The following is a 66047-nucleotide window of genomic DNA, read 5'->3' on the forward strand; positions in this document are numbered from 1 at the left end:
TAGAGGGGCTGCCCGCACACCGTTGGCCACCAGAGCAAAGAAGGCCTTCTTGATCTGAGGGGCCAGGGAGAAGAGTCAAGGGTGGGTCCTGAGAGACCCTCACCCTCCTCTCTGCCCCTCGGTGGGCACCTCCCATCTGCCTGCTGTCCCCTCCCTGTCTCACCCAGGGTTCTTCCATGGGGCCTTCTCCTGGACCCTCCTCTACACCAGCTGGCCTGTCTTTCTCATGTCACAGTACACGCTAGACATGATCGTTGCTGCAGACATGTGGCACATAGATAAGGCTGTGGCCTGAGACACTGAGCCCCTCACCTGGCACACCAGGGAGTGAAAAATTCTAACTTCATGTTTCCATTTGGAGGGCATGTGTGTACAGACACAGTCTAGTTTTTGATAGCCTAAGTACCGGAGGCATAGTTATTTCCATAACATTTGCATATCTACATACTGTTTTGTAGATAAATTTTATATTGACTCATTTTGTGCCTATCCTAAACAGTACTATCTGCACATGCTGGTTATATTTTTTAACACACCCTAAAACAAACACAAAGCTACTGAAATAGGCATATTTGTTCACGAACCACTAGAATCAAAACATATGCTATGGACAATACATACACCATGTTTTGGGAAAGGCTGCACGGCACAACAATGATACGAATAAGATTATAGATGTTTATAGCTTAGCCTAATGGAAGAGAAGGTGCCAGAGCTCACTATTTTTTCTGTTGCCAAAAGAGTCCCCTATTCTTTGTTCTAAGTGACTCTGCAATGTCTTTTTTTTTTAAATGGAGTCTCGCACTGTCACCCAGGCTGGAGTGTGGTGGCACAATCTCGGCTCACTTGCAACCTCCACCTCCCAGGTTCAAGCGATTCTCCTGCCTCAGCCTCCTGAGTAGCTGGGATTATGGGCACCTGCAACCACGCCCGGCTAATTTTTTTGTATTTTTTTTTTTAGTAGAGATGGGGTTTCACCATGTTGGCCAGACTGGTCTCGAACTCCTAACCTTGTGATTTGCCTGCCTTGACATCCCAAATTGATGGGATTACAGACGTGAGCCACCGTGCCTGGCCTCTGCAATGTCTTACGCATACTTTGTTCATGCTTTATACTGGGTGGTCCAAGAATCCTCTGAACTATGCAGGGTGCAGCAGGCATTTTGATTCCCATTTTAGAGACAAGAAAGGTAAAGTAACTCAAAGTCCTACAGATACTAAGTGGCAGAGCTGCGATGACAATTACGTGTGCTCACAGAGAGTAGAAGCTCTCCCTCCCCGAAGTGGCCTCCATAGTGCTAAGAAGGAGTCCTTTCAGGGGGCTTGCAGGGGCACCTGGCTTGGCAGGGCATCCTGCAGGGTGGGAGTGGTAGCTGCAGCACCGTGTGGATGGAGAGCAAATGCAGGTTGGGCAGAGCCATGGCCTCACCTCCAGCGTGGTGTCGAAGATGACCAGCTTGGAGCTAGTTGCCATGGCATCATAGCAGGTGTGCTCCTGCATGAAGCGCATGTAGACCTGGGCGCCAGGTTTCTGCAGTTCGTCATCCCAGCCCAGCTTGGGAAACAGGGCTTGCGGGGATGGGCATGGGGCAGGCCTCTCTTCAACCAGGCCTTCTAGCTCACACTGCCAGGCCTCTGTGGCTGGGAACTCCGTGGCCAGCTCCACTTCATCTGTGCTGGAGCCTGTAGCTGAGGCTATACAGTCAGAGGGGAGGCATTCCCACCCTGTTGGTGGAGTGCCTACCCTGGCAGGATCAGCTTGAGCCAAGGGTGTGGCCTTGGGGAATGTGGCCTCCAGCCCGGTGGACTCAGCAGCTGGCCTGGACCGGAGACCTGTTTGGGGGAGGAGGGGAAGAGGACAGTAATTCCATCTTCCAAAGCACGTTCTCATCTGCTGTCGCCGTTCATCTCACAGCAGCCTTTGGAAGCCTGGATGCTGTGGCCCTATTTTGCAGGTGAGAGGCTGACCTGAGAGTCACCTCAGATAGTGGCTCTGTCCCATCTTTCTGAGTTGGCCATGTTGGCCCCCGGCACTGCAGTGCAGTTGTTCTCTACCACGTAGGGAGACTGAGGCCACAAGATGAGGGTTGAGTCCAACTCTGTGTTTTATGGAAGGAGCCGAGGCAGAGCCCAGATCCAGGCTCCTCTGGGACTTCCCACTGCTCTGGCTCCCATCTCCCCAGAACTGGCCTTGGCCTCACCTTGCCCCTGACCCGGTGGCTCCCCTTCCTTCACCGCCTCCTGCCTTGTCCATCTCGAGGACTTGGCCCTCCGTTTCCTGCGGATTCTTTCTGAGCTGCTGGTCACAGCTGGTGATGGCCATGAGCTGCTATCTTCTTGCTCTAGGAAGCTCATCTCTGGAAGGGGAATGGAGCCTGTTTGATTAATAGGGAGTAATACAGAAAAATCAATTCAAATGTTATTCATAATCTTTAGGATTTGCAAGCTTCCAATGGGCTTTTTTCCAACATATTTCTCATTTAAAACTTACAGCAGCCTTATAAGGCAGGCATTATTATCATCCCTGTTTTGCTAGCGGGGACCAGAAATTCAGAGAGGTTAAGCAATTTGCCGCAAATCACACAGCAAGTGGGAAAGTCACTTCTGAAACGAGGAAGGAGGAGGTGAGGGAAACACACCTGGGGAAAGGAGGAAGAACAATAAGGAAGAAGGACCAAAAGGAGGAAGATAAAAGCCAGGCTGGGAGGGAATCTGGTCCCAGAAAAGTGGGGGACAAGGAAGTAGGGGAAGAGGCTAGGCCCCAGGGAGGGGGCAGTCTCCTTACCTTGATGCTCAGAACCCCCAAGGCTGCTCCAGGAAGGGGTCTGTGGGGAGAAGACTTTCTGAAGGAGTGGGGAAAGTGCCTTATATTCCCAGACCCCTTCTCCCTGCACACACGCCCACATACCCATGCACACCAATACACATGCTCAGTCACACGGCCATACACAAACACACACAGAAAGACACACATCCAAATGCTCCCAAGCACACAGAACCACACACACTCACAATACATATGCCCAGACACGCACATGCCCATAATCACGAGAAAATCCAGACCAAACACACACCAAAAGACACACACGCACAGACACACATTCACAGCACGTGCTCTCAATCTTCTGGCCTCAGCTGCCCCGGCTCCAGCTCCCCTGGGACCCCCATACCCTGTGCAGTGCGTGCTCCAGCTCTGGCTCCATGTGGCCAGCCCCGGACCAACGGAGAGCAAGTGTGCGACACTGTGGCTGGGCCGCACTATTCTGGGCCCGGCCCCGGGCACCCTGCCCTGCCAGGATCAGTTTCTCTCTGATTGGGTGTCAGGCAACGAGAGGGAGGGGCCCCTACTTGCTCAGCTGCTCCAGCCCCGAAGGCTGGGGGCTGCTGGAAGGGAAGGGGCGCACCTGATAATCTGGGTGCTTGGTCCTCAGCTGCCTTCTGGGTCATTGAGGACAAGCTAGAGGAACGCTGTACGGGGGAAGGTGGCTTGGAGCATGTGGCAGCATGGGCGCTGGGCAGAGTTGGGCTCTCAGAGTTCTGAGCTCCTATTCCAAGGGCCTCCCTCATCATTATCAGGCACCAAAGCAGGGAACATGGAGGCAGGTCAGTGTAACTGTCTTCCTTGTTCTAATTTCAGTAGAGGGTGGTGCTGGAATTAGAAAGGGCAAGTTGCAGCCAGCTCAGAGTCTAGAGATGAGGCAAGGGGTTTGTGGGTAGTTCCAGGAGAGCAGCCAATGTATGTCCAGACGTTCAGATTTGAGTCCCTGGAGCCTGTCCCTCTCTCAGGTGGAGGAGGTGGAGTAGGTGTTTCAGGCAGGTGAAGAGCTGTGAGAATCACCTCGAAGGCGTGGGGAGCACTCAGAGCTCCCCGCAGGGGAAGAGACACCTGTTTCCACCTGTGGTTGGGAGATATGTCTGGGTGTGCAGGTGTCCCAGCCCCCATCCCTCTGTGAGTGCTGTGCCTACATCCCTGGTGCCAACAGGATCCCAGCCTGGCTCCGGCGGCTGCCACCCCCTTCCTTGGCATTCCCGGAGCCTGAGTCAATGTCCGGATCGGGAATGCTGACCCAGCTGCTCCGGCTTTCCTCTCTCTGCCCCTCCCTTTCTATCCTTCTTCCAGCCTCTTCCATCCCAGCCCTGGCCCTGGAGTGGACACTCAACAGACTGGTGGATTTCTGGCTGAATTTATTACATGTGTTTTCCATCAACCCTCAGTGTTCCTACTCTGCCAAGGGGGAGGGTGAAGGAGAATGGAGTCGGGAGGACAGCCTTGGCCAGGGCTGTTCCTGTGGTCCCCAGCCTTTCCCAAGGACATCTGCTCACCAGACAGTAGGAACTGGCTCAGTGGACAGAGATCAGCGTGACAGAATTTCCTTCACACTGAGCATGTTTTTTCAAATGGACTCAAGATAGCCACCACCAGTTTGAGAGAAAGGAGAGTAGGAAGAACACCAAGTCCAGAGTATTCAAGCATAAAAATAAGGTCTACCTGAAGCCATTGGCTGTGGTTACTCAAACATGGAGCCAATCAGAAGGCTTCTAAGATTGTGAGGGTGTTGTATTGGCAAAGAAACCATAAACCTGATCAGCAAAGTCCGGTTTGACACCACTTCCCTTACCTTATTCCCAGCCCTCCAAATCCGCACCAGCAGGAAGAGGGCTTTGAAGGCTGGAAGGACTCAGGACTCCAAAAAGCACAAGTTTGCCAGTGCAGGACAGAGGGTATTGGATAAGGAACAGCTTCCCAGCAGGCAAAGCCAGAGACTACATAGGAGAGTGGAGAGGGGAGACCTTCCCAGAGAGCGGAACCAGGAGTGGTCAAATGTGCTGACCAAGAACTTAATCCACTGCCAGGAAGGGGCTTCGCCATTCCTGCCCAACCAGATTTGATAATTAAGATCCAGCAGCTGCTGGGTGTTTGCCATTCTTTCAGTTGCAAGTGGTTTTTTTTTTTTTTTTTTCCTGGAGACAGTGTCTCACTATGTTGTCCAGGCTAGTCTCAAACTCCTGGGCTCAGTGATCCTCCTACCTCAGTAGCTGGGACTACAGGCGCATAGCAGTGTGCCCAGCATGAGTAGATGTTTTCATTGAGCTTACCCTCTTCTTCCTCCACTGTTGTCTGTGGGGAGTAGGGGGTGCAAATCACCTGCCTGTTAGTTTTTAGGTCACCAGACCATGGGGTGTCCATCTATGTGGAAGAAGGAACTGCCCACCCCGGACTCTAAGCTGGGTGCCGTACCCAGATGGAACTCTGACTTGCCTCCTTTTGAAGGGCAGTAACTGTGTTTTTTGTGTGGGATGGCCAGATGGGTGAGCTCTAGCAGAGCAGTATCTCTTCTCCCCTTCTTCTGCTATTAGTAAATCACCACAATTTTAACTGAATACAAGATTATATTTCCCAGCTTCTTTTGCAGATAGTATGGCCATGTGACTAAGTCTGACCAATGAGATTTGAGCAGCAATGTTATATGCATATATATTACATGATATAAGGGTGCCCTTAGGAGGAAAGAGAACCCTTTCCTACTGACTAGAATTACAATACGATGGTGGGAGCCGGAGCAGTAAACTGAACCCAATGATGGAAAATGCAGTTTGAAAATGATAGAACATCCCCCACCCCTGTCCTGGTCTGCCTACCTCTGGATTGTTACTTTAGAGATAAATAAATTTCTGTCTTGTTTAAACAGCTGACAAATTGAACCTTTGTTATAGCAACCAAGCCTCTCTCTAACTAATACATCTATGTTGCAGGATTGAGGTAGGATTAGGAATCACATATGTAGATAATGACCCTGCATGTCCATGCAGTGCTTAGTGTCTACTACACACTGTGCAAAACACATTACATGCTGTGTCCCATGTAATCCCTTGCAACCCTATGAGGGAAATACTTTTACTATTACAGTTTTACAGATGACAAAACCAAGGCATAAATAGATTAAGTAACTTGATCAAAATCTCAAAGCTAGTGGGATGGAGCCAAGAATCAAACGCAGACTCAGGCATCACATTTATAACCACTAAGCTTTACGGAACACACAGACTTGCTCCCTCTAGACCTCCAACTATGAGACTTTGAAGGCAGGCAGGCAGGCACGGGAGGGCTCTGACCCTTCAGTAGCCATCTCCTGCTATTGTCAAGGTTGCGGTGGAGGAGGACTCCAGCTTGGGGTAGACACCAGCGCTGCTCAACACTAAAAGCATAGTGACTTCCCAGTTTTCAAGAAGAGCTCTGCCCTGCCCCTCCCCTGACCCTGCACCTGCCCTTTGCCTCTCAGATCTCCCACCCCGCTCTGACCACAAGCCTGCCCCCACCCATCCTCTGGCAGGGCAAATCAGCAGAAGGTACTTGCTTCAGTTGGGTCATAAATACTCCTTGGGTGATTGATTTTAGCCTCTGGGCATGGCATCATATTTCTTGAAACCCTACTTCTTGGCTCACTCGCAGACTGGGTATATAATAAGGACCCTGCACACTGACCCTAGGGTGAATTTGGCTGCTATCTCTGGAGATCTGATTTGTCTTGGACATGGGGTTGGGGATCCTGTTTAAGTGTTTATTTTTATATCAGAAGGAGGAAAAACAGCTTCAGGAGGCCAAGAGAGTAGCCTGGATGAGACCCATTACTGAATAAATCACAAATAGGGTCCCCTATGCCGGAGCAGCTGGGAGGCTGAGAGAGCAGCCTTCATATCCATCATGGGACACAACTGCTCTGTCCTGTTTGTGTGTGGCTAGATGGAGCAGCACCTGTGCAAATGTCTCAAGCGCCTGGACAGAACCAGCACCTTGTCAATGCAATTTAGTCTGCACCACAGGCCACATTACTGAGTCTTTTTCTGTGAGCTATTGGGAACTGTAGTGGACAGTTGTTGCTTCTCCATACCCAGTATCCATTTAGCCCTCTTTTGGCAAACTTCTATGTTTTCCTTTAGGAAACCACATTCCCTCAATTCACCTGCAGCACATGATTTTCAGAAGGGCTCAATTGTGCTTTCCATTAAGTATTCCTCTGGTTCAGATGTAGCCAATTAGCATGCCAAATACCTCTGGCTACCGTGAAGTGGGCATTGACAGAATTAGTCCAATGGGGTGAATCCTGGGACTTTTGCTGAAATTAGAAACTCTTTCCCACTGCCTTTGGAACTATGAGGATATAAGTGTGGAGATTCTGGATGCTACCATGCAGAGTGGAGCTGCCTGAAGATGAAAAAAGGCAAAATAGCCACTACAACTAAAAAGACCAGGTTCTCCTAACATTCATTGCATCCCCGGATCAAACTGTAGCTGAAGACCTACCACTTGGTTTTTGAGTTACATGAACCAATAGAATGCCTTTTTTGCTTAATACAGTTTGAATTGAGTCTTTTGTCACTTGCAGCTGAAAGAATTCTAATTGATATCAGAGTTAACAAAGAAACAAGAGACTTGGCCAGATGTAGCGGCTCATGCCTATAATCCCAGCACTTTGGGAGGCTGAGGCAAGCAGATCACCTGAGGTCAGGAGTTCGAAATCAGTCTGGCCAACATGGTGAAACCCCATCTCTATTAAAAATACAAAAAATTAGCTGGGCATGATGACGCATGCCTGTAGTCCCAGCTATCGGGAGGCTGAGGCGGAAGAATCACTTGAACCTGGGAGGCGGAGGTTGCAGTGAGCCAAGATCATGCCTCTGCACTCTAGCCTGGGCAGCAAGAGTGAAACTCCATCTCAAAAATAAATAAATAAAAGAAAGAAAGAAACAGAAGAATTAGACACCCTCAAAGGCTTCTGGGGGATGTTCTGTCATTGCTTTTCCCTGAGAAATAGTGCATATTTGAAAAAAAACTACTAGAGTAAATCAATAAGCTATCAATGAGGGTAAAACAAATACTTGGAGAGGCTGGCTGTGGTAGCTTATGCCTGTAATCCCAGCACTTTGGGAGGCCAAGGCAGGAGGATAGCTTGAGCCAGGAGTTCAAGACTAGCTTGGGCAACATAGTAAGACATTGTCTCTGCAAAAAATAAACATAATTAGCCAGGCTTGGTGGCACATGCCTGTAAGTCCCAGCTACTTGGGAGGCTGAGGTGGGAGAATTGCTTGAGCCCAGGAGGTAGAGGCTGCAGGGAGCCAAGATGGCACCATGGCACTTCAACCTGGGTGACAGAGTGAGACCCTGTCTCAAAATTAAATAAATAAATAAATAAATAAAGTACTTGGAGAAAACAGAGTAAATGAAAGAGATTAGAATGGGACAAGGTAAAAACTAGTAAGTGTGGAGATTTACTAGTTTACAAGATTTGGGCATCGGCACATTCCAAGACTTGGCTGTGGTGCTGGAGACAGCACCCATCCTGACTGCACTGGATATCTTTGTGGATCGGTGTGTGTCTGCACTGCCTGTGGTCAACGAATGTGGTACCCACCACAGGATGAGAGGCTTTTATCTACCAAGAAGACATAGCAATTCAATCTATCAAGAAGACACAACAACTCTAAATATATGCACATAAAACAGCAGAGCTGCAAAGCATGTGAAACAAAAACTGATCAAACTGGAAAGAGCAGTAGACAAATCCACAATTCTAGCTGGAGACTCCAACACCCCTTCATCAACAGTTGATAGAATAAATAGAGAGAAATAGAACAATATAGAAAAACTCTAGCACCATCGACCAACTGGAGCTAATCAACACCAACAGAACATGGCACCCAACAACAGCAAACATACATTCTTTTCAAATGTCTACAAAATATTTATCAGATACACCATATCCTGGGGCATAAGACAAACCTCAGCAAATTTAAAATAATTGAAATCATACAAGTAGATCCTCTGACTGCAGTGGAATCAAACTAGGAACCACTAACAAAAAGATAGCAAGAAAATCTCCAAACACTTGACAACTAAACAACATGCTTCTAAATAATCCATGGGTTAAGACTCAAGGGAAATAAAAACTACATTGAACTGATTAAATGAAAACACAACATACCAAAACCTGCGGGACATGGCTAAAGCATTACTAGGAGAGAAATTTATAGCACGAAATAATTACATTAGAAAAGAGGGAGATGGAAAAAGATGTTTCTTTAGTAAGGTAGAAAGATATCCAGGACATAGTGTTAGGTGGGAAAAGTAAGGTGCGGAGCAGTAACAGAGTATGCTACATTTGTATAAGAAAGGGTGGGTGTGGCTGGTCGTGGTGGCTCACACCTGTAATCCTAGCACTTTGGGAAGCAGAGGCAGGCGGATCACGAGGTCAGGAGTTCGAGATCAGCCTGACCAACATGGTGAAACCCCATCTCTACTGAAAATACAAAAAGTAGCCAGGCATGGTGGCGTGTGCCTGTAATCCCAGCTACTCAGGAGGCTGAGGCAGGAGAATTGCGTGAACCTGGGAGGTGAAGGTTGCAGTGAGCCGAGATTGTGCCACTGCACTCCAGCCTGGGCAACAGAGCTAGACTCAGTCTCAAAAGAAAAAAAGAAAAAAGGGCAGCCAGACGCTTATACACTGCTGGTGGGTGTGTAAATTAGTTCAACCATTGTGGAAAACAGTGTGGCCATTCCTCAAAGACCTAAAAACAGAACCATCATTCAACCCAGCAATCCCGTTACTGGCTATAAACCCAAAGGAATATAAGATACACACACTCATATGTTCACTGAGGCACTATTCACAATAGCAAAGACGTAGAATCAACCTAAATGAGCATCAGTGATAGACTGGATAAAGAAAATGTGGGACATATACACCATGGAATACTATGCAGCCATAAAAAAGAATGAGATCATGTCCTTTTCAGGAACATGGATGGAGCTGGAGGCCATTATCTTTAGCAGACTAATGCAGCAACAGGAAACCAAATACCACATGTTCTTACTTATAAGTGGGAGATAAATGATGAGAACACATGGACTTATAGAGGGGAACAACATACACTGGGGCCTATCAGAGGGTGGAGGGCGGGAGGAGGGAGAGGATCAGGAAAAATAACTAATGGGTACTAGGCTTAGTATCTGGGTTATGAAATAATCTATACAATAAACCCCCATGATACAAGTTTACCTATGTAACAAACTTGTACTTTACCTGTGGATGTAACATAAAAGTTAAAAAAAAAAAAAAAAAGAGCCAGCTGCGGTGGCTCACGCATGTAATCTCAGCGACTTGGAAGGCTGAGGTGGGTGAATTGTTTGAGCTCAGGAGTTCATGACCAACCTGGGCATTATGGCGAAAACCCATCTCTACTAAAATTACAAAAATTAGCCAGGCATGGTGGTGCGCATCTGTAGTCCCAGCGACTCGGGAAGCTGAGGTGGGAGGATCGCTTGAGCCCCAGAGGTGGAGATTGCAGTGAGCCAAGATCACGCCACTGCACTCCAGCCTGGGTGACACAGCGAGACCTTGTCTCAAAAACAAACAAACAAAAAAGTTGGGGGGGAACCAGAAAAGACATTTGTATTTGCTTAATTCTGCATAAAGAAACACTGAAAGGATACGTGAACAATAAAAGTGCTTACCCACAGGATCTAACAGGAGGTGGCGGGGGGAGAGGGCTGGAAAGAGTGGAGTGGATGGGGGTGACAGTGGGAACAAGATTTCTCCGTCTATGTTTGGTTATATTGCCATGATTTGTTGAACTTTATAATCTATTACCCATTTAAAACAATAAAATATTATTGTTAAAAAAATTTTTGGCCGGGCGGGGTGGCTCACGCCTGTAATCCCAGCACTTTCAGAGGCCGAGGCAGGTGGATCACGAAGTCAGGCGATCGAGACCATCCTGGCTAACAAGGTGAAACCCCGTCTCTACTAAAAATACAAAAAAATTAGCCGGGCATGGTGGCGGACGCCTGTAGTCCCAGCTACTCGGTAGGCTGAGGCAGGAGAATGGCGTGAACCCAGGAGGCAGAACTTTCAGTGAGCCAAGATCGCACCACTGTACTCCAGCCTGGGCAACAGAGCAAGACTCCGTCTCAAAAAAAAAAAAAAATTTTGAGCATAAGGAAAATGTGGTCCACAATCTTTCTACCAGATCATTCTTTTCCACCTTTCAAAAGTAACAGTACATTGTTAGAACATTCCAAATCAATGTAGAGAAGTGTAAAATTGAAGAGTAAATCTCCACTTTCTCAGAGTTCCAAGGTAATCTGTAAGTTTCTTATATATTCTTCCAGAAAATCACCCATTTATAGGATTCATCCTGGATGAGCTGTTCGTGTTTCCTCATTAACAGTATGGCTTGACCGTGTCATTATATGTACCAATTTTCAGTATTTGCTATAATATGTGTAATTATTTATCTATTGATGGGCATTCAGGTTGCCTTTAGTTTTTTGAAAAAAAATTGTTTGTTTTGCTATTACCAATATGCCCTAACAGTCAGTGTTGTTTAAACATTGTAAAATTGCAAATTCATTTTGAACTTAGAAGTAAAAATGACGCATTTGGGTCTTCTGTAAAATTCGATAGTTTTGCATGATGCCAGACGTCTTTTCCCCAAGAGACATTTAAAAACATTTTTGTAAGCAGAAACAGAGTGAAAGGCAAAGTCTCATCTTAAGCTCTCCCCCAACTCCCCTACTCCCAGAAGCCCCCTCCCCCGCACCCTGGAGTCTCCAAGGGAAGGCGGTGCTGGAATGGAATGTTACTTTTTAAATACCAAGGGTTTGGGCTCTAATTGCTACTAGCCCAGAGAGATAAAATGCTTTGCCCTAAACGAGGCCTGGGACCCAGCTCCTTGCCCTGTCCCCAAGCCCAGCTCTTTTGAGCAGCGCTTTACCTCCAGTCAGGCCCTAGGGAATCTCAGTCTGATGCTCAGTTTTCCTGTCTCATCGCAGCTCTTTTCCGCCCTCCGCTGGAAGGTCTGAAGAGTGACTCAAATCTGCTCCTTAGGCTCTGGCGCCCTCTCCTGTCTTTGATGATTCACGACAATCTTTAAAAGATGGAACTACATTCAACGATTCCCACTCCTCACTGCCATATGGGGAAACTGAGACAGCAAGTGGGGAAGTGATTTGGTCAAGAAATCAAAGCAGACCGGGAGCAGTGGCTCACGCCTGTAATCCTGGCACTTTGGGAGGCCTAGTCAGGCGGATCTCTCGAGCTCAGGAGTTCGTGACCAGCCTGGGCAACATAGTGAAATCCCATCTCTTAAATAAATAAATAAATAAATAAATAAATAAATAAATAAATAAATAAATAAATAAATAAGCGCGCCTGTAGCCCCAGCTACTCGCAAGGCTGAGGTGGGAGGATGACTTGGGCCCAGGAGGTGGAGGTTGCAGTCAGCCAGGATTGCACCACTGTACTCCAACCTGAGCGACAGAGTAAGACCCTGTCTCAAACAACAACAACAACAACAACAGCAACAACAACAACCACTCGAACAATCTCCTAGGATCAGGATTTGGACCTGCGGACCCTTCATCCAGCACTGTTTCCAGCACACCATTGTTGGAAGGAATGGAGAAGGCACAGAGTTGTCATCCACTGGGGCGGTATGCCTTTCTACCTAATCAGGCGGAAACCCCTGGACTGGAGAAGCAAGTGCTCAACTGAGCTCGTCCTTTGCTGTGCTCAGAAGCAGTGGGCCCTGCTGCCCGCTCTGGGATGCTTCATTCCTCCCCTCTGCACATGGATGGGTTTAATAATGCCCTCGGCATAGGCTGTGCGTCCCCAAATGCCATTATTCGTAGGCAATTTTACGTATTTTTACCTTATCTGTGTACCACCTGCACTACTATAATTCTTTTATTTTATTTTTTATTTATTTTATTTATTTATTTGTTTATTTTTTGAGACGGAGTCTCACTCTATCACTCAGGCTGGAGTGCAATGGCGCAGTCTCAGTTCCCTGCAACCTCCGCCTCCCAGGTTCAAGCGATTCTCTTATCTCAGCCTTCTGAGTAGCTGGAACTACAGGTGCCCACCACTACATCCAGCTATTTTTTTTTTTTTTTTCCCGAGACAGAGTTTCATTCTTGTTGCCCAGGCTGAAGCGCAACGGGGTGATCTCAGCTCACTGCAACTTCCACTTCCTGGGTTCTGGTGATTCTCCTATCTCAGCCTCCTGAGTAGCTGGGATTACAGGCCTGTGCCACCATGGCTGGCTAATTTTTGCATTTTTAGTAGAGACAGGATTTCACCATGTTGATTAGGTTGGTTTCCAACTCCTGACCTCAGGTGATCCACCTGCCCTGGCCTCCCAAAATGTTGGGATTACAGGCCTGAGCCACCGCACCTGGCCCTATTTTATTTTTTGAGACAGTGCTTCACTCTGTCATCCAGGCTGTAGTGCAGTGGTCTGATCATAGCTCATTGCAGCCTTGACTGTCTGGGCACAAGCGATCCTCCCACCTCAGCCTCCCAAGTAGCTGGAACCACAAACATGCACCACCACTATACCCGACTAATTTTTAAATTTTTTTTTAGAGATGGGGTCTGGCTATGTTTCCCAGGTTGGTCTCAAACTCCTGGACTTGAGCCATTTTCCTCCCACCTCAGCCTCCCAAAGTGCTGGGATTAAAGGTGGGAGCCACTGTGCTCAACCAGACTTTGATTTCCTTAGTGTTTTTCTTTAAATGGTCTCATTTTAAACCTGAAATTCCAAGTAAATTTGTCATCCTTACCCTGGGTAATGACGCACAGGTGCATCTGGTTTCCTGAGAATTGCCTTTGAGTGTTCATTATCTTCACCTAGCGTGAGAAGACTTGATCCTCATCCTGAATTCTTCACCTAAAAAAATAACCATTATTTACTGGCCGGGCGTGGTGACTCACGCCTGTAATCCCAGCACTTTGGAAGGTGGAGGCGGGCACATCACTTGAGGCCAGGCACTCGAGACCAGCCTGGCCAACATGGTGAAATCCCGTCTTTACCAAAAATACAAAATTTAGCCAGATGTGGTGGCACATGTCTGTAATTCCAGATACTCTGGAGGCTGAGGCAGGAGAATTGCTTGAACCCGGGAGGCAGAGGTTGCAGTGAGCCAAGATCACGCCACTACACTCCAGCCTGGGTGACAGAGTGAGACTCCGGCTCAAAAAAAATAACAAAACAAAAAAAACCCACCAACCCAAAAAACCCACCATTATTCATGAAGGAGAACCTGGGTTTTTCAGTAATGGCCTTGCTCAGTGGCTCGGTGTCTTCACATCACTGTTACATCCTCATTACAGCTCTGCAGGGAAGGCATTCTTATCCTTGTGGGAAATTGAGGCACAGAAAGGCTTAGTAACTTATTTGCCCAAGGCCCCATAGTTTGTAAGAGGTTGAGCTGAACGCGATCACATTCTATTTCCAAAGTCAACTGATATGATCTTGCTTGCCTTCTAAAATTAAAAGTAGGATGATGCAAAGCTATAGTTAAGAAATCATGGGCCAGGTGCAGTGGCTCACGCCTGTAATCCAAACACTTTGGGAGGCCAAGGAGGGAGGATCACCTGAGGTCAGGAGTTCAAGACCAGCCTGGTCAACATGGTGAAACCCTGTCTCTAGGAAAAACACAAAAATTAGCTGGGCATGGTGGCGGGCACCTGTAATCCCAGCTACTTGGGAGGCTGAGGCATGAGAAGCGCTTGAACCTGGGAGGCAGAGGTTGCAGTGAACCAAGATCACGCCACCACACTCCAGCCTGTGTGACAGAGTGAGACTCTGTCTCAAAAAAAAAAAAAAAAAAAAAAAAAAAGAAAGGAAGGAAGGAAGAAAGGAAGAAAGAAAAAAAGACATCATGATGGCAGATTCTGTGCCATCGGGGTTACTCACTATGTAGTGGGGCAGACGGAGATGGTGGGAGGCAGACACGTGAGTACAGTGGGTGGACCATGCTGTGATAGAGGCGTGCGCAGGGTGTGAGACCTGGATATACAGGAGGTTCCAGGAATGTGTGGGCCATAAGTCCTGGAGATAGTGGGGTGGTGAGTGGAGGGTTGTAGGAGGAGGAGTGGAGAAGAAGGAACATTAAAGGGTCCTGCCTTTGATGTCATTGCCCCGGCTAGGTACCTGTGGCTCCCTCTGATCACTTATAGGCCATCTAGTAACATTCTCTTCTTGATGGGGTGGCTCTGTCTAGGGCTTGGGTTGGGGCAGGGGTTGTGCTGGACCACTGTGAGATAGGCAAGGAGGACGTGCTCAGGTGGGAGTGGGGGAGCTACGTGCAGAGGCACAAGCTGGAATGCTAATACCATTCAGTGATAAAGATCTTGGCCTCAGTTTCCTCATCTGCCAAACATCCCAGAGTAAACACAGAGTACCACCCAGGTTGCCCTGCAAGGAAGGATGTGCTGACCAGCTGCAGGAGTGTGGTCAACAGATGGTCTCCAGCTGTCAGTCCTTTCAAGGCTGACCTCAGCTGCAGAGCCCCTTCTCTGCAGGGGCTGCACACATAGCTGGTGACAGAGTGAAGTGAGGTGCAAAAGCCTGGCCACTTCAACCCAGTAAGGGACACCCTAAAGGGCAAAACTCCCTCCAGAGCTCAAGGCTCCTGAGTGGGCGGAGGTTTGTCTGCCCAGTCCTGCTTCCTCCCCTTTCTGCCAACAGGTGTTAATTCCAAATAAACCTCTTGCACCCCAGTCTCTATTTCAGCATCTACTTTTGGAGAACCCAGCCTATGATCTAACCCTATTATTATTTTTATTTTTAAATTTTATTTTATTTTATTTATTTATTTATTTATTTATTTATTTATTTATTTATTTATTTTGAGACAGAATCTATCTCTGTCACCTAGGCTGGAGTGCAGTGGTGCAATCTTGGTTCACTGCAACCTCCACCTACCAGGTTCAAGCGATTCTCCTGCCTCAGCCTCCTAAGCAGCTAGGATTACAGACTTCTGCCACTACGCCTGGCTAATTTCTTTTCTTTTCCTTCCCTTTCCCTTTCTTTCTTTCTTTCTTTCTTTCTTTCTTTCTTTCTTTCTTTCTTTCTTTCTTTCTTTCTTTCTTTCTCTCTCTCTCTTCCTTTCTTTCTTCCTTCCTTCCTTCCTTCCTTCCTTCCTTCCTTCCTTCCTTCCTTCCTTCCTTCCTTCCTAGACAGAGTCTTCCTCTGTCACCAGGCTGGAGTGCAGTGGCATGATCTTGGCTCACTGCAACCTCCACTTCCTGGGTTCAAGTGATTCTCCTGCCTCAGCCTCCCAAGTAGCTGGGACTACAAGTTCACACCACCACACCCAGCTAATTTTTGTATTTTTAGTAGAGATGGGGTTTCACCGTGTTGGCCAGGATGGTCTTGATCTCTTGACCTTGTGATCCACCTGCCTCAGCCTCCCAAAGTGCTGGGATTACAGGCGTGAGCCACTATGCCCGGCCAACACCCGGCTAATTTTTGTATTTTTAGTAGAGATGGGATTTTGCCATGTTGTCTAGTCTGGTCTCGAACTCCTGACCTCAGGTGATCTGCCCTCCTCGGCCTCCCAAAGTACTGGGGTTACAGGCGTGACCCACCGTGTCCAGCATGATCTACCCCTTTTACATGCCAGGACATAAGAGGCATGCAACCAGTTTTGATTCAACAGTTCTGGTTATGAATCCAAAATGTGAGAGTGATTTTGCTCATTGGGACCTACCTTCTGGCCAGCCCTAGATTCACCTTTGGTGGAGGCATTGCCAGTAGGTAGCTAGGAGGATCAGTCTGTAGGATTCAGTGACAGCCTCCCTCCATGATCTGGCCAGCATAGAACCAGGGCAAATAACTACACAGGCTGAGGGGCAATTGCAGAAGGGCTTTTGAGAGAAGAATGGTGATTAAGAAGATGGTAGGTATTTCAGGCACTGCATCACTTCCATTTAATGGCTCTATAGACATTTATGAAGCACATATGGACCAGGCCTTGTGCTAGGAGGTAGAAGTGCTTTGGAGAAATACCTTGGGGAAGGGCTGAGCGTAGTGGCTCATGCCTGCAATCCTAGCACTTTGAGAGGCTGAGGCAGGTGGATCGCCTGAGGTCAGGAGTTCGAGACCAGCCTGGCCAACATGGTGAAACCCCATCTGTACTAAAAATACAAAAGTAGCCGGGTGTGGTGGTGCACGTCTGTAATCCCAGCTACTCGGCAGGCTGAGGCGAGATAATTGCGTGAATCCCAGGAGGTGGAGGTTGCAGTAAGCTGAGATCGCACCATTGCACTCCAACCTGGGTGACAAAAGGGGAAGGCCTCTGACCCTGACTGTCCCCAACAGACTGTCCCCAGCCCCATGAGCTTTGGATATTTTCTTAATCAGTTCCCCTCTTATTTACTTTATTTTCACAGAATAACTGCTGTTTCTAACTAGAAACCAAGCATTAACCAAATAAAAAACTCAAAAGTTCTTCTTTACCATTTAATAATGTCAACTATTTAGGAGGTTTAAAATTTTCTCTCCTGATCCTTGTTGTTGTACATGGTGTCTACTTCATAGTCTTTGTTGTGAAATTGACATTTTGGGTGCTCTTTTTGTCACTTGCCATTATTTTATAAAGACTGTTCCTTGTTTCAGTAAAATGAATATATTTGTCATTTTGATGCCTGCACAATATTTCATTGTGTGGTCAAGTCATATATATACATATAAAAAACATATATATATATATATAATTTTCTAGCTCTTGGGAACTTGGTAAAAAAAAATAATAAACAAATTTGATTTAGCCATACCTTACTGCCAAGTAGGCATTACATCTACTTGTAGCACTTACTTATTTATTCATTTGAAATGGAGTCTCGCTCTGTTGCCCAGGCTGGAGTGCAGTGGCATGATCCCAGCTCACTGCAACCTCTGCCTCCCAGGCTCAAGCGATTCTTCTGCCTCAACCTCCTGAGTAGCTGGGATTACGGGTGCGTGCCACCACACTCGGGTGTTTTTTTTTTTTTTTTTTTTTTGAGATGGAGTCTCACTCTATCACCTGGTCTGCAGTGCAGTGGCACAATCGTGGCTCACTACAACCTCCGCCTCCTGGGTTCAAGCGATTCTCCTACCTCAGCCTCCTGAGTAGCTGGGACTACAAGAGTGTGCTACCAGGCCCAGCTAATTTTTGTATTTTTACCCTGTTGGCCAGGATGGTCTCGATCTCTTGACCTTGTGATCCGCCCGCCTTGGCCTCCCAAAGTGCTGGGATTACAGGCATGAGCCACTGTGCCTGGCCGAATTTTTGTATTTTTTAGTAGAATTTTTGTATTTTTTAGTCACCATGTTGGCCAGGCTGGTCTCAAAATCCTGACCTCAAGTGATCCACCCACCTCAGCCTCCCAAAGTGCTGGGATCACAGGCATGAGCCACTGTATCCAACCTTCTAGCTCTTCTTTATTTTTCGTTTGTAGCTTTTATTTTTGAGACAGAATCTCGCTCTGTTGCCAAGGCTGGAGTGCAGTGGTACGATCTTGGCTCGCTGCAGCCTCTGCCTCCTGGGTTCAAGCCATTCTCTTGGCCCAGTCTCCCAAGTAGCTGGGACTACAGGCATGCACCACCATGCCTGGCTAATTTTTTTGTAGAGACGGAGTTTCGACATGTTGGCCAGGCTGGTCTCGAACTCCTGACCTCAGGTGATCTGCCCGCCTCAGCCTCTAGTTCTTCTTTAATATAGAAAATATATTTATAATTGTGGTTTCATGTATGGAGTAGGTTATTTTTTTCTCTTGAATAACTTCCTGGTATCCATCCAGAAGTGAGATCCTGCAAAGCAGTCCATCAGTTTTGTTGGCATTTCTCTCCAGAAAGATGGTCAAATTTATAGCTTCATGTGCATTTTTCCACACCTCTGTCAGCTTAGAGTTTTACACCTTCTAAAAGGTTTTTAGTTTAACAAGTTGATGTTCTTCCTGAGTCTAGTTTTTGTTTTAATTTTATTTTATTCATTTATTTTGAGACAAGGTCTTGCTCTGTCACTCACACTGGAAGGCAGTGGTGCGATCTCCACCTCCTGGGTTCAAGTGATTCATGTGCCTCAGCCTCCTGAGTAGCTGAGACTACAGGGGATGTGCCACCACACCTGGCTAATTTTTGCATTTTTAGTACAGATGGAGTTTCGCCATACTGGTCAGTCTGGTCTCGAACTTCTGGCCTCGGATTATCCACCCGCCTTGGCCTCCCAAAGTGCTGGGATTACAGGTGTGAGCCCCCGCGCCCGGCCTCTAAATTTTGCATTTCTCTGGGAAATAGACTTTCAGAAAGTGTTTTCTCTTGAGGTATGATATCCCAGGAGGTGCCAGGAGATGGCGCTGTGACCCTGTACTTAGGCACCCTCAGAAGGCACTGTGGATTTAGTGGTGGGGGTGTGTGTGTGTGCATCAGGAGACGGGATATCAAGAAATCCAATGGGCTTCCCTGTAGCCCCAGTTTCCCGCCTGAGTTCAGAAGACCTGGTTTGGGGGATGCGGAGTCTTCATTTCCCTACCCTGCCCTGTGGTGAATCTTTCACTCTATCCAAGTTCAACTGAACCTAAGTCGATGAAGTGTTCACTCAAGAGGCCAGACATAGTTCATGCCCTCCAAAACGCTCATTCATAAGCAAGTGGAGTGAAAATGCTGCATTTCCTACAAAACAGGTTCAAAGTGCTATGCGTTACTGGAAATTCGAGAGGTTGCCTCCAGCTACAGCGCTGAGGTCTTGCTGAGAGTGGGGATTGGGCTCGGCTGGCTGGGGAGTTGGAGCGTGAACAGAGCATGGAGGGGAGTGGAGACCAGGGTTTGGGGTCTGAACAAGAGCCGCTATGAGCCTGGATCCTTCCTGGAGATAAAATGGAAGTTGAGACTGGGAAAACAAGCAAAAGACACACTGTGATGGAACCATGATGCCAAGTGGAGAAGTATAAACTTTGTTTTGCAAGCATCGGTGTGCCTATGGAAGTTTTACAGCAAGAAAATGGTAGGATCATGTCTCTACTTTGGCACAATTATCCTGAGGTTTAGTTAATTCAGTGGTTTTCCTTCTGTGTTCTACAGACGCATTGTCTTCGTCTGTCTGACCTCTTAGTAGTGGCTGGTAGGGTTGCCTACTTTCCTCTTCCTGAAGCCCTCTCTTTCCCTGGCTTCTGTGAAGCCCCTCCTCTGTCTCCTTTGCAGCCTCTTCCCTTCATCCAGCCATTAGACTGCACCTCAGCGAGGCTCTGCTCAGCCTGTACTCTCCCCTGGGCCATCTCAGGTTAATTACACCCTATACTGAGATGACTCAGCCCAGGCCTCCCTCTGAGCTCCAGACCCATTTATCCAACTGCCAACTTGACAGTTCCTCTTGACTGTTTCGGAAGCATCTTTAACTCAAGTCCCAGACTCCCCCACCCAACCTTGCCTAATGCTGGTCCTCTTCCGGTGTTCCTTGCGGCGGGGACAACCAACACCAGCATCCATACAGTTAATCAGGTTAAAACTCTCTGAGGCATCCTCCACACCTCCCCCTTCCTCATCCCCTTTCCCAACCCATCCCCAAATCCACTGGACCCGACTTCCTTGACACAGGTCGGAACTGTCTGCTCTTCCCGTACTCCTCTGCCATTCATCTACGTCAAAGCCATACCGTTTTTCACTTGGACCGCTACAGAGCCTCCTAACTGCCCTTTTGCATGGCTCCCTTCCAATCCCCTCTTCACACTGTGGCCAGAGCCATCTTTTCAAAGTATAAAACTGACCATGTTGCCAACTACCTTAGTGAAATCTCTACATTGGCTTCCCATTGCTTTTTTTTTTTTTTAAATCCATATTGTTGAAATAATAAATACAGAAAAAAAGCATAAAACAAATGTACAATTGAGGACCCTTGAAACAAACTGCCATGAAAAGAGACAACCTTGACAGCCATCCCTCTCCATGTGTCCCTCAAAATAGAACTGCCTCCTGCCCCCACCTCCAGGCCAACTCTCCTGACTTATGGTATCTTTTTTTTTTTTTTTTGATCACCCCAACCATGCATCCCCTAAATACTATAGTTCAGCTTTGCCTGCTTTTTATAAAAGTTATCTATCTGTTAGGTCTTCTTTAATCTAGAAATTCTCCTCCATCTCTTTTACCTTCCCTCTTGCAATGAATTTGTCCTGTAATGTTTCCATTGCTTGTAAAATAAAATTCTCTTCCATTCCTGTAAGGCCTTTCTTGGTCTGATTTCCCCCAAATCCCTCTAGCCTGATCTGCCAACAGGCTCTGCTGTTCACTCTCATTCCAACCTCTTTTTGCCCACCCCCCCTACTCTCCCTCCATCACTCCCCTCCACTCTCCATCGCACCGCCTCCTCCTCCCTGCAGTTCTTTTGGAAATGCTGCTCCTTCTGCTGAAATGCTCTTCCCTCCCTTTGTCTCCCAGTTAACCCCAACTTATTTATTTTACATCTCAGCTAGAGTGTTCCCTCCTTAGAGAAGCCATCCCCACCCGCGTGACCTGGTCAATCCTCACCCCACAGCCTCTTACAGGCCCCTCCCTTCTTTTCCCCAGCACGGTCAAAGTTGTTCGCTTTCCTTTTGCTTGAGAGATGATGTGATTAAAGACTGTCAGCTCCATGCAGGTAGGAGTTATGTCCACTTTTGCTCACCATTTTTACCCCCACTACCCAGCTGGGAGCCTGGCACATCACTGTCCAATTACAAATTTGCTGACTGCTGCCCAGGGAGAGAGACAGCAGACAAGACATCAAAAGGGAGGCTGGCTGCGGAGACCTGGATTTAGGAGCCCTGCTTCCTGAAGAAGTGAGAGCTGAAGCAGCAGGGACAGGTGGTGTCCCAGGAGCAGAATGGAGGAGAGGAGGGCAGAGGTTCTTCCCTAGAACACTTGAGGCCAGGCCAGTACCCTTTGCCCACCGCACGTCAATACTACAGGAGCCAGCCTGGGCCAGGATGGCTGGAGAGGCTCCTGGGGCCAACCACTCCCACTTGGGCCCATGGGGCTAAGTGGAAACAAATGTTCCCTGGCTTTCCCCCAGCCCAGTTGTGATGGGCGAGCAGCAGCCCCTCCCTCCTTAGCCTGTGCTCCCCTACGCCCTTTCAAGCTTCCCCTGAGTTCTTTCTCCCCGGACTGGTGGGGGCATGGACAGGCTTGAAAGAGGTAGAAGACGGGAGGCAGGTGGGCTCTGTGAGAAGTTGGGGCCTGGTATAGGGGATTCTCTTATCCCTGCCTTGACTAAAGCCATGACCTTGCTCTAGAAAAGCACACTTTCCTGGCTTCAGGTGGGCTGCGAGTGTGGTAGTAGAGCTGTCTGCGATGCAGAAGGAAGAGGAAAATGAGCCTCTCTCCGCACTGTCTTTTCTTTTTCTATCTTTCTCCATCTCTCTAAGGGGTTGGCCTTTCCTCTCTCTGTTCTCCAGGGACCCAGAAACCAAGGGCTCTTAGGAATTCTCAAGGCATGTCACCTCCCTGAAGGAATAGGAGTTCCTGGGGACAGAGAGAGGGAAGGACAGATAGGAGTTCTGGGGACAGAAGGAGGGAAGTAGGGAGGGAAAGAGGGAGGTTCTTGAGAGGGGAAGGGTCACAGGCCCAAATTCCTGGGCTCCTGCAGCTTTAGCCATTCTGAGAAACGACAAACAGAGAAAGTGATTTAGAGACAGACACAAATAGAGACCGAATTATGGACATGGGAGAGATGTAAAAAGGCACAGAAAGACAGTGAGAGAGAATCCACCAGAAACAGAGGGCTTTGCTTTCGCCCGCAGCGATTCTGATGTTATCTATTTCCAGCTGCCTCTCCCCCCCAACTCCACTGCCCCCACTCTGCCCCTCCTTCCTACTTAACCTGAAGTCTCTCCTTTCCTGTCTCCCTTTTGCACAGGGCCTAGACATAGTGTGAACAGGTTCCCAGGATTTAAGGGAGAGCGATGAAGGAAGGTGGGATGGGCAGGGCCCAGAGGATAGGGAGGGGTGTCAGACTGTCACCTCCCCATTCAGGCCACCCGTTTCCGGGCTGCTGTCTTCCCACTCCAGTCTCTTGTGAACGTTCTTCTGCATGCATATCTCTGCAGAGGTGGGGTGTGTATGTGTGTGTGTGTGTGTGTGTGTGTGTGTGACGTGTTTCAGCCTGAGCCAGCCCATCTGTGTGTCCATCCATACCTGTGGGTAAAAAATCACAGCACTGTCTGGGGGAGGGAGGATGTCCTGTGGCTTCTGTGGGGTTATCTGGAGGCCTGTGCCCAGTCATTGGTGTGTGTGAGGGGGCAAGTACCACATATCTTGATCTATCTTTGTGCACCACGGTCTGTTACCTCCTGCCACCCCCTCCAGCCCCCTGCTCCTTTGTAAGTCTTCTAAGGTGATAGTGGTGGGTTGAAGGCTCAGGAACATGTGAATTCATCTTTTTGGAGGTTTGGGGGCAAAACAACAGAAGTCATCCTCTGGCTCTGCCCAGATGTCAGCCAGCCCCTTGATGAGGATGCAGAGAGGGCAAAGGAGAGTGAGCAGAAGGGTGCTCTAGGAATTGGGACTCCAGGAGTCCTGCTTGTCACAGATTCCAGCCCACCTCCCCGCCACCCCCCAACCCTGCAATGATCTGCAGGCACTACTGGGCCAACTGATTCTGGAATGGGACTGTGTGGGGGAGGGACAAGGGCTTGGGGAGTCCAGAGATGGCAAAAGATTCTGCAAGATCTGGCCAGAGTGAGTGCTGCAGGAGGGGTGGGGCCAGCTGTGTATGTTTGCAGGAAAGGTGGGGGGTGGGGGCAGAAAGGCCGCCTGCGGGGGAGAAGGCTTCTTGGCAAACGCCCCAGTTTCCTGAGCTGATCCCTGCTCCCTGCCACTGCTCCCAATTCTGTTGTTTCAATAACATCATTTTTATCCACCCCACAGAGAGACTGTGTCTTAGGAGGGGGAGGTGGGGAGCAGGGCTAGGGCATGGGGGAGGAGTGGTAATGGAGAGAGGCTGGGGTCTGGAGGCAGCAGGGACTAGATTTGGGGCGCTCCCTCCTCAGGCAGAGGCAGGGCGGTCTCAGAGCCCAGGTCCCCTGATGACAAAGACAAATACATTAAAATTCTTGCCTCGGAGAAGAATGCAGGATAGGGAGAGCATTTCATAATCTGCAATAACAGTAGCAGGGTGGGAACAGGGCTGGGCAGGGGGTTCGGAACCCAGGTGGTGGCTCCCAGGAGGCTGGCCACTGGCCACCTGCAGCCTCCAGGGACCCCCAAAGCCCTCTCTAGCTGGCTATTTGGTACCACATGGCCGGAGCGTGCACCCAACCTGGGTATGTCTTTGAATGTGTAGTGCCCAAAGTTAGCATTGACCTGTAGTAACTGTCCAGATTGGCATTGCCCCGTAGAAACAGCAACTGTGTGCAAAGTTACTAGGTGCAGGGGCTGTGCGTGGGATTTGGATACTGTTAAAGGCTAAAATGGGAGAGGGCAGTGCTTGGACCAGACCCTCTCTCTATGACTCCCCCGTTCCCCTTCTTTAGTGTGTCCTAGTCCCTTCATCAGAACTCTCTGTATCCAGTACAAGGGGTTGAGCTGATGCAGACTGGACACCAGAGCCTTGATACGGAGCTTGCTCGCAGGCAAGGCCAACACTTCTCCAGTTCTTTCATCTCTGTCTGCTCATTCCTTCCCCCATCTGCCTCCTCCCCTGGGGTCACCTGCCTTAGCCCCTTGGCCTCATCTTGATCTATTTGTCCCCCCCTCTCTGGGTGACTCATGATCTTGTCTTCTCTTTCTGGTCACCAAGTCTGTTAAGTCTGTTTGTCTCTCTTGGAAGTGACCTCAGTCCCCACGTTCAGGTCCCCCTCTCTCCCAACAACCAGGAGTTTTCTTCTGGGCACCTGACGTTTCTGTCATAGGGACTTGATCTGTTCTCCCCACTCCAGGACAGCCTTAAAGGTTGATGGTTGCTCTTAATGGTAGTGGCAGGCAGAATGTCCCACACCACCTGTCCCTCAGCACCCTGGGGCACGTCAGGGGCTGGAGGGGCAGGGGCTGCTGCCCACTGCCAGCTGAATGGCGTGATGAATGGAGCTGTCCCTCCTCCCCAAGGAGCCTTTGATCTCCTCCCCCCCATGGGGAGGGGGCTGGGGCATCAAAGACATTTTTGTGGCATTAGAAAATCAGATAAACGCCATCTCACCTGCAGCTGGCTCTCCCATCCCTTCTACCCGGGCCAGGTTGGGGGAGGAACTCGAGGCAGAGACCCGTGGACACGGGAGGCCGGGCTGCAGCGAATTCTGACCCCTCGATCTCTTGAAAGTCTGCGACCTCCATTCTCCCGCTCGCTTACACGTGCTAGCGCTTGCGCGCACGCCCTGGAGTGGCTCCTCTTGCCGTCTCATTTCCCCCACCTCCCCGCCCCGGAACGCGGGCTTGAGAGGTGGAATGGCTGGGTAGCGAGAGCGGAGGCCCATGGCTTCCTCCCTTCTTCAAGGAGAGGCTGAGGAAGGGGCGTGCAGCACCGAAGAGGGACACGGAAAGAGATCACCCCTTCAGCATCCGCCTTTCGGGCTGTCCAGTTTGACAACCCTCGCCGGAGCACCCCGCGCCCCAGGCCAACTTCCTCTCTTGCCTCCGCGCCAGCATCTCCCTCTGCACCGCCCCCCGCCCCAAACTCCCTCATTCCTGGGAAGTTTTCTCTCTTTACAGTCAACAAACCTGTCAAACGTCTCCCTTCCAGCCCGTCCCCCATTCCTCAGCTCCTCTTTCTCCCCCCTTCATCCCTCTCTACTCTTCTTCCCCGCTCTTCCTTGCCCCGGACTCCTGGCGGCCGCGAGCGGCGGGGGGCTCGAAGTCCGGGAGAGGCGAGGCGAGGGGGCGAGGCGGGCGGGTCCCACAGCCAGAAGCGCGCTGGGCCCCGCCCCGGCACCCCGCTCCCGCCCTCCACCGCGCTCCGCGCCCGCCGCCCCGGGGCGCACGGCTCGCTCCCGAGAGTCCCGCCGCCTGACTGTCGCAACTGCCACCCCCCTTCGGCCCCCTGCCCCCCGCCCCCGCCTCGGCCCCGCTCCCCTCCCACCCCCGCCCCCGGCTCTGATTTCTTCTCCCGAGCGAGCTCCGCAGGAGACACAGGCGCTGGCTGCCCCGTACGCTCTCCGCCTCCGCCGCGCCCTCCTCGCCCGGGATGGGCCCCCCCGCCGCCGCCGGAGCCCTCGCCTCCCGGCCGCCGCGGTTGAGCTCGCCGCGCTCACCCTGAAGCCCGGGCCCTCGCGCGCCGCGGTTCGCTCCGCAGCCTCGCCCCCTGCCCACCCCGGCGGCCGTAGGGCGGTCACGATGCTGCCGCCCGCGCCCTCCCGCCTCGGGCTGCTGCTGCTGCTGCTCCTGTGCCCAGCGCACGTCGGCGGACTGTGGTGGTGAGTCCGGCTGTCCTGGAGCGGCTCTGGACGCTGGAGGGTGGGGACCCCGGGACCCAGGACCGATTGGGGTGTTCCGCAGCCTCCGGGCTCTACCTGCTTTCGGAGCCCAGCTTTCTGGCCTCCACCGGGGGCCTTTCTGAACGCAACTTCAAGGTTCCTAACCCCTGGGCACATTCTATTGTGTTTCCTCCTCCCGGGTTCTCCCCCCCCCCCGCCCCCCGCCAAGTTATGCGCTCACCCAGCTCACCAAAGAACAGGCGGGTGGGTAGGAAAGAGCTTTCGGGAAGACACATATCCGAGGAAAAGAATGTGTGAGGAGGGCCCTGGATTCAGGGTAGGGGGCTGAATTTGGAGAAGGCAGGAACAAGGTGGGAAGCTACAAGGCAGAGAGGGCCACACAGCTGCCCCTTCCCCGCCCTGCTTTGCCTACCAACACACCAGCTTCTCTCCGGGCTCCTGTGGAGTGGGCCGTAGTGGCGAGAGAGGGAATATAAAAGGGAAAGTGGGTTAGGACCCTGGTTTTCTCTACCTCGTCCTCCCCGAGCAAGGAAAAGGAGGAGAGGAAGGAACGGGACCCAGGCGCCCAGCCCTTGCAGACGTGGGGGTCATGACTGAAAAAAAAATGTGCAGGCTGGGAGATAAGGGACCGGGAAGGTCCTGCGGGAAGGGAGAGGGGCCTGGTCAGCCAAGGGACGGGGGCGTCTTCCCAGGCTTGGCCCTAGCTAGAAGGGACACCTAGGCAGTGAAGGTTGCGGGAGCTTCGAGCCCTGGGGGTGGGGCCGGAGCGGGGAAGGAGGGTGCCCGGCCGGGATGGCTCTGAGATCCAGATCCAGGGGACTTTTTTCCCCCTTGGTCTCCAGAGCCGCAAACCCTCGCCCGGAATAGCTCAGTGTTTAGAGAGGAGGGACTTGGACTATAACGCTTACGGGTTAGCCAATCCTAAGAAGGCAGGGTCGTGCCTATTTGCATATTGCCACGTGATTGGCTGGATGTCGACCCTCCGCTCCTCCCTCGCCCTCCAGATTTGGAAGAGAGGCAGATCCCGGTGCTCCGGAGAGATAGGGAGTAGGATGCCCACACAGGGAGCGGCGGGCCGCAATCCTCCGTGATGCGGAGAGCCGTCCCACGCGAGTGTCACGGAAGGGGCGAACCGAGGACGACCCAGGTCCCAACGAGGGAACATAGGCCCTTTGATCCGGCTTAGTATAATGCAGTGGCAGCTTCGAAGCAGATAGATCTAAGATCTAAACATTATGTTCGTGATCTTGGGCTAGTCACTTCCTTTCCCTATCTCTCAGTCTTGACTGGAAATAGGATAACAGTCTCCCTACCTGGCAGGCTTGCTGGGAAGGTTAGGTAGGAGGATGTCTAGAAAAATAGGACCTTAGGAGGTACTTAGTATGTGCGGTGCCCTCCTCACAACCCAGCTTCTCCTGGCCAGGGTCCCCAGGATTGAAAAAGGGGATTCATTTAAATTTAAAATCCAGGGTTTCAAGGAAAATGTTGTAAAGGAATCTCTTTTCCCCATAAATGCCTTTCCTAACTTTGCCCTTTTTCAAGGTGTGGGGATGGAGTCCCTTCCTGATGGCCATTGTCTTCCTTCCCCTCTCTCCCCGTCTGTCCAAATCATTCTTATCCTTACAGTTAAAATACCACTTCCACCCTGAAGCTGCCCCCTTGTCCTCCTTCCATTGCCTTCTCTGTGCTCCCACTGTATCACATACATTGGGCAACTATGCTAGTTACTGCATTTGGCTGACAACAGTCCTTTAGGTCTCTCTTCCCTGCTCTTGGAAGGCAGGTACCTTGTCTTTAGGAGTCCTGAGGCCAAGGAGAGTGTTGGTGCTGGAGACGGGTCTGTGGAGTGTCGTTGGACTGGCTGATTCACCTTTCTGGGCTCTATATCTGTGGGGGTTCCTTTGTTCAGGAGGGACTCCTGGGTGGCAGCCAAGCCAAAGGAGAGCGGCCTGGTCCCTGAGAGACTGACCCTGAAGCTAGGAAGAAGGGAGTGGGGGAGGAGGTGACACGGGCAGGTGTGGGAGAACACAGAGGCCTTCATGGCCACAGCTGCAGGCTGTGCCGGGTGAGGAGTGAGGGGCCCCCGTGATAAGGTGTCCAACTGCCTTGCTCAGATGTGCCTCAGAGGGAATGAGCCTCTCCTGCCTGCCTTGGCCCCTTCACTCTCCTCTATTTATTTTGTTTTTCTTTCTTTATTTCTATTTCTATTTTTATTTGTTTGTTTATTTATTTATTTATTTATTTAGAGACAGAGTCTCATTCTGTCGCCCAGGCTGGAGTGCAGTGGTGCGATCTTGGCTCATGGCAACCTGTCTCCCGGGTTCTAGTGATTCTCCTGCTTCAGCTTCCCAAGTAGCTAGGTCTACAGGCGCCCACCACCATGCCTGGCTAGTTTTTGTATTTTTAGTAGAGACAAGGTTTCACCACGTTGGCCAGGCTGGTCTCAAACTCCTGACCTCAAGTGATCTGCCCACCTCGGCCTCCCAAAGTGCTGGGATTACAGCCATGAGCCACCATGCCCAACTTCTTTTATTTTTTATTTTTTGAGACGGAGTCTCGTTGTGTCGCCCAGGCTGGAGTGCAGTGGCACAATATTGGCTCACGCCAGCCTCTACCTCCTGGCTCAAATGATTCTCCTGCCTCAACCTCCTGAGTAGCTGGGATTAGAGGTGCCCACCACCATGCCTGGTGAAATTTTGTATTTTTAGTAGAGACAAAGTTTCACCATGTTGGTCAGGCTGGTCTCAAACTCCTGGCCTCAAGCAATCCGCTCACCTTGGTCTCCCAAAGTGCTGGGCTTACAGGCGTGAGCCACTGCGCCTGGTCACCTGTCTATTTCTGACACTTCATCTCTTTGGTCTGAGCCCAGACCCCCTTCCCCTGGATCTTTGACTCTGCTTACACTCCTGACCCCTCCCCACCCCACCAGTGCCCTCCAAGGTCAAGTTTGGGTTGATGGGTTGGACCAATAATTCCCACTGGCCTGAGGCTTTTCCACTCCCCCAACCCCCCAGTCTCACTTCAGCTGGCATCTTTCCCAGTAGGGACTTCCAGGCTGTTCTCCGATGCCCAGGACCTGCTTTCACTGGCCTTCTTCTCCCTACTTGTCAGAGAATCCTGGCCAGGTCAGAGCTCCAGTGCTGGCCAGGAAAGCAGCTGCAGCAGCCTCCTACATCCCACTCTGATATTCTAGCAGCAGCCAGGCTGGAAGCAGAGAGGACCCCAGGACCTTTGAGTGACTCGACTATCTTGGTCAGGAAAGGGGAGTCCTGCAGGGGTGTGGCCCATGCCCTTGGAATTGGCTTGGAGACCTGACTCCAGGTTCCTGAGAAGTTTCTCTCCCACCTTTTTCACTCCCCCCTCCTTACTCCAATGTGATGCATGCTTTCTAAACTCTGCCTCCAGGCCAGGCACAGAGGCTCAGTCCTGAAATCCCACCACTTTGGGAGGCTGAGGTGGGCAGATCACATGAGGTCAGGAGTTCAAGATCAGCCTGGCCAACATGGTGAAACCCCGTCTCTACTAAAGATACAAAAATTAGCCAGGAGTGGTGGTGGGTGCCTGTAATCCCAGCTACTCGGGAGGCTGAGGCAGAAGAATCGCTTGAACCTGGGGAGCTGAGGTTGCAGTGAGCTGAGATCCATGCCACTGCACTCCAGCCTGGGTGACAGAGCAAAACTCTGTCTCAATCAATCAATCGATAAAAATAAACTCTACTTCCAGCCTCTCTGTCTTTCTCTCATCTGTAATCATATCTTTGTGAATTACAGAATCCCAGATTCCAGGACATTGGCCAGACTCTCTGGAAGTCATCTTGTCCAGCCTCATTGTATCCAGGTCATCCAGCCTATGCTGTGGCCCTGTCAGACCCTGTCTTGGGAGTAAGGCAGAGAAGGAGAGCTTCCAAGTCACCAGTTCCCCGCTTCTGCTCTGCTCCCTGCTCCAGTCTTGCCCACCCCCAGGAAGTTCTTTACAACATCTGATCCATCGTTATTTATACCTCCAATCAATGAATGTAGAAAATAGCTCACTCTCATAGAATGGTCAAATCAATCTCTCTCTTCTCTCTTCCTCTTTCTGTTTTTTCTTTTCTTTTCTCTTCTCTTCTTTTTCTTTTCCTTTCCTTTCCTTTCCTTTCTTTTCTTTTTTTCTTTTTGAGACAGAGTCTCACTCTCTCACCCAGGCTGGAGTGCACCCACCCAGGCTGGAGTGCGCATCGCTGGGTGCGATCACCCTGCACTCACCCAGGCTGGAGTGCGCATCGCTGGGTGCGATCTCAGCTCACTGCAACCTCTGTCTTCTGGGTTCAAGTGATTCTCCTGCCTCAGCCTCCCGAGTAGCTGGGATTACAGGTGCCTGCCACCACGCCAGCTAATTTTTTAGTATTTTTAGTAGAGACGGGGTTTCACCATGTTGGCCAGGTTGATCTTGAACTCCTCACCTAAAGTCTTCTGCCTGCCTCAGCCTCCTAAAGTGCTGGGATAACAGGCATAAACCACTGTGCCCAGTCCTGTTTTATATTTTCTATGAAAGAAACTAACCCTCCCCTTGTTCCACTAGGGAAAACACCACCCAGTGTCACTCCCTTCCCCCATCCCATCTTGTCTTTCACCCACCCCCCTCCTGGAAAAGGAAATGGGAGCCAGAGGCCTAGGACAGCCTCATCTGGCCCCACAGGGAGGCAGGGAAAGGACCCTGGTTCTTTGTGGCAGTCAGGTTTTCTAGCTGCCACCCCCAACCCAGGCTGGGCCTGACCACCCTTTCCCATCCTATCTTTATCTGGGGCCCTGACCCATTGCGGGCAGTCCTGTTGCTGGCCCCTGCTGAGCTCCAGGGTGGGGTGCAGAAGGGGGTGGGTTAGCCATCCGTTCCCCCGTCCAGGCCTCCCGCCTTGGCAGCTTCCCCTGAAGGGAGACAATGGGGCTGTGAGCAGAAAAGGGCAGGGGCAGAAGGAGGCTGGCCCAATCCAGGCCAGAGCATGCCCTGAGCCCACCAGAGTTCTGGCACTGAGACGTTTCCTGGGGGGTGCAGCCCCCTCCTGCCCTCTTCTCATCAGAAGCCAGGAGTTGGTGGGGAGAGGTTAGCAGGAGGTTTGCTCACCAGGCCCAGCAAGGGGGGAGTTCCAGAATGTGCACTATAATGGAGAAATGCCACTGTGGAGGGGATGAGGCGAGGGCAGGGTTGTCAGGCTGGCGGAAGGGTGGCCAGAGGCACTCGGAACATAGATGCCTGTCCTTTGTGGGTCAGTGACAGCACCCCCAGCCTGCACCCTCCTTCCTGCCTAGGCCAGGCACTCCCTCGGGTGCTTCTCCAGAACTGCTGGAGGAGGAGCTGAGGGAGAGAAAGGCCTCTGGGAGGCTTCCACTTGGCCTCTCTGGCTGGTTCCTCCAGCTCCGAGACCTCTGTTTAATCTAGAAAGTAGATCTAGAAAGCACTTAGAGATAATCAGGTCCAATATTTTCACTTACACGTGAGGGCGGCAAGGTCATGGACAGCCAGTGAAAAGATGACTTGCCCCTGGCCACCCAGAATCCAGGCAGCTCAGAGCCAGACTGAGTCCACCTCTGGCTCAGTACCTCATTCTTGTAAGGGGGTGGGAGATCAGGAAAGGGGCATAGGATCTTTCACAGGCCTCTCCTGCTCCCCTGTCCCACCCTCAGATAGGTGCTCCCCACCCCGATATGGGCGAGTAGAGGGCCCAGGACAGTCTCCTGGGGCACCTTCGCCTGCTGCAGCCCTGACCAATAGGAAGCCCATTGCACAGCGAAGTCTGTCAGAGAAGGGAATGCGTCCACTTCTCCTAAGAGTGATGAAGACAGACGGGTGAGGAAGGGCAGAGGGAACCAAGTTGAGTTAGGAGTGGTGACGGAGGGATAGGGTAGCTGGGGGGCAGTGGGGAGGCAGGGGTTAATGGAGCTGGGCATCACTGGCTTTGATGTGGTGGTTTGGGTGGGGGTAGGGGCTGGGGGAGGGGGAGCAGTAATTACCGAGTTAGACAGAGCAGGACAGGACAGGCGGGCGGGCACAGGCCCGGGCCCAGCCGCCTCAGCAGTCAGCAGCCGTCAGGCAACATTTTTCTGCCCCTTCTCCACCACCCACCTCCCCCACCCCCACCCACAGCCCCAGGGCTCAGGGCTCCCTCTGCTGGCTTGTGGGAGGTGGGGTCAGTGTGGGGACCTTAGGAGTAGGGGCGGGGAAATAGAGGGAGGCTGACTTGGAGATCCTTCAGAAGGCATTGGGCAGCCAGTGGGCTGTGTGTGATCCCTTTGGCCTCAGTGATCCACCCAGGAGGGCCTGCTGGGGAAGAGGAGGGTCCTAGAGGGTGCATTTGGTCCAGGAGCAGGGCTGGACGGAGGAGGAGGAGAACGCAGGGATCCAGGCTGAGAAGAAATAGCAGAGAGTTGGAGAAAAGGGTGTTCTTGGGAATCCACAATGCTGCCTGCACCCTACAGTTTGCCCTAAACTGGGCAGGCTCAAAAGATGAATAAGGGTGTGAGTGGGAAGACAAACACCAGTAGTTGGAGGAAGCCCACTCTCTGGACAGGTTCTCTGCATCTGTAATCTGGGAGGGAGGTGGATATTACTATTTTCATTTGACAGTTGAAGAAACTGAGGCTCAGGAGGTTAAGTCTCATCATCCATCTAATGAAGACTAAGTGCCAACTTCACATGCTAGGGACTCACTCAACATCATAGAACAAGCAAATGGCAGAGCCCAGATCCAAACTCAAGTCTGGTGGATCCCAAAAGACCCTGAGTGTACTCCATGAATGCCCATGCATGAGCTTATTGTCTTTTGATGAGTTTTCTACCTACTTGGAAAGATAAGACAAGCAAACATGAAAAATTAATTATACCACTGGCAGGATAACAGACACTCCCCTCCCCCCCCACAAATGAGTGACACCTTGGGAGATGCATGGAGGAAGGTCGGTGGGGATTGGGGCCCAGGGAGGCTCCTTAGGGCAAGTGGGATCTGAGGTGAGTTTGGAGAGATGCTAAGATTTTGATGACTTAGGGTGGGTCTGAGTCCAGAAGTTTAGCGATGTTATCTGGAATATATTTGGAGTTAATCAACCCTGCTAGGAGTACAGGGCTGTGTGGAGGATGCTGTGGGAGGCCACCGGAAGTCTTATGATATCTAACATGCCCATTTCCCCACAGCACTGTTTGTGTTTGAAATATTCATCTACTGTGTCTTGCAATAGGGATCCCCCCACCAGTGGCCAGAGTCAGTTGTCTTCCGTCTTGCTCATCTGCATAACGAGGGTGAGATGGGTGGGGCTGAACTGGGGGATTTCTGACATTGTTCTTGTCCCTCTGACTCAAGAGATGGAAAGGTAGGTTAGGCCAGAAATCTAGGACCTCCAGGGCTTAGGTCTACAGATGTTGCCAACAGGGACTGGCTGGCCCCTGATACCACATCCCTGGGCAATTGATCCTACCAACCATGGTCCTTAGTAGAGAGACCTTGGTGCAGGCCAAGCCGGTTACAATGACCATCCATAGGCTTGCCCCTTCTTGTCCGCAACTTATTTCTTTTAAGGGTAGCCTCATTTTTTTCTATGCCCAGGAATGGCTGTTTGATGAGGATCCCAGATCCTATATATTGTGTATTCCCTACCACCACTGTGTGTCAGGCCCCAAAACAGGCAAATTCTCCCAAAGGAGCACATCTTCTCTGGGCTGATCCCAGGCCAATGCTCACCCAAAGGCCTGAAAAGCAGAGTTCACTCTCTAAGGAGGCATAAAGGAAAGAAGGTGAAATGTGGGTGGGGATGGGGGAGATATTACTTGATGTAGTGTCAAAAGCCAAAGTTATAGGGGGTATGTGAGTCTCTCATGCTAACTCCTCAGTTTTTCTGAAGCCCACAAAGGGAACTGACTTGCTCAGAGTGGCTCAGCCCACACAGAGTTGACAGAAACCAGAGATCGGAAGCAAAGCTTGGTGTTTTGCCCAATGCCCCCTGCCACGCCCCTTCTGGAGTTTCATTTCCTATGTATTTAGGATGGGAGCAAGGACAGGAGGGCAGGGAACAAACTGGTCCCTTGGGATTCTAGCTGCTACTACTGCCCATCCCTCCCCCTGACCAGCTTGTAAACAAGTCTAGTTCCCAGGCAGCCAGCCAGCCTGGGGAGCCAGACCCAGACCAGGAACTGGCTCTGGGGCAGCCCCCCAGCCCCAGCCCCACTTCCTGAAAGTCCCTGGCCTCCATACTCCTCATGATTCTCCCTGTCTCTATCCCTGTGAAACAGAGAAGGTCAAGAGGTTTTTGTCTTTCTGTCTTGCTCATCTCCACTCCCTCCTGCCTTCTTAAGGGAGGAGGAGGGAGAGGAGAAGGATGGGGTAGAGTAACCTTGGGAAGATAAAGCCAGTCAACCCTGGGAAAGTAGGGAGTTAGCAGAGGGCAGGGTTGAGGAGGAGGGGCTGGGGAACTTAGAAGTAGGGGCAGCGGGGGTGGGGAAGATGAGCTTGCAGAGTCTCCGACTCACAGGTGGAGCCCCAGACATAAGGAGCTGGACGACTGTAGAGAGGACTCATTCCCTGCCTCTGACTCTCAGTGGGGGAAAAGAGCATATTTGAGGAAATAAACTATGAGTCATGAAATAAGATGTGGACAGGGCCCTGGGCTCAAGTGAGAACTTTCTCTTAGATGGCTTATTTATTCATTCAAAACCACATATTAAATGATGTTTGTTGTATAATATACTACAGGTATTATTCACCTATAGCACAGAATTCATACTCTACAATTTCATTTGTAATACAAATTGGGGTTGGGGGAGGATATAAACTAAGTACCTAAGTCTTCCAGGAGATGCAAAGGAAAATAAGGCAGTCCTAATGCTCAAAAAGCTCATAGTCTTATCTCCTGACCCTGCACAGCCATGTTGGAAGCTACCTCCAATCCTTCTTATAATGAGGTAGGATATATGGGCAGCAGAGGGACAGATAGATTGATGGATCCATAGAGACCAATCAACTCTCAAAAGTCACTGGGTCACTGGGGTGCCCTGACCCACCCTCCATTGCTTTACTTATCTAGGCTGGGAAAGGGTGGGGGCCAGTGCTGGGCTGGTCTTAAGTACACAGGAAGGAAGATGTGGACTGTAGCCTCTCCATTGAGAGACATCTGGTTCCTGAGCTACTTGGGTAAGGATGACAGCAGCAACCTGATTTTGTGTGTGTGTGTGAGTGCGTGCACGCACCGTGAGAATGCAGGAGCACACACACGTGTTTGTGTTGTAGACCATAAAGGACTGAGCTTACTACACATCTTCCTGCACCACCTCTTCAAGTACCTCTGTCCCTAGTGTTGAGAGTTCTACCTTAAGACCTAAATTCCTCTTGCTTCTATTCTAAGACCATCACATTTCATTGTTGTGGAGCCAGAATATGCCTGGGCAGCCTGTACTTGTGGAGCAAATGGGGACAGTGGGGCAGATATGCACTAAAGCAAAACTGAAAAGTAGGCCACCTTGACCTCTGGCACCACCTACCAGCATTCTCTGTTTTCTATCTCTCGGGACCCCTACCCCCACACAGTTTTTTTTTTCTGCCCTCTGCTGAAGAACTTTTGGGTGATCTCTAATTACCCTCTGCTCCCAAATGCTCTACTCATTCCTTTGAGATGGGGATCCCAGCTAAGTGTTCAAATAGGAGCAAGCTGATGAAAGTGGTTCCCCAGGTGTGAATCCCTATGGAATTAACCTTCAGGGGTCTGCTGTACAGAAACAAAATGTCAGCTCTCTCCACAGGCAGAACGAAGGTCAGGAGTGGAGGGATTTCTGGAAGTGCATGAAACTTCCCATGAAGTCTTCCCCTACCAAGCCAAACATTGCCTGGCCCCCAGCAGTGATGTCACCCCAATAGGTAGGGCTTGGTTCACTGCCATTCTGCTCAGAGAAGGCAACAGATCCTTGGCCATGTGTGGTGGCTCATGCCTGTAATCCCAGCACTTTGGGAGGCCAAAGCCGGCAGATCACCTGAAGTCAGGAGTTTGAGACTGGCCTGGCCAACATGGTGAAACCTTATCTCTACTAAAAGTACAAAAAAAAAAAATAGCCAGGCGCGGTGGTGCACGCCTCCAGTCCCAGCTATTTGGGAGGCTGAGACATGAGAATTGCTTGAACCTGGGCAGTGCAGGTTGTAGCGAGGTGAGATCGCGCCAGTGCACTCCAGCCTGGGTGACAGAGCGAGACTCCATCTCAATTTAAAAAAAAAAAAAAAAAAAAAGCCACAGATCTTGGAGCAGGAGAAGGGTCAGTGTCACCTACTTTCCAACAATGCTTCAGAGACCTGGCCCTCAGCTCCTTCCTCCTGCTCTCCAGTTCAGGGACACAGAAGATATCAGGGTAGGAGGTCCCACCTTAGAGATGAAAGCCCAACACACCCATTTTACAGAAGGAGAAACTTGGGCTACGGAGGGGGTGTGACTTTTCTCAGCAAGGCTCCATTCCTTAGCCATTCCGACATCTTGTGGCATTCTCTCTTCCTGGGATTGTTCTTGCCTTTCATTGCAGCTGTTCAGCTGACACATATCCAGCTTGTGGTCCACTAGGACCATATCATTCCTTGATACTGCTTACTTTTCTTTGGTGTCTCTTGATGACATATACTTTCTTTCCCTTGACGGCCTTCTTGATCTTTCTTCTGTGATTTATTTTCCTTGTCACCCTTTTGGGCTAGACGTTTGAGTTTTAACTTTGGTTTACCTGGTGCCAGCTGCCTTCACCTTCAGTCAAATTTCTACAAGGATTTATTCACAAAGATGTGCGCAGGAAGATAAGATTGAATCTTTGCTCTGTAGCAATTATCAGAATAGACTCTAGTTAAGAGGGGACGCAGACATGGAATAGTAGGAGAGCCAGGCAGGACAATCTCAAGTGCAGTTTGGGGGTAAGGTGGGAGGGCATGTCTCAGCTCCCGGCTGGGGGCTAAGTGGGGCTGGTCTCCCTCCCTTCCACCCCGAGCCCTTATAAGGGTAACACCCTTGACTTGCTATTATCTGCTTTCCAGGGCTGTGGGCAGTCCCTTGGTTATGGACCCTATCAGCATCTGCAGGAAGGCACGGCGGCTGGCCGGGAGGCAGGCCGAGTTGTGCCAGGCTGAGCCAGAAGTAGTGGCAGAGCTAGCCCGGGGCGCCCGGCTCGGGGTGCGAGAGTGCCAGTTCCAGTTCCGCTTCCGCCGCTGGAACTGCTCCAGCCACAGCAAGGCCTTTGGACGCATCCTGCAGCAGGGTCAGTGTGGGGAGGGGGTGGAAGTGGGGCTGCTTTCTCCCGGCTGGGGGACCCGAGGAGTGGGGAGCTGGTTCGCTGAAGTTGCCTGAGCCCCACTTCCCTGTCGCATGTGTCTGGGCACTCTGCAAGGACCCTGCCTCCCAGGCCCCTGGTCCCAGGTTTCAGGTCCCAGGCCCCAGCTGACCGCCCCAGCCTGTGCTGATTGCACCTCTCTGTATTCGCAGACATTCGAGAGACGGCCTTCGTGTTCGCCATCACTGCGGCGGGCGCCAGCCACGCCGTCACGCAGGCCTGTTCCATGGGCGAACTGCTGCAGTGCGGCTGCCAGGCGCCCCGCGGGCGGGCCCCTCCCCGGCCCTCTGGCCTGCCCGGCACCCCCGGACCCCCTGGCCCCGTGGGCTCCCCGGAAGGCAGCTCTGCCTGGGAGTGGGGAGGCTGCGGCGACGACGTGGACTTCGGGGACGAGAAGTCGAGGCTCTTTATGGACGCGCGGCACAAGCGGGGACGCGGAGACATCCGCGCGTTGGTGCAACTGCACAACAACGAGGCGGGCCGGCTGGTGCGTAGGGGCACGACGGAGTGAGTGTGTGCGGAAAAGTGAGTGTGCGCGCAGGAGCGTGCTTGAGAAAGTGTGGGCAGGCGTGAGGGCGTGTAGGTGGAGGGGGCGTTAATGTGTGGGGGAGTGGGCATGTGCGGAAAGACGGGCTGCAAGCATGGATGGACATGTGGGATGAGGGGTGTCCAGCCTCAAGAAGGAGTCACTTGGGGGTCTGAGAAGGCCAGATGCTGGGTGGTACAGTGGGCAGAATAGGGAAGGGATACTCAGGGAATAGGACTGAGGGTCTTTAGTGACCCCAGGTAGAGAGGGCACAGCTTCAAGACAGGACAGGTGAAGCAAAGCTTGCAGTGGGTAGGGGGTCTAGATGCCTGGGCAGGGGCAGAGGAATAAAACAAAGGTGGTGATGAAAGACAGGAAAGAAGCTAGGGCAAGGTCTGGGGACTGGGTAGAGGGAAGTCAGGGGGAGTGAGAGAGGCCTAGAGTTTGAACATGTCTAAGGGGCAATGGAAAAGAGCGAAGGACAGGGAACCAATCTGGTGGAGGTTGGAGGGAGTCAGGTGGAGGCCGGGACAGCTGTGACCAATTCTGGGCACTTGCCAACTGGCTGCCCAGCAACCCCAGCCCAGGTCTCACCTGCCCAGAGCTATGGCAGCCTCTCCTCTCCCCTCTGTATTGAGGAGAGCCCCAGGAGCTCTCCTTCAGGAGCAAGAAGTTTGTCTGGGTGTGATGGTTCCAGGAGGGGGCAGGGTAGACTCAGGCTGTGGACACAAGGTCAGGCTACCCCTGGATTCTGAGCTTCCAGAAATGATTTTCTTGGGTCTTCTGAGCCATCAATCCTTGGTGGGGTTGGAAATCTTAGACGCTGCTTCAAACAGTGAATAGGGGAGAGGCCGCCTGGGTTCCACTCTCAGTACTGCATTCCCAGCCGACCCTCCTGCACCCTATGCCTCAGTTCTAGGGTTCTCCAGGGACACCGCCATACATACCGTGTCCTCTAGGGTTCCGGCCTGAGGCATCGGGCAGGGAGAGGAGGGGGCCCGAAGAGGAATGTCCGGACAGGCCCACATACCTGCCGAGAGGGCTGGGGCGGGGTGGCGGAGACAGACGCCCAGGCGGCTGGCTCTGCATCTCTGTTCAGCCCCGCCTGGGGCTGTGAGGGGTAGGAATGAGGGGGCCAGGTTGGCAGGAGGGCTAGGCCTCCACAACTGCCACCTCCCCCCTCCTCCAGAGAGAATCTCATCCCTGCTGTCCATTCTGCTTTCTCCCCCACCCCCTGGCTTTGGACCCTGGAATCTCTGCGCTGCATATTGTCCACCGTCTCCCCGCTTCGTCATCATCATACTACTCCATCCTCACCATTCCTCCTGCTCCTCCCTTCCGAGCTGTCCTTTCCTTGATTTCCTCCTCCTGAACTTGTTGTCTCCTTCTTTTGTCTGCATTTTCCTCTCTTCCTTTCACTTCCCATTCCCAATCTTATTTTCTGTCCATCCACTGGGCCCTTCCCTGCACCCCCATCTGTCCACATGCGTCCGCCCCTCTGCTCCCCGCAGGCCGTGCGGAGCCACACGCGCACCGAGTGCAAATGCCACGGGCTGTCGGGCTCGTGCGCGCTGCGAACCTGCTGGCAGAAGCTGCCTCCGTTTCGCGAGGTGGGCGCGCGGCTGCTGGAGCGCTTCCACGGCGCCTCACGCGTCATGGGCACTAACGACGGCAAGGCCCTACTGCCCGCCGTGCGCACGCTCAAGCCGCCGGGCCGAGCGGACCTGCTCTACGCCGCTGATTCGCCCGACTTCTGCGCCCCCAACCGACGCACCGGCTCCCCCGGCACGCGCGGCCGCGCCTGCAATAGCAGCGCCCCGGACCTCAGTGGCTGCGACCTGCTGTGCTGCGGCCGCGGGCACCGCCAGGAGAGCGTGCAGCTCGAAGAGAACTGCCTGTGCCGTTTCCACTGGTGCTGCGTAGTGCAGTGCCACCGCTGCCGTGTGCGCAAGGAGCTCAACCTCTGCCTCTGACCCGCCGCCCGGCGCCTAGACTGACTTCGCGCAGCGGTGGCTCGCACCTTCGGGACCTCAGGGCACCGGCACCGGGCGCCGCTCGAGCCCAGCCTCTCCCTGCCCAAGCCCAACTCCCATGCCTCTAGAAATGGTGAGGCGACGGACTTGAGAGGAACACCCACCTACGAAGGCCCAGGGCGCCGGACGGCCCCGAAAAGGCGCTCCGGGAGCGTTTAAAGGACACTGTACAGGTCCTCCCTCCCCTTGGCCTCTAGGAGGAAACCAACAAGTCAGTCTAAAGGCCTCTGGATACTGGGCTCCCCAGAACTGCTGGCCACGGGATGGTGGGTGAGGTTAGTATCAATAAAGATATTGAAACCACTAGGGCTGGACCCAGTTTGGGGGGAGACCCGTCTTCAGGCTGCCAGGCTCCAGAAGATGGTGGTTTTGCTAGAACTAGCACCTTAGGGGCCATCACCTGGGTCCCTATCTCCCGACCAGGTTGGCCTCTCCTGGAAACTCACTATCCCCCCTTGGTATTATTCTTGTTCACTCCTGTCACACATCTAGGGCCTGGATCTGCAAGCCGGAGAAGAACTAGCAATTCCTCTTTAAAGGGACAGGGGCATCAGAAGCTTCCGATGGTATGCTCAGCTCTCAAACTCGTCCTTGTCTTAATTCTTAGGGGACTGTGTCTGTTTCTGTGACCCCTGGGGAATTTCTGGGTAAATTTTTGGGGATACTTAAGCCCATGGGATTAAAGCACTTTATAAACTGTAGAATGTGATGAACACATGTTATTAGCTCCACCAGGTTTTGTTACCATCAAAACTAACTTCACCCCCATTCACATTGAAAAGACTGCCCAGAACAGCATTTCTAATCATACTTAGAGGGAAAGGAAGCAAGTTTGTCCCAACATTTCTCTTGGCACCCAATGATATTTCCTTCCTTCTGGTTCCTCTTGGGAAGCTAATGGTGAAAGTGAGGAGACAGAGAGCAGTTCTGGATTCTCCAGAGCTGAAGCTTGAGCTCTCATCTTCCTCCAGAGAGAAAGAGGGAGGGCATAGCCCAGCTTCCAGGACTCAGAGCCTCCAACTTTCCTCCAGTCCAAATACTGCAATGGGGAATGATTCCCCCATGAAGCTATGGAAGACAAAAAAAAAAAAACATGAGCTTTGGGGTCAGACACTCTGGGTTTGCAGTTGGTGCTGCTGCTTAGAACTTTACAGCATAGGCCAAGTTAGCCTCATTTTCTTTATACAAAGGGATTTCGCTCTGTTTCAGTTATCCGTTGCTACATAACAAACAACCCCAAAGTAATTGCTTCTCAGGATTTTTGAGGTCATGATTTGTCAGAACTCAGCTCGGTAGGTCCACTCTATACAGCAGAACCTTTGGCTTGGGTTCACATGTCTGCATTCTGCTGGAGTATTGACTGTGCTGTGCTGGACAGTCCAAGAAGCCCCCACTCACATGTCTAGGGCACAGAGCTTCTCTTGTGCTCTCACTCTCTCCATGTGGCTAACTTGGGCTTCCTCGCTGCACGTTAGCCTTAGGATAGTCAGACTTCTTACATAAGACTGACTTTTTTTTTTTTTTTTTGAGATGGAATCTCGCTCTGTCCTCGCACTGTACTCTGTTGGAGTACAGTGGCAGGATCTCGGCTCACTGCAAGCTCCGCCTCCTGGGTTCATGCCATTCTCCTGCCTCAGCCTCCCAAGTAGCTGGGACTACAGGCGCCTGCCACCACGCCTGGCTAAGTTTTTTGTATTTTTAGTAGAGACGGGGTTTCACCGTGTTAGCCAAGATGGTCTTGATCTCCTGACCTTGTGATCTGCCCGCCTCAGCCTCTCACAGTGCTGGGATTACAGACGTGAGCCACTGCACCCAGCCAAGACTGGCTTTTAAAAGAGAGTGTACCAAACTTGAAGGCAGAAGCTGTAAGTCTCTTAAGTCCAGCTTTGGAAGTTACATAGCATCACTGTAACTCTGTATTGGTCAAAACAGGTCACAGAGCCAGGCAAAATTCAAAGGGAGGGAAAATTAATTCCACCTCTCAATGGGAGGAGTGGCAAAGAATTTGCAGCCATCATAATCTGTCCCACACCCTCGCAGGATTGTTGGGATAATTTTTTTTTTGAGATATGAAAGACTGTAGCATAGCTCATGATACATAATTTGTCAAACATGTTTAATAAATGATAGTTACTGTGAGAATGGGGATAGACATATGATGCTTTGCAGGTATTGGGCAGGCCCTGATTGCAAATGAAGGTACCTGACTTTTAGCTGAGGCCAAACAGAATTAATGAATGGCTCTTATACCGGGGAAGTCCAGAGGTTAATTTGAATTCAGGTACAACTGAACCCAGGGGCTCACATGGTGTCACAGGCTTCTTTCTCATCTCCTTCCCTCTCCCTCACCTCTGCATCTATTGTTTCTGCTTATCTCTGCCTCTCTTGGCATACTGTCCTCATTGTCTCCTCCTGCAGACTTTCTCCATGACAGCTCTATATGCAGTCTTAGATCCAAAAAAAGAAGAATGACCTTCCCAGTTGTCTCCAACAGAAGTCCCAAGGAAGACCTTGCTTAGTTCAGCTTGGTCATTTGCCTATTCCTGAACCAAAAATGGTGTCCAGGGAGATGGTGTCTAGGGAGATGCCTGGGATTGACTGCCTCTCTAGAACCCCAGGGGGCGGGGTGGGCATAGGGAGCAAAGCACAGTTCTTCAAATAAAACAGAAGGAAAGGGAGCTCATTCTGGATGTGACAGACCCTCACCGTGGCTTCCAGGACCCCTGTCCTTCCCCCGCAGTGCCCCTGCATTCACTCGGTGACCTAGCCTGCTTCAACCCTCAAGGTTCATGGTGGGGAGGGGTGTCAGGCTGCAGTGGGAAAGTTGAGGCACCAGGGTTTTCCTTTCTGCCTCCTCTTGGCTCCCTCAGGTCAGGTGTCTGGGCTTCAGAGAAGTCATGGAGAATTTGGACTTAGAACTCCTTGACCAAAGGAAACTCTGTTAACTTACCAAAGGAGACAGTGGAAATACATTGTGGTCCACATAGAGGATAAATGAAGCTCCCTGAGGGTAAGGTTTATATTCACAGATCTGCCTTCCCCAAAGCTCTGCTCTTATCTTCAAACAACAACAACAAAAACAAACCCAAAACCCAAACTCCTGCACTTCTCCCAGAGACCACCAGGGGGCATGCGGAGCCCAGCTTCTCTATTAACACAGAGGAACAGACATGACCTGCAGGACATCTGGGAAACTCAAGGGAGTGGTGGGCAGGAGAGGATAGGACTGAAAGGAAGCAAGGAGACCTACCAACAGCTTGGGTCAAGCTTCTAGGGTTCCAGACTGTCTGAGACGTCTGGGCTGGCCCAGTCCTAGGGCTGGGATGCCAGCCTTCCGGTCTCTACCACTGCTGGGTCCTGCAGGGGGTGAGATAGGGTGGATGATGTTGGACTTCTTCCTCCACAATGCCAGAGAGGGAAGCTGGGAAAGTGGCATGAACTGGCACCACCCTAGGCAGGTTAAAAGGAATTCAGAGGAAGTAGTATGGTACAATGAAAAACGCCTCGTTTGCTAGCGTGACCTTGGTCAATCAGTTAACCTTTCTGAGCACTTCCTATCACCTAATAGGGGTCCCTGATTGCTTTTTAGCACATTGGGAGAATGCACTTCCATCTTTAAACTGCTGGTCACATGTTACTAGTCCATCTTCTGTGACCAAGCCCTGAAGGCGTCTGGGCACTGCCTTCTATGAAGATTGGGAATGATGACCCGGGAGGCACCATTGGGACTTCAAGCCTCATCTTCTTTGAGCCCTGAGATAGATCTGTGCTCTCTCCCTGCTGCCTGGGAAGGGGCCGGAAGTAGAGCTCCCACCACCACCCACCCCTGCTCATCCAGCTGCTCAGCCCCAGGCAGTCTGAGCCATCAAAGTCCCCTGCTGGCTGAGTGGCAGGGGACATGTGGAACTGGGGAGATGGGGGAAGTGCACAGAGGCACCCCAGATGTGCGTGTGACCACATCAGGAACAGGCGGAACACAGGCAGATGGGTGAGGAGGCCAAGTGGAAGGCCTAGGGTCAGCCTGAGACCACGGGCTCGGGGAACATTTCCCTTCTCTTTCAATGACCAAATACATTAGGAGTTTGGGGAGACTGGAGCAGCAAGCCATTCCCCCTTACCTTGCTGAGAGTTGGTGGCCCCTAAGGCCTGGACAACAGGATGAAGAGCCCCCCTATTGGTCTATGGCTCCTTGGCTTTCTTCTACACCAAGACAAACTTCTCCAGCTGGGCACCAGGACTGGGCTGGGGCTGGACTGGGCTAGGCTCGGGTTGTGAGGGTCCCACCTGTTCTCACCCCTGTGCTTCCCCGGCCCTTCCTCCCTGTGACCTTCTCCAGAGCTGCCACAGCTGGAACCATTCTCCAAGCTGCCTTTCATCCCCAGTGCTCCCCCGCCCCCCAGTGGCCCCTGTAATTGTGGTCTTAGGCGGTGGCTGCGGGGGCTGGGGCTGGGCTGAGGGCCAGGGCCCAGGGCAGGGCCAGGGTGGGGACTAGGGGGTGCCGATAGGGGCTTGGCCATGGTGTGGGTCATATGGGGCTGGAACCCCAGCTGCAGACATTCTCTGGGCCTCACCTACATACTTGCCAAGGCTCTGGACTGACACAGACCCTCCTCTCCCTTCACTGAGAAGTGCTCTGACTTGGGTACTCCTAGACCCTCCTGACACCAGGGCAGAGCCACGCCTGAGTGCAAGCCTCAGGAATCACTATTTGCCTCCTGAGTTTTTTTTTTTTTTTTTCTTTTAAGAAAAGGTCTTCTCTGTCTCTTTTGCATCTCTGTATTTCACAGACAGTGGAGGTGGGGGAGCAAAGAGACCCCCCTCATCAGAGATGCCAAAGGAAACTAAATCAGCTCCTCAACCAGGTCAGCAGCATTTCTCAAAAGGAGTCCCCACCAGAATCACTGGGGATGCTAGCTAGAAAGACAGATCCCCAGGCCTTTCCCTGGAAAGGCTGATTCAACTGCATGGGGCCTGGAATCTGCATTCCCGCAATGGCCCACCCCAGGGAATACTTGTGCTGCATCAAGCATGGGAAATGCTAGTGTGAGTGGAGGCTTAAAAATAAGGACATCTGCAAGCTGATTATGAATCCCTTCCCTGTGTCATGTTCCTAATTCTTTCAGGGCCTCAGTTTCCCCAACAGCCAGTGAGAACATGACTGTCCAGCTTGCTAGTGTCTTCTCCCATTCTGGGCTGGTGCCTGTCTCTTGTGTTGAGTCTGGTCCCACCCCTACCCTTACCGCTTACTCTTCCCAAATGCTAGTCCCAAGCTGTCCCCGTTTCTGCAGCATGGTGGGGAGAGTGGGGAGGGCAGGGGGCAGTTGGGGTCAAATAAGGCTCTGGCTGACGCAGTCTGCTTGCTGCCCCTGGCTGTTTTCCTGCAGTCCAGCCAGACTGCTCCCCACCCCGCACTGCCCCACCCCCACCCCCAGCAGCCTCAAGCCCTTAATTCCTGACAGCTGCGGTGGCTGCCGGCAGAGATGAGGGGGAAAGGAGGGGGGAGTATGCCGTCAGCCTGCTGTTGCTCAGGCTGCCCCCACCACCTGACAGTCTGGGGACAAGGAGGGCCCCACCCCCCTCCTTCAATTCCCCAGGGATGGGCAATTCCAGGAATGGGCCCTTTTTTGTCTCTGAGCCCAGAGGCTCCCATAGTTTTGTCTCTAAGCCAGCAGGGGCTCTCTTCAGAGAGGGGGGCGTGTGTAAAGTGTGGGAGGCTTGTGCCCATTTTACAGAGGAGGATGCCGAGGGCACAGGGCAGGAGCAGGATCCACTATTAGGGTCCAGGCTAGCACCAGAAACAGAAGGCAGAGCTGCCTTTCCCCTACCTTCTGGCTCTCAGGCCCTTGCTTGGGCCCAGCACACTTGCCCTATATCGAGGAGGGGCTCCGTGTTCCGTTGGGGTGGAGGGACAGGAAGAGATCTCAGCGGTATTAGGGAGCCGAGGCTGGTATTAGGGAGCTCCTAGAGGACCATGTGCAGGTGGGGCCAGGGAGGGCCAGGACAAGACGGAGTATCTGCGGGCGCAGGCAGGCAACACGCAGTGTTGGGGCGGCAGCTGCTGAGCTGGGAGTCAGGAGAGCTGCGTTCCGTTCTAGTTCTTCCGCTAATTTGCTGTGTGACCTCTTTGAGCCTCGATATTTTCTTGTGAAATAAAGGGGAGCTAAGTAAACTATCTCAAGGGCCACTTCTAGGGTTAAAAGGCTCTCCAACGCCTCCTTCCAGGGCGTGCCACCCAGGGCGCTCCTACGCAAGCATTTACTGGGGGCCTGACACTGCTGCCTCCCCGGGCTCACTGAGGAGAGGAGGTGGTCCCCATGAGCCGCATTTCACAAAGGGGCAGAGGGGGTCTCCGTGAGCAGGAGCAGGAGGCACCTGTTTAAGGTCACACAGCAAAGGAGAGAAGAAGCCAGAGGCTGCCAAACTCCTCTGCAGGAGCCCACACCTGCCTAACACCAGGCAGGCCTGGGGGAAGTCCCTCCTCTGGTCGGGGAGGCGAAACAGAGAGACCGGCCCCTCCCCTCCAGCCCCTGCAGGTGTGTGTGTTGGGGTGGGGTGGGGGCGCTCCCCAGCAGCTGCGTCTCAGCCAGGCACACACACCTCGCGGTAAAACATATCCCTCACACAACCCAGCGCGCTCCACGCACAGGCTTCTTCCTGTGCACGCGCGCACAGACCCCAACACCTTTCCCTTTGCTGCCCTCAGCAGGGACGCTCCCACCCCCAGTCCCCAGCGGACGCAGTGGCCTCGGGACTCGTACACGCCTCCACGCCCCGCCGCGTGACGTCACGTGGGGTAGAGCCCTGAGACACTAAATGGTGGGGTGGGGGGAGGAAAGGGAAAGCGGCAGAGCTCCCCGAGCCGGGACAGTCACTTACTCTCCAGGCAGTGGGGCCCGACACAGACAGCGCCGCCCCTGCCAGCCCGCCTCGCACGCCCTCGGAAGCGCAGGCTCCCGGCGCTGCGCTGGAGGGCTCCCCGGCACCCCAGCCTCCCGTCCCCAGCCCGCTGCACCTCCAGGCCCCCCTTACCCTTGAGAGGCACCGGGAGTTGTCGCGGGGGGGCCTCGGGAAATTCCCCGGACCCCTGTGCCAGGAGGTGCCCGGTTCGCCCGCTCTTCACCCCCCGCCCCCCCCGAGGGCGGTGCCCGGGGGTGCTGCCCCATGGAGCGGGGAGGCGGGCGCCGTCTGCTCCGGGAGCCCTGACCCGAGTCGGAGTTGTGTGTCGCAGCCGCCCCGACCCCCCGCCGATCATGCGCCGGCGCCCCTGGCTCTCCAGTCCCACCGGGCTGTGAGCCCCCCACTCCCAGCCCGTCAGGGCCTGCGCGCCATGGGCAGCGCCCACCCTCGCCCCTGGCTGCGGCTCCGACCCCAGCCCCAGCCGCGGCCAGCGCTCTGGGTGCTCCTGTACTTCCTACTGCTGCTGGCTGCTGCCATGCCCAGGTGAGCCCTCACCTCATGCTCCGCCCTCTTAGAGAGTTGAGACCCCGGGCCCCGCAGGGGCCTCTGATGCTCTTGCTGGGGTAGAGGACCCTGGAAGAAGGGAGGGGCAGGGTCATAGGAAAGTGCTAGTGCCCAACCAAAGGCAGTGAGCTCCCTCATAGGAGGGGGTTGGACTGGTGACAGGATATGGGCAGTCCAGGGAGACAAGGCAGTGCCCAGGAGCATGATGGCAACTAGGAGGGGAGGTGTGTGTGGGGGGGAGCAAGTGCCAGTCTGGAGCTCCTGCCCTGTTGGGGGAATGCACCCCCACCCCAGGAGTAAGCCCAAGCTGCCTCACTCCTTCCTGCAGCTCAGCCCCAGGTAGCAGCAGGGGTTGGAAGGCTGGAAGAGGGTAGCCCAGGTGGGATCAGTGAGAGACTGCAGCTGCAAGAGCTGTGTGTGTGTGTGTGTGTGTGTGTGTGTGTGTGTGTGTGTGTGTTTTCCATCGAGCCCAGGATCCCAGCAAACTGTGTTGGTAAACAGCAGTTTCTGTGTGTGTCCATGTGTGCATGTGAGAGCTCATGGGTCAATGTATGTTAAGATGAACACATGTGTAAATACGAGTGTCTTTGTGTGTGTGTTTGTAACTATGATGAAATGTGCATGTGTGTAAGTGTGCTGGGGTTGGGTTTGTGTGTCTACCACAATGTATGCAGAAGTGTGTCTGTGTGAATGTGACTGAAACATATCTGTGGGAGTGGGCTCCTGGGGAACCCTGTGTGTATGGGCATCTATGCCTGGGGATGTGCATAGGAAATACTGTGGCCACAAGCATGGTGGATGTGTGTGCATTTGCACGTTTACCTGTGTGGGTATGCAGCTAGCTGAGTGAGTTGCATTGAGCAGGATGATTGTGAGGAGGTCAAGGACAGAGGAATGTGGAGGAGTGTACTGATGGGCCCAACCTTCAGAAGCAGAGGTTGGAAGAGGGAGTGATTATGGCCTTTGGGACAGAGTGCGTGTTGTTAGATGGGGCTCTCCTGGTCCCCCCAAAACACATACCCACTCCACCCCACATGTCTGCAGGTCAGCACCCAATGACATTCTGGACCTCCGCCTCCCCCCGGAGCCTGTGCTCAATGCCAACACAGTGTGCCTAACATTGCCAGGCCTGAGCCGGCGGCAGATGGAGGTGTGTGTGCGTCACCCTGATGTGGCTGCCTCAGCCATACAGGGCATCCAGATCGCTATCCACGAATGCCAACACCAATTCAGGGACCAGCGCTGGAACTGCTCAAGCCTGGAGACTCGCAACAAGATCCCCTATGAAAGTCCCATCTTCAGCAGAGGTAGCTGCCCCTCACCCCAGCCCCTGCCCCTCACCCCTCACCCCTGCCACTGCCTGCCCCATCCAGCATCTCCACCTCAGAATCTATTCCCAGCCATTTCTAACCCATTGCCTCAAGCTGGCATCCTCCCATCCCCACATGCCCATCTGCTGGCCGTGCTGCTTTCCTTCCTCTTTCTGGTCTCAGGCCATGGGGGCAGAGAAATGGGGCAAATGTGTCTCCAGACTGGGCTGTTGAGGCTGAGAATGGCAGTTTCCATGCCCGAGAACTAGACTCCTGGGTCATCCTGCCCTATCACTGACACTGCATATCTCAAACCCAGGAAATATCTGTACTTGTCGCTTGCCTCTACTTACCCTCTACTTAGAAAACCACATTTAGGATGGGGAGCCCATGAGGAAGAACCCAGAATCAGCATGAGGAGGGGTTGAGGAATTTGTCCAATTGTGCAGGTGGAGGCAGCCTGGACAGGTAAAAAGTCTGCCCTACTGCAGAAGCTCTTCCCGGCGGGGGACACCACCAGCCTGTGTGTCATCCCTGCTGCCTCTGGAAAACCCTCTCTGAATCAGAGGTGCTGGGTGTGTGTGTGCCTGTGTGTAGTGGCTCCTGCCAGCAGGCCTGGTAGTCCTGTCAACTCCTCTTCCCCTCACAGCTCAGAGGAGCCGCAGCCCATTCCCTGTCCTCCCTCCCCGACTTCTGGGTGACCCACCCTGACAATACCAGAGTGGCTTGGGCTGGGGATGGCAGGAGGTTTTGTCACTCACTTCTGCCTCACACCCACCTCCTGGCCTGGTATCTCAGGCCTTTACTCAGATCTTTTAGGAAGGATGGGGGCCCTGCCTCTGGGATGGGCCTAGCTGGGTATCTATCTCCCCTCTCAGTGGCTTGTGTGGGACATTGTGGGCACCCCGTAGCCCTGGCTCCTTAGGTCTTGTCCAATTTTCAGTGGAGGTGGAGTAGGAGAGTTACACATACACCTTGTAGCCTTGGATCTTGAGGCTTCTTGGGGAGTCAGGCTGTACCTCAAATTCGGAAAACTCAGAAAGCCGAGGCCCTTCCCTTTTCATCAGGACCCCTGCTTGCATCCCCTGGGCCCCCAAGTCAGGGGCCACCCCAGCCTCCACCAGCCGAGCCCCAGGCCGCCCGCCCCGCCCCACCCCGCCCCCGCGCGCTCCCTCCTCCCTCCCCCGCGCGCCCCGGGCGCTGTTTCTACCCGGCCGAGCCCAGCCCGACGCGTGTGGCGGCATGCAGCCGCGAACTAATCCCCGCGGGCCGCGGCAGACGGCTCCCGGCCCCAGCCGCGCCGCTCTCAGAGGGCGCCCCCCGCCCTGCCCCGCGCTCCCGCCCCCTCCTGCCCCTCCAGCCGTCCAGGAGCGGCTGCCCGGGACCCCCGGGTCCTGCCCAGCTCGGGCCGCACTCTCCTCCTGTCCCGCCGCCCGCGCGCCGACACGAAGTGACTGGCCTCGGCACCATTCATGCCCCGGCTGGGCCGGGCGGGCGCTCACCGCCGCCGCGCGCCGGTTCCTACCCTCCGGTTTCTAGCTCGCCCGTGCTCTCCGCAGCCGCGTTTCCCTCCGGGGCCCTCGGGTACCCCATGAGGACTCCGTAGCCCTGGCTTTGGTTTCTGCCCGCTGGGGACCCGGGTAGGCTCGGAGGTTCTAACTTCTGCCGCTTCGGGTGAGGCAAGGCAAGCTCTGCATCCCTCTCCTCGGCCTTGGTGTCCCCTCTGTCCTCCTGTTCCCTCGAGACCCAGTGAACCCAGGTGCCCTGAGAGCCTCGCTGGGTCAGGCCCGCGCGGCCTGCTGGAGGACCTTGGGGTCTTTGAAGCCTGGGGGAGAGTTCAGAGCGGCAGAACAGCGCAGGGCTGGCTGGGTGCCAGGCGCTCCCGGGTTCACCTGCAGTTTAATAAGCGCGAGGTGAGCTGGGGGGACGGGTGGAGGGAGGAGGTTAGGGCTGGAGAGGGACGACTTGCCGGGGCTAGCCAGGGCAGGGAGGCGCTCAGCATGGGGAGGGAGTGGGACAGTGGCTGCCCGGCTCCAGCCGCAGTAGCGGGGCTGGGCACTTTCCCTGGGCCTCAGGACACTAGACTACCTCTGTGGTTTCTGCTCCCCACCTCCCCATCAACGCCCCTCATTGCTACACCTCACACCTCATTTCTACCTGTTGCTTCTCAGAAGGGACTCTGGGCTTCTGGAAATAAATCTGCCAATCCTCTCCTCCACTGGCCACCACTGCACCCCTGACTCCACCTGCAGGTTCATCCTCCTGGGGGGCAGTTATTTCTCAGTCCATCTTGACCCATCTTCTGGAGGACTAGCTAAATTGGAACCCCGTGAAGCCACCCACGGTGTCAACCAGCCCCTGGTCTACTTCCTTCCACCAGGAATCTCCTTTCTTTCCAAGTTACACATTGCCCATTGTGTGGGTCAGGTGACCTCCGTTCCCTCCAAGTGGAATGTCTGGGTGCTGATCCCTTTTCTGACCCATGTTATCAATGGGTTAGGATCCTCTTAAATGTGGATTCTGCCATGTTTAAACTTCAGACACTGCTTGGGTTGGGGTCCTGGGTCCCTTGGGCCTTCTTTAATGCTGTTACTATCATTGAATTGTCCTGACACCTTCCCTGAGATGAGCTGGGCTGGAGGGATGGAGTTCTGATAGAGGGAGGGGGAAGAGGGCTTGAGCACGTGAAGTGGACAAACCTGGGAAGGCGAGGCATGCAACAGGGCTTTGCCTAGCCAAGCAGAGGGGATGAAGGGGTGCTGGAGCCTAGGCCACGGGGGACAGGGACAGGGGCCTCCGGTAGGAATAGAGAGGGTCAGAAAAAGCTATGGGAGGGCCCCAAGTCCATGCTGGCTGCTTCACCTAGTTCAGGAGCAGCAATGACCTTAGTGCCAATGGCACTGGTAGCCCCAGCTTTTCATGCTAAGAATCTAGATAGCTGGTTCCTGGGCTGGGTACTGGGCAGAATATCTGGTAGAGGGGAGTGGATCATTGTGAGGAACAGAGAACCCCTTCACTCACTGTGGACACGAGGACAGGAGGGAAATTTGAGGAGGGGGCAGCTGGGAGCTGGGCTCAGCACTGGAGTGAGATGGGAGGAGAGGTCAGGGAGAGGTTTGATGGAGGGAAATGTAGTAGATTCACACAGCAGGCCCTGGGAGCTCCCACACAGTTTAGGTACTGTCTTCCCTAAGGCCCAGACCCATTTGGAACGGATGGAAAGAGGGCGTGAGGCCCTGAAGCCATGCTCCCAGCCCAGGGGAAGCCAGCAGCATGGGTTTCCAGGCTCTGCTCTCCATGGCCCTGGCTCATTTTTCTCCCACCTCCTTTTTAAATTTATCCTCATGGTTTTATGCCTAGGCCTCCAGGGATTGGGGTGGTGCTCAGATGGGGAAACCAAGGCATGGGCACTCATATCCCAGGATCACCTAAGGTTCTATTATTTTAAAGATACCCAATTAATTAGCCAACATATACTAAGCACCTGCTGTGTGGGCACCACTCTACAGCATTTTATCCGTGCTTTAGGACCCCCAAACAGTCCCCATATTGTAGGTCCTATCATTAGTATCATTTTACAAATGAAGCTAAGAGAAGCTGGCTAACTTGCCATTAGTCACACAGCTTGAAAGTGAGCCATACAGCTAGGAGTCAAATGCAGTCCAGCTGACTTTAAAGTTTGCACCCAATCCCCTTCTATACTATCTCCCAAGTTGCAAGGCCAACACAAAGTCCCACTGTGTACCCAGAGAGGTGAGCTGGTGCAATGGAAGAGCATGCCAAGAAATGAAACTGACATGCATACGTGCGTGCACACACACACGCACACACACACACCCAACACCTACTCCTGTTTTTGCATATGTGTAGCTCCATTCAGTGTCACGCCTAAGTGTTCCCACATGCACACTAGTCTCTCTCTCTCTGCCCAGGCACATGAGCAATGCGCAGATTATTTGCATGGAGAGAATGGATACCAGGCCTTTCCCCTTCCCTCCCTCTTTGACTTGAATGGGTAGGGCTCAAGCTTCTCTAACCCCTTCTAGTTTCCATTGGCTCCTGAATCCTCTCTCCTCCACCCTCCCCTGCCCTCCAAACCTCCTCCCCCAGCCCCTTCCCAGCCGTTGGCTGCTGTGGCCTGTAGCAGCAGCTGACTCCACTTAGATGCTGGCAGTCCCTGTCCCAGATCAAAGGCAGGGCGGCTAATTGTGTGTCTTAACGAGCCCCCCTCTCCCTGCTCCGGGCAGCCCAGCTGGCCATGGCCCCACCCGCTCCCCCTCCAGCTGGCCAGATGGCACAGTGCCTGTGTCTGCCCCAGACAGTTGGGGCCAGAACCGAAACTGGGGCCCTGAACAGGAGCTGGGGGCAGACCCAGTAGGCTGGACTTCTATGAGGTCTGGATACTTGCAGCAGTGGGTGGCCACACAGGCCCTACCTTGTCACCTCTGCACGTGGCTATGACAGCTGTCAGAGGCCACAGGGTGGTGTAGGGAAGGTGTCTTTAGCTGCACGGGGTAGGGGTGTTCTCTGCAGCGGTGGGGTACATTTCTCCAGATTTCGCCAGGCTTACCCTTAAATGTGACAGGGCCTGGAAGATGGTGGTCGGCCCTGCACACCTCCCTGGACCAACCTCATCCTCTTTCCTGGTGCCATGCACAGGCAAGGTGATAGGAACTAGAAACTGAGCTACCTGGGTTTCTTTCTCAGCAGCAGGACTCCCATGGAGTCACATGTCCTACAATAGAAAGATGCCAGACCTGGGAGCTGGGAGAGCTGGGTCTGGATGCAGCTCCATAGCCCCTATGACCTGTGTTTTCTCCTTTTGCATAATGTGTATGTGTTTGGTAGTGGTGGCAGTGTCTGTGTGGAGGTGATTTCTGAGGCCTGGGCTGCCTCTGGAGGTCTGAGTATTGCCATGTGTCCTAGGAGCAGGCTGATGACTCCCCAGCAATAAGAGAAGTGCTCGGAGTTCCACAGATAAAAGGCAAGGGATAAATGCAGGGTGTGCTTCCCAGGAGCTTGGTTCCATCCTCCTTCTCCTTAGGTTCCACTTCCCCAGGGCAGTTTCTACTCCTCTGCATCTCCTGCTAATTCCCAGTATCCCCATAGAAGGTTCCAGCCCCATCCCCAACCCCTCTTCTCTGCTCATAGCTGAATTCCTTATGGAAAAATGTACTGAGATGCCATAAGCCGGAAAGAGAGAGAGACAGTCTGCTTCACAGGCATCTGGTGGTCCAAGTGACCTGTTCTAAAATGGGTCATGAGCTGCTGGGCTTTGTCCCTGATCAGGGTGAAACAAAAAACAATGACCCAAAAAATGCAGCAGGATTGAGTGAGGTCAGATAGGAGAAAGAACTTCTCGGTAATAGCTAATGTTGGAGTAATACTTCCTCAATTAGTAAGGCACTATTCTAAGCATTTTAAATTTACCAATTCATTTAATTCTTGGAACAACAATGAGGCAGATAATAGCCCTATTTTACAGATAAGGAAACTGAGGCACAAGGAGGTTAAGTCACTTGGCCAAGGTCACATAGCTATTAGCAGCTAGTAAGTGGAAGAGCCAAGATTTGAAGCAAACTGGTTTCAGGAATCAGTTCTTAACTACTAAACAGCTTGTTCTATTTCTTTCTGTTTTTTGTTTTGTTTTTCTGTTTGTTTTTGTTTGTTTGTGCTTTTGGCAGGAAGGGGAGGACAGGGCTCTGTGATGCAGCAGGTGAGGATTAAGGTGGATTGGCCTAGTCCTCTGGCTTCTCTTGCTGCCTGCCCTCTCTCTGGTGTGCGCAGGCTGGTCGGAGACTTGTACCAGAACTTGTTCCTAGCTGGTCCATTCTCAGATGCAGAATAAGCAAAAGATAGCCTGCATGTCTGATAATGTGACCCTCCTTTGCAAATAGGCCTCCCCCTGCCACAGGTCCAGGTGTTCCCAGAGAAAGGCTCAGGCTGGAGCACCAAGAAGGAAGGCATTGTGGACAAGCCAGTGGGCAGGCCGGCCCAACTGCAGCCCCCAAGAGTGGCTTGGTCAGGGAGAGTCTGTGCCTCCTGAACATCTAGTGGAAGGTATCTGCCTCAGCTTGCCCTTCCTTCTCCATGTTCAACACTGCTACATGCCAGACCCCATGCAGGACCCTGGGCTTCCCTCTAGCATCCCTCCAACAGCCTCTTCAGCTGACCTGGATGGATCACAGGCAAGGTGGCTGGGTAGCGCCCATTTCTGAGTGGCTTTCAGGGATGTCCTGTGGACAAGGAAGGGGAAGCTCTGGTGACCCATTTCTTTGCCTCTGGAGTCTGGTCATTAGGGAAGGTCCTATGCTGTGCCTAAGATGGGCATGCACCCATCAGGCTATCTTGGGGCAGGGAGCATTAGGAGCTGACCGTCTCTTCTTACTTACCCTGCTGCCCATTGACATCTCCTAAGGCCTGGAATTTCATCATCAACAATTTATTCATTTTTTCCCCAAAATTGTGTACATCTTATTTTATGAAATATCATTTTATTTATTTATTTAAATAGGTTTTTGGGGAACAGGTTGTGTTTGGCTACATGAATAAGTTATTTAGTGGTGATTTCTGAGATTTTGGTGCACCCATCACCTGAGCAGTGTACACTGTACCTAATGTGTAGTCTTTGATCTCTCACCTCACACCCACCCTTTCCCTGAGTGCCCGAGTCCATTGTGTCATTCTTATGCCTTTGCATCCTCATAGCTTAGTTTCCACTTATAAGTGAGAACATACGATATTTGGTTTTCCATTCCTGAGTTACTTCACTTAGAATAATAGTCTCAAATTCCATCCAGGTTGCTGTGAATGCCATTGTTTTGTTCCTTTTTATGGCTGAGGAGTATTCTGTGACATACATATACCGCAGTTTCTTTATCCACTTGTTGGTTGATGGGCATTTGGGCTGGTACCATATTTTTGCAATTACAAATTGTGCTGCTATAAACACGCGTGTGCAAGTATCTTTTTCATATAATGACTTCTTTTCCTCTGGGTAGATACCCAGTAGTGGGATTGCTGGATCAAATGGTAGTTCTACTTTTAGTTCTTTGAGGAATCTCCACACTGTTTTCCATAGTGGTTGTACTAGTTTACATTCCCACCAGCAACATCACTGGCAATGAATTCTTTAGGTTAAACATTGCCCTCATTCTGTGGGCTTATTTTAAAATTGCAGATACCACCGTGAAAGGTAATAGATTAAGTCCCTGACTGTAAAAAGAATGTGTTTAGCAGATACTTTCTGCCCTACAGTAGAGATGTAGACACACAAATTCTGAGTTTACTAAAGGTGATGTTAAAGAACAGGAGAAGGGCCTACAAAAAGCAGAGGGCTATTGGGAAGCCTCCCTCCCACCCCACCAGGTTCTGTGTGCAGAAGAACTGGCTTCTGGCGTGATTTCTGCCCTTCTTTGATTCTGTCCTTGCGCCAGACTCTCCTACATACTGGGCTTCAGTTTCTCCTTGAGATGATGAGAAGGCTGGGCTGGAGAATGGGGTGTCGAGGCCCCCCCAGAGTCCATGTGTTCTGGGTCTTTAACCACAGGTTTCCGAGAGAGCGCTTTTGCCTACGCCATCGCGGCAGCTGGTGTTGTCCACGCCGTGTCCAATGCGTGTGCCCTGGGCAAACTAAAGGCGTGTGGCTGCGACGCGTCCCGGCGAGGGGACGAGGAGGCCTTCCGTAGGAAGCTGCACCGCCTACAACTGGACGCACTGCAGCGTGGTAAGGGCCTGAGCCACGGGGTCCCGGAACACCCAGCCCTGCCCACAGCCAGCCCAGGCCTGCAGGACTCCTGGGAGTGGGGCGGCTGCAGCCCCGACATGGGCTTCGGGGAGCGCTTCTCTAAGGACTTTCTGGACTCCCGGGAGCCTCACAGAGACATCCACGCAAGAATGAGGCTTCACAACAACCGAGTTGGGAGGCAGGTGAGAGCCCCACACCCGGGTCTGCTTCAAATCCCTTTGCCTAGGGCCTACCCCTTGCCCAGGCCTATCTCTCCTCTGAGGACCACATTGCTCCCACACGTCACACCTTGGCAATCTTCTCATTGACCCTGTCTAACTCATTCAACAAGCATGCACTGAGTATGCCCTGTGCACCAGGCACTGGACTAGGCCTGGGGATACAAGGCTGAAACAAGCCCTGTTGCTCTGGATCAGCATACCACCTGCTGAGCAACCTGCTCCTCCTACTTCCTCGGGAGATCACCCAGGAGAAAGGACAGGGGTGCAGTCAGGACTGCAGGAGTCTAGGCCTGGCACTGCCATCTGACTCCTCCCCTATGGAGTGAGAAGGTTGAACTAGATCATCCCTAAGGTTCCCCACAATGCTAATGTTCCATGATCCGGTGATCTCTCCCAGCCTTTCTGTGCAGTCTAGAATGAGGGATTCCTGCAAAGTAAGGGGTGTAAGTGAAGTTCCTAGGGGCCACTGGGGAACTGTGTTATGGTGCCTTCCTCCTTTATCCTCTGTCCTCAAATGCTCCTACTACCTCAAAGGTCATTCATTAAAAATAAATACATACGCACATACATAAAAAAGCAGAAGAAAGGAAAGGGGTAATAGGTTGCATTTATTGATTGCTTACTATGTGTTAGGCACTGTCTTGAGCACTTGCCTACATATTAACCTATTTACTCCTTACAACTACCTATGAGGTGGGCACTGTTATTAACCTTATGTTGAGATATGGAAACTGAGGCACGGATTGACCAAGAAGCTTACCCAAAATGATGCAACTAGTGAGAAGGTGGTCCAGGCAGGATTCATCTCCAGGAGGTTGACCTCTGAGCCTGTGCTCTTTTGTTCTACAGCATTGAATCTGCACTCTGATGCCCTGTTGGCTCTCATGGTAGCTCAGCACTGTCCTTTCCTGAACATTCCACCTCCATCATCCCTTCTCTTGACTGCCCAGCCTGTTGAGGCCTTTTTCCTGGCTTCCTCTCACTCTGGCTGGCACCTTCTCCATCTCACTTTCCTTTCTCTTGGCCTCTTAGCCCATGATGGGTCATCTTCCTGCACAAAGCCTCCAAGCTGATTCAGCAATTCCCATCCTCACTTAGAGGCGGGGTAAACCGAGGCACACTTACCCTTGGGTCATGTCCAGCTCCCACCTAGCCTGCCTTGTACACCTCTTTTCCCAAGCTTCACCACCATCCCAGCCCATACCAACGGTGCCTCCTCCTCGTTAAACTGGTTAATTAATGGCTGCTGCCCGTGGGAAGCAGATGTTCTGGAGCTGTTGGCCTGAGGAGGCATTGGGCTGGTTCCCACGTGGTGCTGACAGCACAGGCTGCGCATGCACGCTGAGAAGCCCTTTCAGACCTCGAGGGGAAGGCACCCTCTCTTATGGCCCTACTGCCCAAGTTTAAGGGGCCCTGGATCATTGCTGTCCCTGTCTCAGGGTGTGTCTTCGGAGTAGACTGAGGGAAAGGAGGGGATGTGGCCAACTTCTTATGGGGTTTCTGGTGAAAATGTCAAAGGGTTCTTAGTGAGGAGACTCTAGAGCAGGTTGTGAGCTGGGTTGGGGGTGGCTAGGTTTCATTCACATAACCACCTCCCTTGGAGGCCTGAGGGCCTCTCCACTTTCACTGGGCTGTAGAGCCTGGCTCTCTCTGGTTCCTTTCTATATTCAGGTAGAGCTTTGGCCCCTGGTGGCGCTGACTTTTCCTAGGAGGAATCATGGGTCTCAGCATAGTGCAGAATGAGTCCCAGGCAGCATAATCGGGGGGGGGGGGCAGTCTCCCCAGCACTTGTCCCCTCCTTTGGCTCTCTACAAAGAGATGTAGGGGGAGCGGGAGGGGGAAGCACTGAGAGGGGGACCAAGGCTTTCTCAAACTCACTGAACACCGACCCCCACCCCCCCACCCCAACACACACACACACACACACACACACAACCTGGAGTGAGATACAGCGGGGCCAGCACCCTCCTGCTCCTGGCCCCAACCCCAGGGGTGGCAGGAGAGGGAATTTCCCTGCCGATTTGGGATCCCCCTTCAGGAAGCAAGAGCCTCCAGCCCCAAGGGCCCCCTGCAGCTGCTGGAAAGGCGGGCAGGAGAGGAGGGGAGCCGGAAGGTGGGAATTCCCCCGGGGCCTGGCCTGGTGGGAGGTGGGTAGGAGAGGCAGAGGCAGAAGAGCAGGTGCAGAAGTTTTTCTGACTGCCTGGTTGTGGGACCCTTGCTCGGGGCCTCAGCGTTTGCCTCTGTATAATGGGAGTGGGTTTCAGAAGGCCAGACTCAGCGCTGGGAGGAGGGCAGTGGGGCTGGGCGCCGATGTCACCCCTCACGGTGCCTCCCTCCGCAGGCAGTGATGGAGAACATGCGGCGGAAGTGCAAGTGCCACGGCACGTCAGGCAGCTGCCAGCTCAAGACGTGCTGGCAGGTGACGCCCGAGTTCCGCACCGTGGGGGCGCTGCTGCGCAGCCGCTTCCACCGCGCCACGCTCATCCGGCCGCACAACCGCAACGGCGGCCAGCTGGAGCCGGGCCCAGCGGGGGCACCCTCGCCGGCTCCCGGCGCTCCCGGGCCGCGCCGCCGGGCCAGCCCCGCCGACCTGGTCTACTTCGAAAAGTCACCCGACTTCTGTGAGCGCGAGCCGCGCCTGGACTCGGCGGGCACCGTGGGCCGCCTGTGCAACAAGAGCAGCGCAGGCTCGGATGGCTGCGGCAGCATGTGCTGCGGCCGCGGCCACAACATCCTGCGCCAGACGCGCAGCGAGCGCTGCCACTGCCGCTTCCACTGGTGCTGCTTCGTGGTTTGCGAAGAGTGCCGCATCACCGAGTGGGTCAGCGTCTGCAAGTGAGCGGCCCGGGGTCCCCTGGGCCCTGAACGAGGTCCCCTCCTGGAGCCTGGCCCTCTGAGGCTTACGGCCTTGGCAAGGCAGCATCGCCTTGGCTCTTGGGAGAGGAGATTGGACCACATGATCTTACAGGAACCGCTCAGCTCTGAGGTCTGTGATCGCCGGACAGTCCAGGCCTGTCTGAACCCCACCACTCACTTCTGTGGGCTCTAGGACTTACTGGGTTCTTCCTGCCTCCCCCAAGCCCAGACAGTTCAGTTGGGCTGGGGTTTGCCCCATACCCTAAAACAAGCCAGCCAGGCAACCTCTCAGTCTGTCTCCATCCTTTCACCCCTTCCCTGGAAATGGGAGGTGGGGAATGAATGGAAGCTGATGGGCAGAGAGAGGAGGATTAAAAAAAAGAAATAGACATAACTGAGCTGAAGTTATGAATTCCATAAAGGGCCCAGACACCCTCCCCCACCATTCTCCTCATCATTCATTTAACAAATATTTATTTTGCACTCTCTTTGCGGCACTCTGGGGGGCGTGGGGGTGGCAATGTGAGGCACTGAGGCCACAGATGTGAGACACAGCACTTGTCCTCTTGGAGGTTACATTTTTGCTGGGGGGAGGCATGGGCAATAAACAAGTAAATATACAAACAAAGTCATTTCAGACAATGCTGTGTGCAGGCTGCTGGGCTGCTGGGTGTAGGGGGATTTGTGGGGAGTGGGGCTCCTCAGACAAAGCCACTGGTTTTTCAGGGAAGGCCTCTCTGAGTGGTGGTACCCATGCTGGGACCTGCACCATAAGCCATGCAAAGAGTATGGGTAAGGGCATTCCAGGCAGAGGCCATGTGAAGGCAGACAATGTGAGCTGAGAAAGATCTCTGCCTGTTGGAGGAACAGCAGAGGGGCCATTGTGATTGCAGTGAAGAAATCAAGGGATAGACTAGCAGGAGAAGTATTCAGAGGGTGGGCAAAAGTCACATCGTGTGTCTTTCTAAGCCAAGGTAAGGAGTTGGGATTTTATTAAAGAGGAATGGGAACCTTGAGATTCTTAAGCAGGGGAGTGTCATGGTCCAAGTCTCACGTGGATCGCTGATGCGGAACAGGCTGAAGGGGGATGAGGTGACAGCTGGTAAGCCAGTGAGGAATAACAACTATCTTCTAAATCAGACATGGGGCTTGGACTGGTTGGAAGCGGTGGGGATGTTGAGAAGGGCTCTGGTGCCAGAGCTCTAACCGCCCACCTTGTGCCTGAGCCCTCTGCCACAAGCCAGGACGAGTGGCCGTGCCCAGCAGCAACTGTCTGCAGAGACAGGAGGCACTCAGAGGAGTAATCCTGGGCAAGACCCAGCTCAGCCCAGCCCAGCGCCCCGGGGAGCAGGTGGGGCCAGGAGGCGCGGCTGGGAAAAGGGTGGCGGAGGAGGGCCCGGAGACTCACTGTCTGGATTCTGGTCTCTCTGAGTCCGGGCAGGGTATATAAGTAAGGTACAGGGGGCACATTCTTCCTGGGCCTGTTGTGCTCCCAGATCCCCATATCAGGGTGCTCCTTAGCAGGTCAGCAATCCCTCCCTACCCTCATGTCCCCATGAGGACACTGTTGAGCAGTTTGGGTCCAGTGTTGCACTCTCCTTGGTTCTCGGATCTGATGTTTTTCTGGAACAGACCCTCAAGGAGGAGGGCAGTGGAGAGGGGAGTGAGGTCAGGATCTCAGGGAAAGAACACTTCACCTACTGCATCCAGGCCTCATGCTGCTCACACTTGGGGATCCTGCTGGCTGCCTCAATTTACCCTAGAATAGCACCCCTCTTGATGAACCAGGCAAGGACGAAGACTTGTTCCTTTCCCCAGTGACCAGCCTTCACAAATTCTCCATATTTTCCACCCCTGATCCATGTCTCCTTACCCCTGGGTAGGAGTGAGAAGGAAACGGGGGCCTCTTAGTGATACACCCCAGTAGGCCCACCAGCTGGGAGATTTGCCCCCATGAGCTTGCCCCTCATCTCCTTCCCCTTCAAATGCCAGCAGCTCGCAGGCATGCCTATGGTAGTGGGGCCTTCCAAATGCTCAGCTCTGCTGCTTCTCTGGAGGACAGGGTTTCTTTCCCCATCCCCCAAAAGACAGCCCCACAAGCAGGCGGGTGAGAGTCCCCCAGGAGGAGGGGTAGGCAGGAGCAACCAGACACACCTGCCTCATTCCTTTCCTCTTGATCACCTAGGAGAGCTGTGGGGGCTGGGTTTTCCACCCCCTTCCTCCCTCCCATCCCAGAGAGGAGGAGAGAAGAGGTGGGGTAAATGGAGGCCTGGGGTTGAGGGGGTGCTGCCATGCCCAGCAGTGTCCACTGCAACATTAGTCCTGGCCTAACCCTCCTCTGCCTTTGAGGCTTAAGGAGGACTGAGCTGGGGGAGGGGAGACTGAAGATGAGAGGTAGAGGATCAGGACTGGGATAAGGTAGGAGCAGCCATGCTGCAGAGCATGTGTTCAGTGCAGAGAAGGGTGGGTAGTTGGGTGGGGCAGGAGGCTGGACCCGTAGTTTTAGGGAGGGGACATGTTTTAATGACATAAGTCAAGGTGATCTGATATGTGTTAGCCTAACTTGTGAAGCCCAGAAGCTGACGAGTTCTGGGACCAAAGCTGATGCCCACAGTTGAAAAGGGGTGTCTAGGACTTGATAAGGGACCTAAATTAGGAAAATGTGGAGGTGATGGAGGGTAGGAAAATGGGGCCCAAATGGCACTGAGCTTATGCATACTGGATGAAGGGTGTGGCAGGGATCAATAAACTGACGGGAAATAGGGGAAATGGGCTGGAATAAAGTGGGAGGGTGCAGTTTAGAAGGGAGGAAGAACTTGCCAACAGCCTGGGAAGGATCGGGGGTGAGATTTGGAAATGAGGACAGAAGGTGGGTAGAGATCATTCAGAGAAGGAGAGGACATCCCCTGCCACCAACACCTTTCATCTGATGGGCGCTAGGTTACCTCCTTGCAGGAGGAAAAAGGAGGAGGAGGAAGGGAAATAACAGAATGAGGGTGGTGGACAGATTAGAAGGTAGTAGTGGGGTTAAGGGTCAGGGAGAGGCAGCCAGGCTGGGATGAGATCAGAACGCAGGCATCCTGCTTTGCGGTCACCCAAGGTCCAGGGTAGAGGCACTCAAAGGTAGACTTGTAGTTGTAGGAGAGCCCCGGCGGGTGAGAAGCAAGTTCAGGGTCATCCCGGAGCTCCCTCTACTTCCCCCAAATTAATGTGCCCCCAGCTAGCCCCCGGCAGGGGGCCTTCCACGTTGGAGTGTGGCCAGGCTCTAGTCACAGCCACCTTCTCTCCTCCTCCCCCCACTTCTCATGTGGTTGCCGGCAGCTGCCTGCGGTCGCCCCAGCCCCTGCGCTCAAGGCACGGGGACTTTCCAACAGGGGAAAAAATGACTTAATGAGAGTGGGAGCTGGGGGCGGGAGGGACAGGTCCCTGTAATCACCGTTCGGCTGTGGGGCCTGCGCTCCTCCGGGCCCTTCCCCGGCTTCCTGCTGCCAGCGCCTCCCTCGGGCTCTGGTGGGGGAGGAGGACAAGCTGGCGACTGGGGTATCCCTTTTCAGGTGCCAGGCTCTCAGGGGCCCCAGATGCCTTTGCTCCCTAGGCTTGCGGTGTATGGAAGCTGGGACACCCCATGATTCTTCTCTGGACCTTGTCCTGGAAGTTAGGGTTGGCGCGGAGGAGGTCTCTCCCTGGAGCCGTTAACCCCTGCTAGTGGGTTGGGGGGTATAGGATCGTGAGGAAGCCCTTTGCCACTTCGCGGCTGCGCACTTTGGAATGCCCCCGGTTACTGTGGTAACCAGGGCAGCCGAGGTGTGTCCTCGGGGCTGGGAGGCGCCCGCCCCCCCCCCACCTTTTCTCGCCGCCCGCGGGGCCAGGCCGGGCTGCTGCGGTGCGCGGGGGTGGGGGTGTGCCGTTGCCATGGCAAGGGTGCGCAAGGAGGGCACATTCTTCCCCAGGGTGGGAGCGCCCGGGGGATACAAGAAGGGGGGTAACCGGGGCAGCAGAAAGGGGAGGGGGGTCAGAATGAGGGAGGAGTCTCGGACTAGACTAACCAGGGCTTCTGGGGTTTGGGTGGGGAGTTTGGAATCTGCCCCCACCACCCCCACAGCTCTCCCGAGGCATCCCGCTCCTCCGCCTTTCACCCTCGCTGGGGTTCAACCTCCCCCCAACTCACGAAACCCCAGTTTCCGGGGAAGGGATCCCCGGCTACCTACCCAAAGGCCTTTGGCTTCCTCCAAAGCCAGGCCTGCGGAGCTAAGGGGCCCGCTCCCTTCCCCCCAGTGGAGTTGCAGCCCAGACTGCTGGCCAAAGCCCTGCAATTAAGCCCCTTGCCCGCCCCTGCGCCAGGCCGGGTCTGCGCTGCCAATTACAGCAGCACGCAGCAGCTGATTACCCCTGCCGGAGCCTGGGGAGCGGCCAGGGGTGGGGACAGCGGGCAGGTCAAGGGGGCGGGGTCCCTGGGCTTGTCCCTGGCCCCAGGGTCCTTCACTGGAGCTTCGGACTCTAGCCCAGCTTCTCCGCCCTAGACAATATGGGGAGAAGGGGTCTGCTCAGTACTCCATCCCGCTGTGCCTCAGTTTCTCACTCCTCCAATGCACACGGCACCCAGAGCAGAAAGAGCTCAGAGACGATCTGTGTGGATGTTAGAACATCTGGAGTCAAGGGCTGGGTTCTCCATAAGTTCAAGGCCTTAAAGTCCAGCTCTCTTTCCCGCTGCAGACTGCCGCGTGGGTCTCTCCAGGCCCTGCGCCCCGCCCTGTGGACCCCTCTGGGTTATGCTGAGCCAGCCCAGCGCCGCGGGTAGCCCAGACTGCACTTTGGTGGGAATCAGAAAACGTCCCCCCTGGGTGGGAGGCGCCCCTCTTCTGCCCTACAGGAGAAGGCAGTCCAGGAGTCTGCAGAGCAGCGACAGTTGGAGTGCTCTGCCACCACCCTTGCCCCCTGCCGTCCCTTCTTCGCCCCTTCCTCCTCCGCCTGCGGGTCTGCAGGGGCTCGGGTAGGGCTTCGCGCCTCCCGCAGTCCAGCTGCCTACATCTGGCCAGCAGCTGGGAGCCGCCCACCGCGAACTGCTGAGGACACAGCGCCCTCTGTTGGTGAGAGGCGGCGGCGCACCAGCTTTCAGGCCTTGGGGCGCGTAGCCCCAGTTAATTGGGTGGGTCTCAACTCAGCCGCTGCCCTCTTGACTTTGGGAACTAACTAACCGTCCTCCGCCTCGCGCGGCGCCCAAATCCGACTTCACGGGCCCATTGCTCTCCGCCGGTCGCGGCCTTGCTGGCCCTCTTTCCTCCGTCCCTGTGTGCTTAAAACCCGGCTCAGCTACCTAGCTAGGTGTCCACCAACCGCCCATTTTCGACTTGTCTCGCCTTCGTCCGCAGGTTCTGCGGCACTATCTCTCCGCGCCCAACGTAAAAGTCCTTAAATAGGAACATGATTACATAAGTCACCGTCCATTTGCTCAATGGAATTCCTTGCCGCGTCCTTAAAAATGAGGCGTTTGAAGTATATTTAGTTCCTGAGACCGTGTTTGCTCTAAATGGATGGGGGTGGAGGAGAAGACGCAAGATACAAAATAGCACAGGGCAGCGTCTCTCTTTAACTGCAAAAAATTATAGATGCGATTTGCATTTTGAAAGTCTAAAATAGCTATCAAAATGCTAACAAATTATTTTTGGATGGTGGGCGTAGTATAGGTGGCTTAAAATTTGTTCTCTGTTTATCTGCATTTTCCATCTGTCTATAATGAACGTGTGTTACTTGGGCACATTAATAATTATATATACAGATTATTTTCTCCCAAAATGTGAGCATCAAATGATATCATTAGATTACACTAAATTTTATTTAAATTAATTTATGTAATTTTGTTTGGGACAGGGCCTCGCCCTGCCTCCTAGGCTGGAGTGCAGTGGTGCAATCGAGGCTTGCTGCAGCCTGGACCCCCAGAGCTCAAGCGATTCTCCCACCTCAGCCTCCCGAGTAGTTGGGACTACAGGACTACAGGCGTATGCCACCACAATCGGTTTTTCGGCGTTTTCTGTTTGTTTGTTTTGTTTTTTGTTTTTTTTTTAAGAGGTGGAGTCTCGCTTTGTTGTTCAGGCTGTTCTCTGAACTCCTGGGCTCAAGCGATCCTCCCGCCTCCGACTCCCAAAGTGTTGGGGTTACAGGGACTGAGTCACTGCCCCTGGCCAGAATACACTAAATTTTTAAAAAGATCCTGTTTAAAACTAGGAATTGGGGGACCTGGTCTCCTGACAAGAGCTCACTGCAAGCTCCGCCTCCTGGGTTCCGACCATTCTCCTGCCTCAGCCTCCTGAGTAGCTGGGACTACAGGCGTACGCTACCTCGCCCGGCTAGTTTTTTGTTTTTT

General features: G+C 53.0%; 3 protein-coding genes across 3 annotated transcripts in view; 2 read left to right on the forward strand and 1 right to left on the reverse strand.

Annotated features, from left to right (window-relative positions):
- PRKAG3 (protein kinase AMP-activated non-catalytic subunit gamma 3) overlaps positions 1–3216 on the reverse strand; it is an 8429-nt gene extending 5213 nt beyond the window's left edge. The window contains exons 1-5 of the mRNA XM_026454746.1: positions 3171–3216; positions 2786–2825; positions 2202–2357; positions 1430–1833; positions 1–54 (exon numbers count right to left, since the gene is read on the reverse strand). The exon at positions 1–54 is cut by the window's left edge and continues 28 nt beyond it. Of these exons, the coding sequence (XP_026310531.1) occupies positions 1–54; positions 1430–1833; positions 2202–2357; positions 2786–2825; positions 3171–3203 (687 nt within the window). The 5' untranslated portion in view covers positions 3204–3216. The remainder of the gene's footprint in view (positions 55–1429; positions 1834–2201; positions 2358–2785; positions 2826–3170) is intronic.
- A 22675-nt stretch (positions 3217–25891) lies between these two features.
- WNT6 (Wnt family member 6) lies at positions 25892–40394 on the forward strand. Its single transcript, XM_023217359.2, has 4 exons — positions 25892–26198; positions 37240–37460; positions 37685–38019; positions 39570–40394. Exons 1-4 carry the CDS (start codon positions 26119–26121, stop codon positions 40029–40031), a joined length of 1098 nt encoding a protein of 365 aa, XP_023073127.1. The 5' UTR covers positions 25892–26118; the 3' UTR covers positions 40032–40394.
- A 6394-nt stretch (positions 40395–46788) lies between these two features.
- On the forward strand, positions 46789–60314 carry WNT10A (Wnt family member 10A). Its single transcript, XM_023217374.1, has 4 exons — positions 46789–47531; positions 48597–48859; positions 56412–56791; positions 59172–60314. The coding sequence occupies exons 1-4, from the start codon at positions 47419–47421 to the stop codon at positions 59667–59669; spliced, it is 1254 nt and encodes a 417-aa protein (XP_023073142.1). The 5' UTR covers positions 46789–47418; the 3' UTR covers positions 59670–60314.
- Positions 60315–66047: the final 5733 nt, after the last annotated feature.

Source organism: Piliocolobus tephrosceles, chromosome 11 (genome assembly GCF_002776525.5).
Source record: "Piliocolobus tephrosceles isolate RC106 chromosome 11, ASM277652v3, whole genome shotgun sequence".
Taxonomy (NCBI): Eukaryota; Metazoa; Chordata; class Mammalia; order Primates; family Cercopithecidae; genus Piliocolobus; species Piliocolobus tephrosceles.

What these genes read in the sequence shown, in the direction of transcription:
- WNT6 (XM_023217359.2), top strand. Translation starts at nt 26,119, where the DNA reads ATGCTGCCGCCCGCGCCCTCCCGCCTCGGGCTGCTGCTGCTGCTGCTC. An exon ending in CACGTCGGCGGACTGTGGTG is followed by an intron (nt 26,199 to 37,239) that starts GTGAGTCCGGCT and finishes TCTGCTTTCCAG; the next exon opens with GGCTGTGGGCAGTCCCTTGG. An exon ending in ACAACGAGGCGGGCCGGCTG is followed by an intron (nt 38,020 to 39,569) that starts GTGCGTAGGGGC and finishes TGCTCCCCGCAG; the next exon opens with GCCGTGCGGAGCCACACGCG.
- WNT10A (XM_023217374.1), top strand. Translation starts at nt 47,419, where the DNA reads ATGGGCAGCGCCCACCCTCGCCCCTGGCTGCGGCTCCGACCCCAGCCC. An exon ending in CTGGCTGCTGCCATGCCCAG is followed by an intron (nt 47,532 to 48,596) that starts GTGAGCCCTCAC and finishes ACATGTCTGCAG; the next exon opens with GTCAGCACCCAATGACATTC. An exon ending in ACAACCGAGTTGGGAGGCAG is followed by an intron (nt 56,792 to 59,171) that starts GTGAGAGCCCCA and finishes CTCCCTCCGCAG; the next exon opens with GCAGTGATGGAGAACATGCG.